Source organism: Leptodactylus fuscus, chromosome 5 (assembly GCF_031893055.1).
Source record: "Leptodactylus fuscus isolate aLepFus1 chromosome 5, aLepFus1.hap2, whole genome shotgun sequence".
Lineage (NCBI taxonomy): Eukaryota > Metazoa > Chordata > Amphibia > Anura > Leptodactylidae > Leptodactylus > Leptodactylus fuscus.
The window spans coordinates 97,671,474-97,743,562 of NC_134269.1; the positions used below are offsets into that span (position 1 = coordinate 97,671,474).

The 72,089-nt window shown below is 43.9% G+C and overlaps 2 protein-coding genes across 3 annotated transcripts in view; one reads left to right on the forward strand and one right to left on the reverse strand.

Moving 5' to 3' along the window:
* The window catches only part of LMF2 (lipase maturation factor 2), a 21,082-nt gene extending 20,062 nt beyond the window's left edge, over positions 1 to 1,020 (forward strand). For both annotated transcript variants that reach the window (XM_075273820.1, XM_075273821.1), the window contains exon 14: positions 365 to 1,020. In XM_075273820.1, coding sequence (XP_075129921.1) covers positions 365 to 667 — 303 coding nt within the window. In that variant the 3' untranslated portion in view covers positions 668 to 1,020. The remainder of the gene's footprint in view (positions 1 to 364) is intronic.
* A 15,638-nt stretch (positions 1,021 to 16,658) lies between these two features.
* On the reverse strand, positions 16,659 to 53,776 carry MIOX (myo-inositol oxygenase). The gene is made up of 10 exons (XM_075273863.1): positions 53,759 to 53,776; positions 45,710 to 45,766; positions 42,524 to 42,604; positions 34,344 to 34,506; positions 33,401 to 33,468; positions 25,650 to 25,759; positions 25,160 to 25,227; positions 21,256 to 21,305; positions 19,162 to 19,274; positions 16,659 to 16,767 (listed from the first exon to the last, which is right to left on the reverse strand). Exons 1-10 carry the CDS (start codon positions 53,774 to 53,776, stop codon positions 16,659 to 16,661), a joined length of 837 nt encoding a protein of 278 aa, XP_075129964.1.
* Positions 53,777 to 72,089: the final 18,313 nt, after the last annotated feature.

Below are 72,089 nucleotides of genomic sequence, written 5' to 3' on the forward strand. Positions count from 1 at the left end.
GCCGACAGTGCACTGAATTCAGCGCACTGTCTGCTTTCTAGCGGTATATAAAACCGCATGTGCCCAAGTGATGAAAGGTCCTCTTTAAGTCTACAACTCTGTTGTTACTAATACATAGTGGTCACTATAGCCAATCCACACTACTACAGTATCTCATTGTTTCTGTTCTTTTTATGTAAATAATATTGAGAATTGATGATTCTAATGATTTAGTGATATCATTACATCAAATGTTACATCAAAAAAATTTTTGCCTCGTTAGAAAGATGATGCAGACATGGAAGTTTCATCATATTAGAAGAACAAACTAAGAACTCGGCCTGAATTTATAATCTCGTTTCATAAAGTTTTTTTTTTTCTACAGGATAAGCCTCCTCCTCGCCGGTCTGTGGATGCTCCACTGCCATCAGTACTCAGGTTTATACGAGAGATTTTACGGCCATACCCTGCACCTTTGCTACTACATTCACTACTCATTGCAGTAGTTGCCATCTATTCTTTGCAAGCTTTGTTTGGCAGAGGTAGCCGTCCAGGAGTCTCCAAGCCGCGGAGTCATGCAAAACCACAGAATGAGAAAAAGAAGCATAAAGAGACCAGCAAACAAGGAGAGTCTGGGGGTTCTGGGAGGGATTCTGGTCACAATAACAAGAGGCGTGAAAAGAGTTAATAACTGCATAAGGGGCCTGAGACTGTCATTCCACCTGGCACAACCGTCCATTATACACTGGTGGAGCTTCATTCTGTCAGACATTCTCTGTGGTAATCATTGCAGAAATTGATGCTAATTGCTGTTACGCTTCCTCGAAGAGATAGTGGATCCATGACCACTGCTCAGTAAATTTAATACGCGCCACATCTCTTCACTTCTGTTTTTAATTAGAGATGAGCGAACACTAAAATGTTCGAGGTTCGAAATTCGATTCGAACAGCCGCTCACTGTTCGAGTGTTCGAATGGGTTTCGAACCCCATTATAGTCTATGGGGAACATAAACTCGTTAAGGGGGAAACCCAAATTCGTGTCTGGAGGGTCACCAAGTCCACTATGACACCCCAGGAAATGATACCAACACCCTGGAATGACACTGGGACAGCAGGGGAAGCATGTCTGGGGGCATAAAAGTCACTTTATTTCATGGAAATCCCTGTCAGTTTGCGATTTTCGCAAGCTAACTTTTCCCCATAGAAATGCATTGGCCAGTGCTGATTGGCCAGAGTACGGAACTCGACCAATCAGCGCTGGCTCTGCTGGAGGAGGCGGAGTCTAAGATCGCTCCACACCAGTCTCCATTCAGGTCCGACCTTAGACTCCGCCTCCTCCGGCAGAGCCAGCGCTGATTGGCCGAAGGCTGGCCAATGCATTCCTATGCGAATGCAGACTTAGCAGTGCTGAGTCAGTTTTGCTCAACTACACATCTGATGCACACTCGGCACTGCTACATCAGATGTAGCAATCTGATGTAGCAGAGCCGAGGGTGCACTAGAACCCCTGTGCAAACTCAGTTCACGCTAATAGAATGCATTGGCCAGCGCTGATTGGCCAATGCATTCTATTAGCCCGATGAAGTAGAGCTGAATGTGTGTGCTAAGCACACACATTCAGCACTGCTTCATCACGCCAATACAATGCATTAGCCAGCGCTGATTGGCCAGAGTACGGAATTCGGCCAATCAGCGCTGGCTCTGCTGGAGGAGGCGGAGTCTAAGGTCGGACCTGAATGGAGACTGGTGTGGAGCGATCTTAGACTCCGCCTCCTCCAGCAGAGCCAGCGCTGATTGGCCGAATTCCGTACTCTGGCCAATCAGCGCTGGCCAATGCATTCTATTAGCTTGATGAAGCAGAGTGTGCACAAGGGTTCAAGCGCACCCTCGGCTCTGATGTAGCAGAGCTGAGGCTGCACAAGGGTTCAAGCGCACCCTCGGCTCTGATGTAGGAGAGCCGAGGGTGCACTTGAACCCTTGTGCACCCTCAGCTCTGCTACATCAGAGCCGAGGGTGCGCTTGAACCCTTGTGCACACTCTGCTTCATCAAGCTAATAGAATGCATTGGCCAGCGCTGATTGGCCAATGTATTCTATTAGCCTGATGAAGTAGAGCTGAATGTGTGTGCTAAGCACACACATTCAGCTCTACTTCATCGGGCTAATAGAATGCATTGGCCAGCGCTGATTGGCCAGAGTACGGAACTCGACCAATCAGCGCTGGCTCTGCTGGAGGAGGCGGAGTCTAAGATCGCTCCACACCAGTCTCCATTCAGGTCCGACCTTAGACTCCGCCTCCTCCAGCAGAGCCAGCGCTGATTGGCCGAATTCCGTACTCTGGCCAATCAGCACTGGCTAATGCATTGTATTGGCGTGATGAAGCAGTGCTGAATGTGTGTGCTTAGCACACACATTCAGCTCTACTTCATCGGGCTAATAGAATGCATTGGCCAATCAGCGCTGGCCAATGCATTCTATTAGCGTGAACTGAGTTTGCACAGGGGTTCTAGTGCACCCTCGGCTCTGCTACATCAGATTGCTACATCTGATGTAGCAGTGCCGAGTGTGCATCAGATGTGTAGTTGAGCAAAACTGACTCAGCACTGCTAAGTCTGCATTCGCATAGGAATGCATTGGCCAGCCTTCGGCCAATCAGCGCTGGCTCTGCCGGAGGAGGCGGAGTCTAAGGTCGGACCTGAATGGAGACTGGTGTGGAGCGATCTTAGACTCCGCCTCCTCCAGCAGAGCCAGCGCTGATTGGTCGAGTTCCGTACTCTGGCCAATCAGCGCTGGCCAATGCATTCTATTAGCCCGATGAAGTAGAGCTGAATGTGTGTGCTTAGCACACACATTCAGCTCTACTTCATCAGGCTAATAGAATACATTGGCCAATCAGCGCTGGCCAATGCATTCTATTAGCTTGATGAAGCAGAGTGTGCACAAGGGTTCAAGCGCACCCTCGGCTCTGATGTAGCAGAGCTGAGGGTGCACAAGGGTTCAAGTGCACCCTCGGCTCTCCTACATCAGAGCCGAGGGTGCGCTTGAACCCTTGTGCAGCCTCGGCTCTGCTACATCAGAGCCGAGGGTGCGCTTGAACCCTTGTGCACACTCTGCTTCATCAAGCTAATAGAATGCATTGGCCAGCGCTGATTGGCCAGAGTACGGAATTCGGCCAATCAGCGCTGGCCAATGCATCCCTATGGGAAAAAGTTTATCTCACAAAAATCACAATTACACACCCGATAGAGCCCCAAAAAGTTATTTTTAATAACATTCCCCCCTAAATAAAGGTTATCCCTAGCTATCCCTGCCTGTACAGCTATCCCTGTCTCATAGTCACAAAGTTCACATTCTCATATGACCCGGATTTGAAATCCACTATTCGTCTAAAATGGAGGTCACCTGATTTCGGCAGCCAATGACTTTTTCCAATTTTTTTCAATGCCCCCGGTGTCGTAGTTCCTGTCCCACCTCCCCTGCGCTGTTATTGGTGCAAAAAAGGCGCCAGGGAAGGTGGGAGGGGAATCGAATTTTGGCGCACTTTACCACATGGTGTTCGATTCGATTCGAACATGGCGAACACCCTGATATCCGATCGAACATGTGTTCGATAGAACACTGTTCGCTCATCTCTATTTTTAATGAATATGCAGATTATATGCAAAAATGGTTTTTACTCCTGACATATATGATAGCATTGTGATAAGGTGGCTATAAGTGTAACAAATATTGTAAAGTATAAATATATTTTATTTGTTACATTTATAGTCTGCTTCTGTTGGAATAGATAGTTACAATTTTTCAGTGGCCATGATCATATCATTTACTGTCATCCAAAGAAAATACATAATGGGCAACATAAATGTACACTATTTTCTATAGAAAAAAAAATCTTCATATGGTGGGAAATATGTTGTGTCTGAATTTTCATCATGTTGTGGATACATCTTTACTGTTTTGTGCAGTCTTACTGTATCTAAAAGCCAGGCTCCTTATGTCAAGTGCCTTGCTGGTTATAAGTGTAACTCTGTTAACAGAAGCCTTAAGTGCCTTTCTTACATATAACTTTGCTACAAATTGCCTGGTCAACATAAATGGTAAAATTGTACTTCATACTAAAGTCGCTACTATTCATGATACAAAAACAGTTTTCTGTCAGACAGTTTTCTTCACACACTGGGTGTGTGTGTTTTTTTACTAAAAAAAAATGTTTTAAAAAAAGACAACGGGTAAATAATTATTCATACATGGAAGACTGTACAGCAGGGGTAGGCAACCTCTGACACTCCAGCTTTTGTAAAACTACAACTCCCAACATGCATACATGCTTTTACTGTTCTTTCAGCTTCCATGAAAGTGAATGGAGCATGTTGGGAGTTGTAGTCTCACAGCAGCTGGAGTGCCAAAGGTTGCTGACCCCTGCTCTACAGACTCTACTATGGCAGAATAGGTGTACGTAAAAATGCTTGTCACCTTTAAAGCTAAACTGGTGGGCTTAATTGATGTATAGGTTGATGTAGATGAGACATCAGTAATGTGCTAAAATCTACATATCTATATTGGTGACTGGTTTTCCATTTATCTTTTAGTTTAGGAAAAGCTAGTACTTGGAGAAGTTCTGATTTAACAGACATGTCAAAGATTCAGTCCTTTAAAGAGGACCTGTTAGGGCTAGTTCACACGTGGGCAAAGGGGAGGTTTTTGACAGCGGAATTCGCTTCAAAAACCTCTCCTTTAACATGGTGGTCTATGTAGACCACTAGCTTTTTTTTTCCTCCTAGCGTTTTCCGCCTGAAGAAGCGACATGACCTTTCTTCAGGCGGAAAACGCCTGAAGAATTGCATAGAAGTGAATGGGAGGCGAAAACCGCGCGGTAAAAAACCGCGCGGTTTTTTTCACACAAAACCGCGCGGTTTTTTGCAAAAAACCGCGCGGTTTTCGCCTGCAGTTTCTATAGCACATATAGGAAAAAAAAACCTAGCGAAAACCGCTAGCGAAAACCGCGTCAAAAACCTCGTCAAAAACCGCGTGGAATGCAAAAAACAGCGTCAAAAAAACTCCTCGAGGTTTTTTACCTCGCACAAATAAGCTAGGCGGTTTTCACGTGTGAACTGACCCTAAGACTTCTTGATTTTAATAAATCTCTAATCCTAACGAGGTATCATTTCTTCAGAGTCTTTTCTCGCAATAGTGTATTGTTCCATTTCTCTATTATTCTTTCTAGAAATATTTGAATAAATTGACGAGTGGGTGTTGCCACACGATCACTGATTAGAAAAGTTGCCTGTGTAGAGATACACCCACTAATGATAACAACCAAATCTCATTCAATCCATACATTTCCTTGAGGCATAAATAAGGAATGATACAGTGTAGCGTTCCAAGATATGATGCTCCAGAACTGTTGTGTTATATAGAATATAAGTATTTGCTAAACATGTCTGGAGAAATGGCGGGTCTACCTTAAATAAGGTAATATTTTTCTAGAGAACCCCTACTAGTCCTACAATCATGACTATTCTGTATATCTGAGGTTATTTCTTGTTAAAAGGTTGTCTGGGATTAGAAAAGTGCTTTGTTTTTTTTGTTTTTTTTCTGTAGAAACAATGCCATACATATCCATTTTGTTTGGTTTTACACAGCAGCCCATGGCAGTGTTGACCTTACAAAAGTTTACATGGTAATAGTAGCAAATCTTTAAGGGGTGCCTGCAGTTTTTACTTGCAGATTTTACACTACTTAAGCTGTAAAGTGGTCTGGAAGTACAAATCTGCTTGCTGACGTATGTTGGCCTAGATAGATAGAACTATATAGGGAACGAGCAATGAAAGTTGATCTCTAGTCTCTAAAAAAAAAAAAAATTAAAAAAATCTTGCTTTTGTAATGCCTAGTCACTATCATTGTTCAGGAAGCTCTTGTCTTATTAAATTTTATGCACAATGTCCTGATGATTTTTGTATTTCGTAATAAATCCGAATTTGCATATTACATCTATTCCTTTTAAAATTACTTTAGATAATTATGGAATTAGATATCAATTAGGACATATGGTTCTGGCTCTCTGGTATAGAAGTTTTCAGAAGTTTTTGAACAAGTGTGCCATTTTGTTCCTGACGTAGCTCAGTAACTGTAATATATTTCTGTAAGTCATTGTCAATTAAAATAACACACCAAACACTAAACTGGTGTACCAGTAGTAGAATAACTACCATACCTTGTGACAAAGATTGCAATTTATATGAGGCAATAAAACCTTGTCATGATGAGGTTAGGAACAGTATGAAGACTGTTGAGACAATAACATTGTATATGATTGTGAACTACTATAACATTATTCTCCAGAACTATGCTTCAACATACAACAACATATAAAAAATACAACATATACAAAAGTTAGCTGATCCTACACAAAAATCATTGGGCAAGGTAAAAAAAATACTCCACAGATAGCATGCTATTTTCTATAGCTCGAATGCTATAACAGCAGACCTTTATACTGCTGTGGTTTGTATATGTACACCAATATGCACACACATGTGCCTGAACGAATAAGAAATGGAATAGCCAAAAAATCATTAGTTGAAGCAAGTAAACCGAGACATATATCAATCAATAAGATATTCCTTTAATAGTCCCACAATGGGGAAATTTCAGTGATACAGTTTCATAGATGGTACAGTAGTATATAACACGAGAGAAACACATACAAGCTCATGGCAGATAGAGAAATCCTAGGAATCAGAGCAACTAAAAAAAGAAAGAAACACAGACACACTGCAGGATCATTTAGTTCTCTGTGCGGATTGATGTTAATAATAATAATAATACATCCGACTTGGTTGTAGGACACGAGGAGGGGGGTCACAGCATGTGGATATAACAAGCAGAAAATTTTGCAGAGGTGGGGGACATAGTCAGCTATTATGATAACATGTGGTAGTTCTTTGGTACGTAGTGAGATCTCCTGCTCACAGCTGATAGTTTGGTATCTTGTATCAGCACTATTGTCCTTTTAACCACAAAAAAAAAATGCCCCAAATGTCCTTCATCACAAGCCCTCCTCCTCCTCCTTTCTTCTTACCACTGTGTTCTACTGCCCAGAGAAGTCTGAAGCCATCCAGGTATACATGGTGCTGCTCTCTTGCCAAGCTTCCATAACTCCTGGGGTAGGTGGGTGATTGTAGGTTTCCAGGCTGTAACAGAGTCCCACGTGTCCACAGTAATAGAGAGAAATACCAGTCAGCTGTAGGCATCTTCACACATCAGCAATTGACGCCAAAAATCATCTCCTTGAAGAAGAAGTCCACACTTCCATGTAGGTTTTCCTCCATGCTGCATGGTGAGCCATGCTGTCCTAGCTGGGGGGATGGTAACAGGCACACGTGGAAACCAGCTGAACCAGGTCTTGAGTCATTGTCCATGCTTTACAATGGAAACAAAAGGAACAAAATACTCCACAGGGTCTTCCATTCGATTTATAGTTGCTAATTCATAGTGCTAGATTGCTTAGTTACCGGATTCTTGAAGATACAGAGAGAAAAAAGAGTGAAAAAGGAAAGAAAAGTTTGCTCCCAGCTTGGAGCACTGCATCAAGGCAGCCAAGCCCCTCAGGGGGGCGGCGCCAAAAAACTATACATATAAATAACTATACATATAAATAACTTATACATAATGAGTTAATACAAAGATCCAATAAAAGATATAATATGATAGGGGGTCGGGAACCTCGAACTGTGTTGTCCATAAGGAGAATTTCTTTAAAGAGGACCTTTCATCAGATCGGGCACATGCAGTTTTATATACTGCTGGAAAGCTGACAGTGACTATCGGATTTCCCGATCTGTGCCCGGTGTAAAGCGCTATCGGTCCCGGGACCGTAGGGCTTTACAGTCAGAAGGGCGTTTCTGACAGTTAGCCAGGGATGCCCTTCTGCCCAGCAGCGCCTATCGCGCTGTACTGTGGAGCGGGGAGGAACGCCCCCTCCCTCTGCTCACAGTGCTCGTCCATAGACGAGTATTATCAGGAGGGGAGGGTGAGTTCCTCCCCGCTCCACAGTACAGCGCGATAGGCGCTGCTGGGCAGAAGGGCGTCCCTGGCTAAGTGTCAGAAACGCCCTTCTGACTGTAAAGCGCTACGGTCCCGGGACCGATAGCGCTTTACACCGGGCACAGATCGGGAAAGCCGCCAGTGCGCTGAATTCAGCACACTGTCAGCTTTCCAGCCGTATATACTGTAACACTGCCTGTGCCCAATCTGATGAAAGGTCCTCTTTAGAGATGAGCGAACACTAAAATGTTCGAGGTTCGAAATTCGATTCGAACAGCCGCTCACTGTTCGAGTGTTCGAATGGGTTTCGAACCCCATTATAGTCTATGGGGAACATAAACTCGTTAAGGGGGAAACCCAAATTCGTGTCTGGAGGGTCACCAAGTCCACTATGACACCCCAGGAAATGATACCAACACCCTGGAATGACACTGGGACAGCAGGGGAAGCATGTCTGGGGGCATAAAAGTCACTTTATTTCATGGAAATCCCTGTCAGTTTGCGATTTTCGCAAGCTAACTTTTCCCCATAGAAATGCATTGGCCAGTGCTGATTGGCCAGAGTATGGAACTCGACCAATCAGCGCTGGCTCTGCTGGAGGAGGCGGAGTCTAAGATCGCTCCACACCAGTCTCCATTCAGGTCCGACCTTAGACTCCGCCTCCTCCGGCAGAGCCAGCGCTGATTGGCCGAAGGCTGGCCAATGCATTCCTATGCGAATGCAGAGACTTAGCAGTGCTGAGTCAGTTTTGCTCAACTACACATCTGATGCACACTCGGCACTGCTACATCAGATGTAGCAATCTGATGTAGCAGAGCCGAGGGTGCACTAGAACCCCTGTGCAAACTCAGTTCACGCTAATAGAATGCATTGGCCAGCGCTGATTGGCCAATGCATTCTATTAGCCCGATGAAGTAGAGCTGAATGTGTGTGCTAAGCACACACATTCAGCACTGCTTCATCACGCCAATACAATGCATTAGCCAGTGCTGATTGGCCAGAGTACGGAATTCAGCCAATCAGCGCTGGCTCTGCTGGAGGAGGCGGAGTCTAAGGTCGGACCTGAATGGAGACTGGTGTGGAGCGATCTTAGACTCCGCCTCCTCCAGCAGAGCCAGCGCTGATTGGCCGAATTCCGTACTCTGGCCAATCAGCGCTGATTGGCCAATGCATTCTATTAGCCCGATGAAGTAGAGCTGAATGTGTGTGCTAAGCACACACATTCAGCACTGCTTCATCACGCCAATACAATGCATTAGCCAGTGCTGATTGGCCAGAGTACGGAATTCAGCCAATCAGCGCTGGCTCTGCTGGAGGAGGCGGAGTCTAAGGTCGGACCTGAATGGAGACTGGTGTGGAGCGATCTTAGACTTCGCCTCCTCCAGCAGAGCCAGCGCTAATTGGCCGAATTCCGTACTCTGGCCAATCAGCGCTGGCCAATGCATTCTATTAGCCCGATGAAGTAGAGCTGAATGTGTGTGCTAAGCACACACATTCAGCACTGCTTCATCACGCCAATACAATGCATTAGCCAGTGCTGATTGGCCAGAGTACGGAATTCGGCCAATCAGCGCTGGCTCTGCTGGAGGAGGCGGAGTCTAAGGTCGGACCTGAATGGAGACTGGTGTGGAGCGATCTTAGACTCCGCCTCCTCCAGCAGAGCCAGCGCTGATTGGCCGAATTCCGTACTCTGGCCAATCAGCGCTGGCCAATGCATTCTATTAGCTTGATGAAGCAGAGTGTGCACAAGGGTTCAAGCGCACCCTCGGCTCTGATGTAGCAGAGCCGAGGGTGCACAAGGGTTCAAGTGCACCCTCGGCTCTCCTACATCAGAGCCGAGGGTGCGCTTGAACCCTTGTGCAGCCTCGGCTCTGCTATATCAGAGCCGAGGGTGCGCTTGAACCCTTGTGCACACTCTGCTTCATCAAGCTAATAGAATGCATTGGCCAGCGCTGATTGGCCAGAGTACGGAATTCGGCCAATCAGCGCTGGCCAATGCATCCCTATGGGAAAAAGTTTATCTCACAAAAATCATAATTACACACCCGATAGAGCCCCAAAAAGTTATTTTTAATAACATTCCCCCCTAAATAAAGGTTATCCCTAGCTATCCCTGCCTGTACAGCTATCCCTGTCTCATAGTCACAAAGTTCACATTCTCATATGACCCGGATTTGAAATCCACTATTCGTCTAAAATGGAGGTCACCTGATTTCGGCAGCCAATGACTTTTTCCAATTTTTTTCAATGCCCCCGGTGTCGTAGTTCCTGTCCCACCTCCCCTGCGCTGTTATTGGTGCAAAAAAGGCGCCAGGGAAGGTGGGAGGGGAATCGAATTTTGGCGCACTTTACCACGCGGTATTCGATTCGAACATGGCGAACACCCTGATATCCGATCGAACATGTGTTCGATAGAACACTGTTCGCTCATCTCTAGTCCTCTTTAAGATGTTGATGCATTGGTACCACATGCCAGCTCTTCTCCACTACTTTGACAGATCTATCCCGGACTGCTGCTGGCGTTGTGGTGCTCGCCCTGCACATATATTTCATTTATTTTGGTCCTACTCCTCCCTTGTCCCTTATTGGTGCCAGGTTCGGGATCTCTTGAGCCGGGTGATGGGAGTATGTCTTCCTCTTTCTCCCAGGACGTATCTTCTTAACCTCGCCCAGTTAAACTGCACAAGCCGGCCCTCCGTCTGTCCTTGTTTCTTCTCACCTCTGCTAGGTGCTTAATTGCTAAACACTGGCGTCCGGCGGCTCCCCCATCTCTAGAAGAGTTGTATTGCAGAATCAGGAACGCGGGATCCTTGGAGTATCTGACGGTTGTACTCAATAATGAGGAGGAGCGCTTTCATACTATTTGGAATCTGTGGGACGCGTTCTGGGCTACCCAGCCTTTGTGACCACACTACCCGCTGGAACTACACGCGATCCCTATGTTGTTTCACACCCCCTTGTCTTCTTGTCTTGTCCTTGTCTGTTAATTTTGTCTGTTTCCCTGTTGCTGGTTTCTCGTTTTTCCATTGCATTGGAGTTGTATCTATTTGTTTTTAGGTTAATGCTGGCCTGTTGGCCTTGTTGTGTCTTTTTATTGAAAAATCTTATAAATAAACAATTTAAAAAAAAAAAAAAGATATAATACAATACCCATATGAAGAGCCAAAATAATCTGGGCATGTGGTGGACAGCATCAGAAAAAGCGTAAAACTTTTGTTGGACACTGCAGGAGGGGTGCCATGTAAAGGTGGTTATACACATTCAATAGCTGTCAGCCAAGTGCTTGTTTGGTTGACTACTATTAATTCTTCCAATCTTTCCACAGAGAGTCATTGACACAGTGGATCCACTTGTGGCTTTGGCATACACAACTGCATTAGGCTAAAGCCTCTCATAGGGAAACATTGCGGAAATATAAGCAGTGGAAATGTCTTCCTTTTTTTTTTCTATAGCGTTTTTCATTGCTTTTTTTTGTTTGAGTTTTTATCTGCAGATTTTATTTCCATATCAAGCCTATAGGGAAAATGGCAGTGTGCATTGAAAACGCAGCATTTCCGCAAGGTTTTTTTGTTTTCTTACTGCAATGTGTGGATGGGATTAGCCAGAATCTCATTCAGTTTGCAGGTACTGTAAACACTGTCTTCCTCCCGCTGTGTTTCCGCTGCAGCAAAAACAGAGTTTCCATAACATGGGCCCAAGACTGAGGCCCCACGTTTCAGAAACTTGGCTTTTTTTGTTACCTTTTTTTTAACCAAAGCCAAGGATGTCTACAAAAGAAATGGGAAATATATAGGAAGTTCTTATGTGCTCAATCCACTCCTGGATTTGGCTCAAAAAAATACAACAAAATCTGCAACAAAAGAAATGCCTCATGGGGCTTTAGCCTTAAACAGTGGCAATGGCTTTTTACCCCATTACACAAGACAAGATGGATATACATCATTTTTTGGGATTATACAATACTAAGAGTAATATCCCTACTGGTTGTTTTTGGATAAGACGTCAAACACTACAAATGAGCCTAATCTGATAAACTATCGCACGTTTTAATAAACTGTTCCCTGACTGGTGCAGAATATATTTCTCTGGCCCATAACTAGGAGGAGTTAATATTAAGGTGTTTATTAGAGATGAGCGAACAGTGTTCTATCGAACACATGTTCGATCGGATATCAGGGTGTTCGCCATGTTCGAATCGAATCGAACACCACGTGGTAAAGTGCGCCAAAATTCGATTCCCCTCCCACCTTCCCTGGCGCCTTTTTTGCACCAATAACAGCGCAGGGGAGGTGGGACAGGAACTACGACACTGGGGGCATTGAAAAAAATTGGAAAAAGTCATTGGCTGCCGAAATCAGGTGACCTCCATTTTAGACGAATAGTGGATTTCAAATCCGGGTCATATGAGAATGTGAACTTTGTGACTATGAGACAGGGATAGCTGTACAGGCAGGGATAGCTAGGGATAACCTTTATTTAGGGGGGAATGTTATTAAAAATAACTTTTTGGGGCTCTATCGGGTGTGTAATTGTGATTTTTGTGAGATAAACTTTTTCCCATAGGGATGCATTGGCCAGCGCTGATTGGCCGAATTCCGTACTCTGGCCAATCAGTGCTGGCCAATGCATTCTATTAGCTTGATGAAGCAGAGTGTGCACAAGGGTTCAAGCGCACCCTCGGCTCTGATGTAGCAGAGCCGAGGCTGCACAAGGGTTCAAGCGCACCCTCGGCTCTGATGTAGGAGAGCCGAGGGTGCACTTGAACCCTTGTGCACCCTCAGCTCTGCTACATCAGAGCCGAGGGTGCGCTTGAACCCTTGTGCACACTCTGCTTCATCAAGCTAATAGAATGCATTGGCCAGCGCTGATTGGCCAATGTATTCTATTAGCCTGATGAAGTAGAGCTGAATGTGTGTGCTAAGCACACACATTCAGCTCTACTTCATCGGGCTAATAGAATGCATTGGCCAGCGCTGATTGGCCAGAGTACGGAACTCGACCAATCAGCGCTGGCTCTGCTGGAGGAGGCGGAGTCTAAGATCGCTCCACACCAGTCTCCATTCAGGTCCGACCTTAGACTCCGCCTCCTCCGGCAGAGCCAGCGCTGATTGGCCGAATTCCGTACTCTGGCCAATCAGCACTGGCTAATGCATTGTATTGGCTTGATGAAGCAGTGCTGAATGTGTGTGCTTAGCACACACATTCAGCTCTACTTCATCGGGCTAATAGAATGCATTGGCCAGCGCTGATTGGCCGAATTCCGTACTCTGGCCAATCAGCACTGGCTAATGCATTGTATTGGCTTGATGAAGCAGTGCTGAATGTGTGTGCTTAGCACACACATTCAGCTCTACTTCATCGGGCTAATAGAATGCATTGGCCAATCAGCGCTGGCCAATGCATTCTATTAGCGTGAACTGAGTTTGCACAGGGGTTCTAGTGCACCCTCGGCTCTGCTACATCAGATTGCTACATCTGATGTAGCAGTGCCGAGTGTGCATCAGATGTGTAGTTGAGCAAAACTGACTCAGCACTGCTAAGTCTGCATTCGCATAGGAATGCATTGGCCAGCCTTCGGCCAATCAGCGCTGGCTCTGCCGGAGGAGGCGGAGTCTAAGGTCGGACCTGAATGGAGACTGGTGTGGAGCTATCTTAGACTCCGCCTCCTCCAGCAGAGCCAGCGCTGATTGGTCGAGTTCCGTACTCTGGCCAATCAGCACTGGCCAATGCATTTCTATGGGGAAAAGTTAGCTTGCGAAAATCGCAAACTGACAGGGATTTCCATGAAATAAAGTGACTTTTATGCCCCCAGACATGCTTCCCCTGCTGTCCCAGTGTCATTCCAGGGTGTTGGTATCATTTCCTGGGGTGTCATAGTGGACTTGGTGACCCTCCAGACACGAATTTGGGTTTCCCCCTTAACGAGTTTATGTTCCCCATAGACTATAATGGGGTTCGAAACCCATTCGAACACTCGAACAGTGAGCGGCTGTTCGAATCGAATTTCGAACCTCGAACATTTTAGTGTTCGCTCATCTCTAGTGTTTATGTTATAGTTTTGTGACTCTATACAACACAAGCATGAAGTGAGATTTGCAGCTAGACTTCTCCAATGGTCTGCAAAGTTCAGGTAGAACGCAGCTGAAATATTTTCCAGTTTGTGTAGACAATGGAAACTCAAACATAACTCTCGAAGCTTGTGCAAGTTATTCATATCTGTGTATGTTCTATGTTTATCTATATGTACTCATGTGCATGTCTTATCACTTAGTTTTGGCTTGATATTTAAGAAAGGACGTTTCTTTCTGCCATATAATTTGTCATGTATTATTTTAGCAATTACTTCTTGGGAAGATATGTAATAATTTCTTCCTAGAAAGTCAAGGCAAATGCTACTATGCCGTATTACTGGAAAGGAGTGTGTGTGTCTGTCAGGATTTCTGTATGCGTCTTTCATGTCACTTTAACAGTTTGGGAATGATCACTCAACATATTATTATGAAATCTGTATTTATGTGTTGTAGCTTTAATAGTCTCCTATAAGGATGTATGCACACGTGGCAGATTTGTTAAAGCAATTTCTGCAACTGAAAAACTGTTTGATTCATATGCATGCGGTTCTTTTGGCTGCAAGCAAAAGATAAGTGAGGCAGTAACAGAAATTTACAAAGCAAATATACTGCTAGTGAATTAAATACAACTATGGTTACACATACCTGACTGCATGTGTTTTACCAGTGGAATAGATTACTGCAGCGAGCACTTGTTATGGCCTTTTAATTGTAACTGAGAAAAAAATGTTTAAAAAAGTTCTTTGCCTTTAAGGCTGAGGCCCCACGTTGCGGAAACGCAGCTTTTTTTTCTTGCAGATTTTTTTTTGCAGTTTCTTGAGCCAAAGGTTACAAAAGGAATGGGAAATGTATAGAAAGCTCTTATACTTCTACCTTCTGCTCAATCTAGTCCTAGGTTTCGCTCAAAAAACCGCAACAAAGTCTGCAGCAAAAAAAAAAAAACTGTTTCTGCAACGTGGGCTATCCCATCTCATTGCTTCAGCAGTTTGCCTGTTATCTCTTCTTCTCACTTCCTGTATTCCTCCTTCCCTTGCTGAAAGGGGAACTGAAGTATCACAATACTTATGCAGGTCATGTAAAATGTCGATGCTTGTAGAGAGAAGACTATGTGTTAGCTGTGTGTTTACACACTTCTTTATAAGCAAACTGCAATTAGCTGAACTGATTGTCCTGCTGGCAGAGCTGTAGATAACAGTGAGAGCAGTGAGTGATCTCTTGTCCTATCTCACAGGTCCATGATTATGGAAATGCTATGTCAACAATGGGAGAAATAAGTTCACATACCAGGCAAACAAAGCAGCATTTCTAAAGCAATATATTTAGGAAAAGTCTTCAATTTATATAAGCTACCATTATAGATAGGATCCTTGAGATGGGACAATCCCTTTAACAATCCTTTTGTAGTCACAGGAACTGTACACACAAAACAATATGAATTCTTTGTATCAAGTCTGATGTTTTTTTTTTTGTTTTTTTTTTTAAAGAGGCAATGAAGCATAAAGCCATGTTCAGATGGCAGATTAGTCCAGTCCAAACGTGTCGCAAAATCTAAAAAATGACCAAACTTCTGCTATGGATTTGCAATATGATGTGCTGTGGATTGTTGTGTTGGTTAGCACCATACTTTCACCAGATTTCAAAGAATCCACTTTAATAAGTGACATTTATCTTATTGACTTTGAAAAAGTCCAAGGCTGCATGGATTTTAGTTTGGAATAAAAATGATTGTTTTTGAACGTTTATACCAGGGGTAGGGAACGTACGGCTCTCCAGCTGTTGCAAAACTACAACTCCAGCATGCATACTTGCTCTGCTGTTCTTGGAACTCCCATGGAAGTGAATGGAGCATGCTGGGAGTTGTAGTTTCACAGCAGCTGGAGAGCCAAAGGTTCCCTACCCCTGGTTTATACCATCTAAGCATGACTCCTCAGTTTCTTCCAAACTGGAAATGGAGGAGCCCCCTATTTATTATTATTTATACAACAGTGATTCCCAAGTGAGGTCCAGCAATACTCTAGTTCTAGAAGGATGCGAATACCGTTGAATTAGGACATCTTCAACTCTAATCTACATAAATAAGCCTTTGGCTTTCTCCTCCATCACTCAGGCATCTGATGACTGTGGCATGGTATAGACAAGAGGAGAGCAGCAAAGCGTTTTGGTAGAAAGTGTGGTGCTTCGGAGGGTAAGGACAGAACAAATCAACCAAGGGAGCAATGTGTATTGCTTCCTAAATATGCTGCCTGAACATTATGACTTCTATCCTCTAGGGAGCAGCAGTTACATAAGATATTTTTTCAGAAAAAAAGGATGCAAATTAGTTCTTGCTGGGAAAAAAAGCAGTACAATAAAGTGTTGTGCTTAAGCTTTATTTCTCAAAGAAAAGATAGTTCTGTACAATATGGTCTTTTCCAGAAGTCAAATAATTGTATCAAATATTAACTGTATTCATGAACTTTCATATGAGTAAAATAGACATGTAGCAGAGACATAAATTATGATATAAGATTATAGGATTAGTAGACAGCAAAAGATGTCTTCGGGTCACTTAGTCAAAAATTATCACCAACATAGGATCCTAGGGCAATACTTGTCTATTAAACTCTGGTAATATGGCCGGAGGTTCTCCACATCTGGCAAGTCTTCAGTTTTTGTATAGAGATCAAACTTGCTATAGAAAAACACATTATGTATTGAAATTATGTTAGAGCAATATGGCATTAAAAGATCCATAATATGTCACTTTAAGGGAATATTCCCATAATATGTTAGAGTATATTGCTAGTATAGCCAATATGATCTGATTGATAAGTCTCCAACCACTAGTACAATCACTGATAAAGAGGATGTAGGCTAAGGCCCCACGGGCCGTAATCGCAGCGCTTTTAAAAAAAGTTCAGAGTTTTCCTCTGCGGACTTTCTCTTAACATTATATCTACGGGAAAGCCGCCGGCGTTTCCGTAGATATAATTGACATGCTGCGATTTGCAAAGCACCATGTTCTTCATGATGGTACCATTTGTTATTCTGTACAATGTGCTGGGAAGATAGAAATAAATTCAGAATGGGGTGGATTTGGAAAAAGTACATTTGTGCGACTTTCTTATTGGCGTCACTGTTGTGACATTCACTTTGCAGCCAAAATGACATCACCTGTATTCTATGTTTCGGTATGATTCCAGGAATACACCAAATTTATATAGTTTCATTTACATTTTAACCCCTTAAAAATCTAAAACCTTGCAAAAAAAAAGTTTTTTTTCTAAAAGTCGCCATATTCTGACCACCATAACTTTTTTATATTTCCATGTACAGGGCATTTTTTTTTGTGGGGCCCGATGTACTTTTTATTTCTATCAATTTGGGGAAATGTCAATTTCTTTCATCTCGTTTTATTCAAATTTTTATCAGAGGCAAATCAGCGAAAAAAGAGCAGTTTGACATGCATGATTTTTTTTAGCTGCAGCGTTCACCTTATGGAAAAAAATGTTTTTAGAAGTTTATAGACTGTTATTAAATACAAGGATGACTAATTTTTTATGTGTTTAGCAGTAATCTTTTATTTTTATATGTATTCTAGAGAAAAGGGGGATGATTTGAACTTTGATTTTTGGGGGGTGGAGGAGTAGTTAATATTTCTTTTGTTTAAATTTTTTTACTATTTTATTAGCCACCCTGGGGGTGGGGTTAAATCCACAATCATTTGATTGCAAATCCCGTAGACTGTAATACAAAAGTACTATGCCTATGACAATCCTGGGAGTCTTCAGTTGGAGGAACAGGCCATCTTTTGCAACCTTGCTGCATGGAGGCCACTTTTTTATTGGGGGGGGGGGGGGGGGGGAGTCTTAGCCTGCAATGCTCATGATCAGAGTGGATTTTGATCGTGGATATCAGCGCTAGGTCTCCACTGTAGAATACAACTGAGATCCAGAAGCAGATCGGGCACCATCTTTAAAGACCCAGCATCCACCGCAATACTATGGTGGATGTCGGGAAGGGGTTAATGCTTTTTACCCTTTTTATTTACTCTTATAAAGTCTTACATACTGATACACCTACTTCCTGAAGATTATTCTTCAATCGGGTGGATATTATGGAGGGGGTTTTCTTTACCATAGAAAGATTTCTGTGGTCATCCACCACTGTTGTCTACCATGGTTGGCCAGGTCTTTATGGTTTCCTGAGCTCCACACTGTGCAGCATTTTGGTTTAAAAAAAAAAAAAAAAAAAAAAAGCAAACCATTGATTTAGCCTGACTTTTCCGCTATTTGGGTGAGTTCACACTGAGTATACGCCAGCTTATTCTGAACATAAAACACGTTCAGAATCAGCGGCGTATAAAGCAGTTCCCATTCATTTCTATGGGAGCCGGCATACGAGCGCTCCCCATAGAAATGAATGGGCTGCTTCTTTCATTCCGAGCACTCCCATTGAAGTGAATGGGAAGTGCTCGCGTGTACGGCTCGGCATGAGCAGAGGTAGCCGTACACGCGGGCACTTTCCATTCACTTCAATGGGAGTGCTCGCAGTGAAAAAAGCAGCCCATTCATTTCTATGGGGAGCGCTCGTATCCCCGCTCCCATAGAAATGAATGGGAACTGCTTTATACGCCGCTGATTCTGAAAGTGTTTTACGTTCAGAATAAGTTGCCGTTTATGTAGTGTGAACTCACCCTTTCTGATGGATTTCTTCTATTTCAGCCCAATGATGTTTCACTTCTATTGAGAGATCCTTTGAACGTATTTTCTGGGTTCACAGCAACAGCTTCCAAGTACAAACACCTAACCTACATAACACCTGGGATAAACACTAGACCTTTTACCTGCTTAATTGATGGATTAACTAGGGAATAGTCAATGCAGCCCATTAAATAGCATTTGTGATAACTGTCCAATTACTTTTGGTCCCTTGAAAAAGAGGCAGATACATATTACAGTTTTAATTCCTAAACCCTTCTTCCAAATTGAATGTGAATTCCCTCAAATTAAAGCTGCGAGTCTGCACTTTAAGCCCATAATGATTATATAACTTTAAAAAAAAAAAACTTGAAAAAGAAACTTACTTAAATTCTTGAACCCAGGGTAGCATTTTAAGATCTTTCTCATTGCAAAGGTGTCTGTAGTCACCGCCTGTGTGCCAAGGGTAAAACGAATGGAATCTGATCATGTACATACCCTGAAATAGAAGAAGTGTATCAAATAACCATTTATGGAGCTGGAGCAGAACAAAAGTGCTTAAAGAGAACCTTGTGTGTAACCTGTATTTTAATGAATATATATTCACATGGGCAGGTAGTGTTACATATATTATAATAATAATTAATAATATAATAATAATAATAATGTGTTCTGTGAAGAGACTGGTGCATTAGTGCAGTGAAATTATAAGATGTATATGCTCAACAGGGAATTCTGGGAAAAGGTATATGGGACCCACGGACAGCTGGATTTGGCCGAGGCCCAGACCCTGATGACAGCAGTCAGGGAAAGCCTGTTTACTATACTTATTGTTTTTGGAAATGGGCCCGCCTTTCCAATAGATGCCAGCCCAGGGGAGTTGACTAAAAATAACAAATACTTATACTCACATCTCCTGGGCTTCTGACACACCACAGCCATCACTGCTGGGGTCTGTGATTGGGCCACAGGGGTCACATGGAGCATGCTTGTGTAAAGATGTGAGCACTCCCCACGTGATTGCTGAGGCCCAATCACAGGTCCCAGCAGTGACATCTGAGGTACATCACCTCAGTCACAGGCAGAAGAGGACCGTAGAAGATGCTGAAGAGAGATGGACAGAAAGAATGAGTATAAGTGTTCGTTATTCTTAATCTCTTCCACTGGGCATCTACTTATTATACTGTGGGGTCTGAGGAAACCCCAGAATATAATAATAGCACCAAGGTGGAGGGGGGTTCACCTAAAGCAGGCTTTAGGGGGCTCTTGGGAGAATTTTTTTCTGTGTGGGGCCACTGTGAGGAGCACAATATACTGTGGGGGGGCACTGTGGGGAGCATATTCTACTGTGTGGGGGCCACTGTGAAGCATATTAGATTGTGTGGTCACCCACTGTGGACAAGACTTTAGTTCCGCCATTGTATACAAATTAGATTCCCTAGTAAGAAAAAGAAAAACTGCCTCTAGTGCCACCTTTTGTATGTTGGCTTGCTGTGAGTCAATGCTAGATTTTCAAAGAAACCTTCTTAAATAACCTGAGCTATAAGACAAACCAGGAAATCTCTTTTGAAAGAAAACATCTCCCACAGTGGCATATCTAAGGCTTTATGAGCCCTGGTGCTATCTTTTGCCAGGGCCCACTTCCCCCTCTCTACAGCGAATTCCAGTATCACACTAATGACAGTACCTTGTATGGTTTCTTATACACTTTCCACACCTTTCTCATACTATATTCCAGCTCCATTTACAGAAATATCAGGTGGTTTATTCTTATGCACTTTACGCTAGGTTCACACCTGCGTTCTGGTCTCCATTCTGTGCTTTCCGTCTTCTGCATGCAAGAAGACGGAAAGCACAGACCAGGTCCGGCGGTGAGCATTTTATGCTCTCCGCCGCGAAACCGGATTTTTTAATCCAGACACAGAGTACTGCATGTCCGACTGTGTCCGGATTAAAAAACCCGGCTTCACGGCGGAGAGCGCAAAACGCTCACCACCGCTCACGGCTGGACATCTTTCTCACCCATTCAAATGAATGGGTGAGAAAGACTCCTGCAGGTTTCCGTCTCCTGCTCTGTTTTATGCAGGAAACGGAAACCTGCAGAACGGACACCTGGGCGCAGATGTGAACGAGCCCTTAGCTGAAAAGCATTTCGTGATAACTGCCCCAATTACAAAGTGTGACAAAATGTAAGATGTCACTCAAGCAATAGGGGGCATCATTTAGGGGAAGTTTTCTAGAGTAGACAGTGAAGCCCCAGAAGGAAAAAAACATCACTAAAGCCCTTTTCAGCTAATTTGATAATAAGAAAATGGTTTTCATGAAAAAAGAGCTGAAATGCAGAATAAGAAAGGCATCATTGGAAACTGTAGAAGCTGCCCTACAAAGTACTATCATTAGTTTGATACAAATTTTCCTGATGACATACTCAGGCTGTTATATAGTTGATACCAGTCAAAACAAGTGTAAAGAAGACTTACCTCTTCTGGTATTGAACACCGGTTAAACTTCAGCACCTTGTACAGGTATTCTACAAAAAAGTAGATCAGATCAAAATGAGTAGAAGAAGCAGCTAGGTAACCATTTGCTTACAGATGAAATTATAACTAAAATTAGGGTACTAATAATGAATAACACTAGACATGTTTATATTGTGGGAAAATTTATCAGAAATTTTGATAATACACCATGCAAAAAATAGATTTTGTTTCTACATATATTGATATATGTCATGTACTGCCATCAGTTTTATATGCACCATAAGCACTGCATATTTCTACACTATGCTATGTTCACATCTGCCCCTAGTATCCATTGCTGCAAATCCACATAAAAAACAACAAAGCATATACCATAATCTGTCTTTTTATATGAAATATAAAAATATACCTAATCTCCAGCAGATGTACAGTTATATTTTCCCTCCTGCCTGATTCGCTTTCTGCCATCTTTAGTCCACTCTGACCAGTTTGGATTCATTCCTGACCATCAAGCCTCAGACAATGCTCGTACACTATGTAATCTTATATTTTGATCCAATGTATACATTGCAACAATTATGGCTTCCATAAATGGGAATCAATCTCTGCGATTTGTATATATCCCCTACTTGGGAATCAATCTCTGTAATTTTCTAGATAGCTATTTTAAATGGAACTATGCCACCCTCATCCCGAAGCAAGCTGAAATATTTAAAGATCTAACATCATGGAACTATCCCATCCTTTCCTTTTATAGGATTAATACCGGTAAAATGGTTACTCTGCCAAGTATTCTTTATTAGTTTTGCACTTTGCCAACCCTGATAACATCCTCCTCTCTTGCAGGTTTTCAGAGGGAAAACCTCTATCTGAGCCTCTGAGGGAGGCTCTATCTGGGCATATAGAAGGTCTCGAATACAGAGACGCCTTCCATAAATGATTAGGAGGCCTGTCCACTCCCAATCTTTATCAGTGTTATATTATGGCCAGACCAGGGCTGTTTTAATATATTACTGTACAAATTTTTTAAAGTGGGCCATCCCATAATTCAATTTCCTCATAACTAGCCCCTTCATAAGGCCCCCTTTTCCCTCAACCACCACTCACAATAAAATAAAAACAAAACAAAGAATACTTACATAACCGTGTTCTGATAGACCTGTAGGCTCTGGCTGTAATGACGTCTGCGGTTCGGCACTTACTGTGCGAACATAGGGTGGCTGTGTACCGTGGCCCTAAGGTTAAAGTGGCCCTGGGCTACACTATTGCTAATTTGTTCCATACATAAAACTATAGATTGTGCACAGTGGTTGGCATTAGAATCAGCACTGGGGACAACAGTTTCACTTCAGGCATTACTCTGGTCCCCTCAATCGTCCACACAACCACTTCCACCGTTCACAAGATATATTCTGCAGTAGTGGCAGAAAACAAGATTTCAGTATCATCCTGTTCCACCCTTCCTCCTACTTTTTCGCAATAATCTTTTCCCTCCTGGACTTTCTCCAGAGAACTTTGCATGGTTGAGATATGCTTGGTTCAGTCTTCTTAATGATTTCCTTCTTGGCAAACATGTGGTCACTAAAGAGTATTTCACTCATACTCATGCCACTCACCCATGCCAGGCCTTCAGAACTCTTTAGATATTTCATTTTCTGCAAGAACAAACTCTCACTACACAACTATAGTTCCTTGCAAAGTGGAGTGCTAAAGGCTTAACAAATCTCCACACACCTATATAGTGGTCTCTCCCTAAGGAGTGACAATATCCCCCGAACCCTGTCTAAGCCTCTCACCTCTACCAGGTTATAGTCCTCTCTACATCGGGCTGATGAGATCCAACCAGATCGAAACAGCTGTCCTCGATTGAGAGACTATAACCTGGTAATAATCCCAGCGTCATTGCTAAACAAAGGCCTCTTGGAAGGTCGGGCATGAAGCTAAAGGGAGCAGCCATTATTGGGTTATTTCACTGGAATCCTGTCTTAAGACAGGCTTGCACATTCCAGTGAGCGCCCTCTATTGGTTTGCAACAATGAGGCAGCAACTGTCTTCCTAATTACATCATGGAAGGCGGATTTGCATATTCTTCCCATAGTTCCTTGCAAAGTGGAGTGCTAAAGGCTTAACAAATCTCCACACACCTATATGGTGGTCTCTCCCTAAGGAGTGACAATATCCCCCGAACCCTGTCTAAGCCTCTCACCTCTACCAGGTTATAGTCCTCTCTGCATCGGGCTGATGAGATCCAACCAGATCGAAACAGCTGTCCTCGATTGAGAGACTATAACCTGGTAATAATCCCAGCGTCATTGCTAAACAAAGGCCTCTTGGAAGGTCGGGCATGAAGCTAAAGGGAGCAGCCATTATTGGGTTATTTCACTGGAATCCTGTCTTAAGACAGGCTTGCACATTCCAGTGAGCGCCCTCTATTGGTTTGCAACAATGAGGCAGCAACTGTCTTACTAATTACATCATGGAAGGCGGATTTGCATATTCTTCCCATAGTACACAACTATTATTCACACTACTAATTTCTGGGAGACTATGTATCTACAGGGATACAGATAGAGGTTTACTGTCTTTTATCTATAGCAAGTTAAATGCCTCACTATGTGCTGTTAATATGGACTTTATGGAAACCTGGAAGACTGACCTGGGGACCGCAATGACATTAAGTCAATGGTAGGAGTGTTGTACATTTATTTCCAAAGGTAGCTGGCAAGTCACACTTATGGAATCTTCTTTGACAATATTGCATAGGATTTATATGGTCCTGTTTAAACCACATTGCATTTTGACTGTCAGTTAATCTAATGATTTAGTAGGTGTTGGCCAACTGGTACCTCTAATGGCTCATGTTTTCTTGCAGGGCCTTATATGCTTATTACAAATTGCTCCTGTATATCCTGATGTCCGCTAGAATTTATGTAGTATATAAATGGAGGCCACCAACCATTTCAGTATTCCAAAAGATTAATGCCACCATAACTGATACACAAGCACATTTTGAAGAGGTATGGTCCCCCTGGCTTGATAGGTCACACAGTCCTGGCCTGTCGTACTGACCACAGTTAGAACTCCCACATCAGGAAGTCCAGGCTTTGCATTTGCCCCTTATAAGGTGTTTTCTATACCATTGGACGCAGCGCTTGCCTCATTTATTACTCTCTTATTTTCTTCATTCATTTAATTTCCCAATGTCTTGTTTATTTTCCTTGTTTGTTTTGCATCTTATATATGTTTTGTATTTTATTTTTATGCTATATATGTTCTCTTAATTTCTAATGTTTGTACAGTTTCCATCATTTAAAGAGGACCTTTCATCAGATCGGGCACATGCAGTTTTATATACTGCTGGAAAGCTGACAGTGCGCTGAATTCAGTTCACTATCGGCTTTCCCGATCTGTGCCCGGTGTAAAGCGCTATCGGTCCCGGGACCGTAGGGCTTTACAGTCAGAAGGGCGTTTCTGACACTTAGCCAGGGACGCCCTTCTGCCCCGTGGCGCCTATCGCGCTGTGCTGTGGAGCGGGGAGGAACGCCCCCTCCCTCTGCTCACAGTGCTCATCCATAGACGAGTATTATCAGGAGAGGGAGGGGGGGGGGGGGGGGGGGGGGAGTTCCTCCCCGCTCCACAGTACAGCACGATAGGCGCTGCTGGGCAGAAGGGCGTCCCTGGCTAAGTGTCAGAAACGTCCTTCTGACTGTAAAGCCCTACGGTACCGGGACCGTGTGTGAAGTTTATTCATTTATGTCCCAATCTCTTCTTTACCTTATATTTGACATGATTTTATTTACTTATGTGCGGTTCTTGATCTATGCTTTAATTCAATAAATACCTTCGAAACCAAAACAGCATAGCTTTACAATTAAAAGACACCAGAAAAGTTGGGTTACATTACCATCATGACCCCAGGACATGAGGACATTTTCAAGACCGCAGTTGGGCTCATAGATGCCATATTCCGTGCTAAACAGAAAAAAATATTGGATATGAGGTGTGTGGTTTCCATTATTTGCTACAGTACGTTATACAAAGAAGAACAATCTATCTGCTACTTTGATGAAATACTGTATTTTTTTTATATAGATTGTGAGCCCCATATAGGGCTCACAATGTACATTATTTTCTCTATGAGTATGTCTTTGGAATATGGGAGGAAATCCACACAAACACGGGAAGAACATATAAACTTCCTTGCAGATGTCTCTGGCAGGATTCAGATCCAGGACTCCAGCGGTGCAAGGCTGCAGTGCTAACCACTGAGCCACCGTGTTGCTCCCTGATGCTGAAATATTGGATTTTACAGTGTTGGCTAGAAAATAAAAAGTGTTATATTTATAGAAATAAAAAACATGTGTAATGCAAATACTAAAGTAAGAATTTCTCGCCTGTATATTGGGTGCTTTGCATCTGGATTGTTTTCAAATGTGGTGTCACTAAATACAATAGATTTTTGGAACTTGCAACCAACTGGAAAAGTGTCACCAACAACAGCCCACTGTAAAGAGAATTATCAATTTTATAACCTGAATCAAAATCAGATACTGTCACTATCTATATATGTAAAAGGAGCACATATCCATATCAAGATAACTTCAACTATAAATAGCCCATTTATTAAAGTGAACCTCCAGTTATAAACAAAAATGAATTGTACAGAGAATATAATACACTTCGTAATATATATTATTAAAGAAATATGTTCTCCACTTTTTAGAATGAGTTACTTTCTACTAGAGATGAGCGAACACTAAAATGTTCGAGGTTCGAAATTCGAATCGAACAGCCGCTCACTGTTCGTGTGTTCGAACGGGTTTCGAACCCCATTATAGTCTATGGGGAACAGATACTCGTTAAGGGGGAAACCCAAATCCGTGTCTGGAGGGTCACCAAGTCCACTATGACACCCCAGGAAATGATGCCAACACCTCTGGAATGACACTGGGACAGCAGGGGAAGCATGTCTGGGGGCATCTAACACACCAAAGACCCTCTATTACCCCAACATCACAGCCTAACAACTACACACTTTACACACTCAATACCACCTCTCTGACAGTAGGAAAACACCTTGAAACATGTGTATTTGGCACTTGCAGTGAGGAGAGCTTGTCACCAGCAGTGAATTTGGCCCTTGTAGTAAGTTGAGGTTGGCACCAACATTTGTTTTGAAAATCAGGGTGGATTGAGCCTCTAACCAGCAGAGTTTGGGCAAATTCATGGTGGAGGGAGCCTCTAAAAAACCCAGTTTGGACCAATTCATGGTGGAGGGAGCCTCTAAAAACCCCAGTTTGGACCAATTCATGGTGGAGGGAGCCTCTAAAAACCCCAGTTTGGACCAATTCATGGTGGAGGGAGCCTCTAAAAAACCCAGTTTGGACCAATTCATGGTGGAGGGAGCCTCTAACCAGCCCAGTTTGGACCAATTCATGGTGGAGGGAGCCTCTAAAAACCCCAGTTTGGACCAATTCATGGTGGAGGGAGCCTCTAAACACCCCAGTTTGGACCAATTCATGGTGGAGGGAGCCTCTAAAAACCCCAATTTGGACCAATTCATGGTGGAGGGAGCCTCTAACCAGCCCAGTTTGGACCAATTCATGGTGGAGGGAGCCTCTAACCAGCCCAGTTTGGGCAAATTCATGGTGGAGGGAGCCTCTAAAAACCCCAATTTGGACCAATTCACGGTGGAGGGAGCCTCTAAACAGCCCAGTTTGGGCAAATTCATGGTGGAGGGAGCCTCTAAAAACCCCAGTTTGGATCAATTCATGGTGGAGGGAGCCTCTAAAAACCCTAGTTTGGACCAATTCATGGTGGAGGGAGCCTCTAAAAACCCCAGTTTGGACCAATTCATGGTGGAGGGAGCCTCTAAAAAACCCAGTTTGGACCAATTCATGGTGGAGGGAGCCTCTAAAAAACCCAGTTTGGACCAATTCATGGTGGAGGGAGCCTCTAAAAAACCCAGTTTGGACCAATTCATGGTGGAGGGAGCCTCTAAAAACCCCAGTTTGGACCAATTCATGGTGGAGGGAGCCTCTAAAAAACCCAGTTTGGACCAATTCATGGTGGAGGGAGCCTCTAACCAGCCCAGTTTGGACCAATTCATGGTGGAGGGAGCCTCTAAAAACCCCAGTTTGGACCAATTCATGGTGGAGGGAGCCTCTAAACAGCCCAGTTTGGACCAATTCATGGTGGAGGGAGCCTCTAACCAGCAGAGTTGGTGGAAATCAGGGTGGAGGGAGCCTCTAACCAGCAGAGTTGGGGGAAATCATGTTGGAGGGAGCCTAGTATTAGCAGAATTGTGCAACGCTTATGGTGGATGAGTATGAGGATGCGGAGGAATTGGAGAGGTTGAGTACAGACATGGAGTTTCATGTTGGGGTGCTTTACACAGGTGGGCACAAAAATGAAGGCTCTATCCAGTGGTGGTTCATTTTTATCAAAGTGAGCCGGTCGGCACTCTCAGCTGACAGACGGGTGCGCTTGTCAGTGATGATGCCACCGGCTGCACTGAACACCCTCTCAGATAGGACGCTGGCGGCAGGACAGGACAGCACCTCCAAGGCATATAGGGCAAGTTCAAGCCACAGGTCCAACTTCGACACCCAATACGTGTAGGGCGCAGAGGGGTCGGAGAGGACAGGGCTGTGGTCGGAAAGGTATTCCCGCAACATGCGCCTATACTTCTCACGCCTGGTGACACTAGGACCCTCTGTGGCGGCACTTTGGCGAGGGGGTGCCATCAAGGTGTCCCAGACCTTAGACAGTGTGCCCCTCGTTTGTGTGGACCGGTGAGAACTTGGTCGCCTACTGGAGGAACTGTCCTCCCTGCCGCCAACGTCACATGCTGGAAACATCTCCATCATATTCTGCACCAATTGCCTGTGGCAAGCATTGATGCGATTGGCCCTCCCCTCTACCGGAATAAAAGACGAGATGTTGTTTTTATACCGGGGGTCAAGGATAGCAAAGATCCAGTACTGGTTGTCCTCCATGATTTTGACAATACGCTTGTCGGTTGTAAAGCACCCCAACATGAACTCAGCCATGTCTGCCACAGTGTTAGTTGGCATGACTCCTCTGGCCCCACCGGAAAGTTCAATCTCCATTTCCTCCTCATCCTCCATGTCTACCCATCCGCGCTGCAACAATGGGACGATTCGAAGTTGCCCGGAAGCCTCCTGTATCACCATCACATCATCGGACAACTCTTCTTCCTCCTCCTCCTCCTCCTCCTCCTCCATTAAACGCGATGAAGTGGACAGATGTGTGGACCTACTCTCCAGCTGTGACGGATCGGATGCTATCCCTGACTCCTCTGTGTGATCTGAGTTATCCCTGATGTCAATCAGGGATTCTCTCAGAACACACAAGAGCGGGATTGTAAGGCTCACCATCGCATCCTCAGAGCTCACCCTCCTTGTGGACTCCTCAAACACCCGTAGGATGTCACAAAGGTCTCTCATCCATGGCCACTCATGGATGAGAAACTGAGGCAGCTGACTTTGTGGCACCCTAGGGTTTTGTAGCTGGTATTCCATCAAAGGTCTCTGCTGCTCAACCACTCTATTCAACATCTGAAACGTTGAGTTCCAGCGTGTGGGGACGTCGCACAAAAGCCGGTGTTGTGGCACATGCAGGTGTTGCTGGAGAGATTTTAAGTTAGCAGCGGCTACTGTCGACTTGCGAAAGTGGGCGCACATGCGCCGCACTTTCACCAGTAGCTCTGGAACATTGGGGTAGCTCTTTAGGAAACGTTGCACCACTAGGTTGAAGACGTGGGCCAGGCATGGAACATGTTGGAGTCCGGCAAGCTCCAGAGCTGCTACCAGGTTCCGGCCGTTATCACAAACGACCATGCCTGGGCCCAGGTGCAGCGGCTCAAACCATATTGCCGTCTCATCGAGGAGGGCATCCCTCACCTCGGAGGCAGTGTGCTGTCTGTCCCCCAAGCTGATCAGCTTCAGCACAGCCTGCTGACGTCTACCAACGCCAGTGCTGCAACGTTTCCAACTCGTAGCTGGGGTCAATCTAACAGTGGAGGAGGAGGCGGTGGCGGAGGAGGAGGCGGTAGAGGAGGAGGAGGAGGGGGGTGTTCTTCTCGTGTCCCTGCCAGGAATGTTAGGCGGGGAGACGAGGTACACCGGGCCAGTTTGGGAAGCAGTCCCAGTCTCAACTACATTCACCCAGTGTGCCGTCAGTGAAATGTAGCGTCCCTGTCCGCATGCACTTGTCCACGCGTCGGTGGTCAAGTGGACCTTTGTGCAAAGCGCGGAACTAAGGGCCCGCCTGATGTTGAGTGACACGTGCTGGTGCAAGGCGGGGACGGCACACCGGGAGAAGTAGTGACGGCTAGGGACGGCATAGCGAGGTGCCGCAGTTGCCATCAGGTCCAGGAAGGCGGGAGTTTCAACAAGCCGGAACGCCAACATCTCCTGGGCCAGCAGTTTAGCGATGTTGGCGTTCAAGGCTTGCGCGTGTGGGTGGTTAGCAGTGTATTTCTGCCGCCGCTCCAATGTCTGAGAGATGGTGGGTTGTTGTAAAGAAGCGCCTGATGGTGCCTTTGATGGTGCAGGAGAAGGAGATAAGACAGGAACAGGGGAGGATGAGGGAGAAGTCAACAAAGTGGCGGAGGCAGATGAAGTGGTGTCCTGGCTCGTCCTCTGGAGTGCATCGCCAGCACAGTCAGCAGTGGCAGTAGCAGAGGCAGAGGCAGTGGCAGAGGCAGTGGCAGTGGCGTGAACGGCAGGCGGCCTTTGTCCTGCCGTTGCTGCCTGCCACTGATTCCAGTGCTTGGATTCCAAATGACGGCGCATTGAAGTGGTGGACAGGTTGCTCTTCTCAGAGCCCCTAATCAATTTCGAGAGGCAAATTGTGCAGACAACACTATATCTGTCCTCGGCGCATTCCTTGAAAAAACTCCACACCTTCGAGAAACGTGCCCTCGAGGTGGGAGTTTTTCGGGGCTGGGTACGAACTGGAACATCTTGGGAGATTCCGGGTGTGGCCTGGCTTCGCCTAAGCTGCTGACCTCTGCCTCTAGCTACCCTTTTTGGTGCTGCACTTGCCTCAACATCCACACTACTTTCCCCGCTTGACATCCCCCCTGTCCAGGTCGGGTCAGTGTCCTCATCATCCACCACTTCCTCTTCCAACTCCTGTCTCATCTCCTCCTCCCGCACAATGCGCCGGTCAACTGGATGCCCTGACGGCAACTGCGTCACATCATCGTCGATGAGGGTGGGTTGCTGGTCATCCACCACCAAATCGAACGGAGATGGAGGAGACTCTAGTGTTTGAGCATCTGGACACAGATGCTCCTCTGTTAGGTTCGTGGAATCGTGACGTGGAGAGGCAGGTTGAGGGACAATGAAAGGAGCGGAGAACAGCTCTGGGGAGCAGGGACAGTTGGGGTTATTGTTCTGTGAAGCTTGGGAATTTTGGGAGGAAGGAGGACAAGACTGTTGGGTAATAGGAGGAGAGGAGGCAGAGTCTGACTGGCTGCTGGACAATGTGCTGTAAGCGTTCTCTGACAGCCATTGCAAGACCTGTTCCTGGTTCTCGGGCCTACTAAGGTTTGTACCCTGCAGTTTAGTTAATGTGGCAAGCAACCCTGGCACTGTGGAGTGGCGCAATGCTTGCTGCCCCACAGGAGTAGGCACGGGACGCCCTGTGGCTTCACTGCTACCTTGCTCCCCAGAACCATTCCCCCGACCTCGCCCACGGCCTCGTCCACGTCCCTTTCCGGGAGCCTTGCGCATTTTGAATTCCCAGTCAGAAACTGGCACTATATGGCAGTAGCAAGAAATGAGGGTATTTATAACCCCAATATATTCTTTGAATTCCCAGTCAGACAATGGCACTATATACCAGTAGCAAGAAATGAGGGTATTTATAACCCCAATATATTCTTTGAATTCCCAGTCAGACAATGGCACTGTATACCAGTAGTAAAAATTGTGGGTGCACGTAACCCCAATATATTCTTTGAATTCCCAGTCAGAAACTGGCACTATATGGCAGTAGCAAGAAATGAGGGTATTTATAACCCCAATATATTCTTTGAATTCCCAGTCAGACAATGGCACTGTATACCAGTAGTAAAAATTGTGGGTGCACGTAACCCCAATATATTCTTTGAATTACCAGTCAGAAACTGGCACTATATGGCAGTAGCAAGAAATGAGGGTATTTATAACCCCAATATATTCTTTGAATTCCCAGTCAGACAATGGCACTATATACCAGTAGCAAGAAATGAGGGTATTTATAACCCCAATATATTCTTTGAATTCCCAGTCAGAAACTGGCACTGTATACCAGTAGTAAAAATTGTGGGTGCACGTAACCCCAATATATTCTTTGAATTCCCAGTCAGACAATGGCACTATATGGCAGTAGCAAAAATAGTGGGTGTATATAGCCCCAATTCTATTGCTAGGGGACTTGCAGGGTATTTCTGGGGTGAAGGTGGGGGGGGGCACACCGTTGGAACGGGTATCGGGGGTATATATCGGGTATACGGGAATACACTGACAGTGTATTCCATTCAGGATCCTGGGAAAGCTGGCTTGCGGCGATTGAGCCCGTCAGTGCCACGTTACACTGACAAGCTTCTCCCTGGAATTTAGCTCTTACAAGAGCTGTTGTGGTTGTCTTCTCCTTCCTATCCTAGCCTGTCCCTGCCTACCCAGAATCTAAGCCCTAGCTAGCTGGACGGAAACCTCCGTCCCCGGTGAATTGCAAGCTCAGAATGACGCGAACCTGGGCGGCGCTGTTCTTTTAAATTAGAGGTCACATGTTTTCGGCAGCCAATGGGTTTTGCCTACTTTTCTCAACGTCACCGGTGTCGTAGTTCCTGTCCCACCTACCCTGCGCTGTTATTGGAGCAAAAAAGGCGCCAGGGAAGGTGGGAGGGGAATCGAGTAATGGCGCACTTTACCACGCGGTGTTCGATTCGATTCGAACATGCCGAACAGCCTAATATCCGATCGAACATGAGTTCGATAGAACACTGTTCGCTCATCTCTACTTTCTACATATTAGTCTATGAAAAGGGGAGGGGGAAGAAGATGCTATTCGAAAAGATACTCAAATAATTGTTGCTCCTACACTGCTACTCTGCATTCCTTTACCACTAGGTTATAGTTAAGCAGCTACTTGTTCACAGAATGAGGCAATAAACCAACTAACTAGCCTGCCCATACCCTTCCCTTCTCCATAGAGCTCTATGTGTGAGAATGAATAAGGAGACAATTTTAAAGGGATTTTACCATTAAAAACTTTTTTTTCTAGTTGACACGTCGGAATAGCCTTAATAGGTCGGTAACAGGCGCTATTTACTTATCGATCCTGGCAGAGACTGGGATCGGTAAGTGACGCCGCAGGCCCCATACATACTATTATTATACTCGAGGGTCTTTTCAGGCCCCTGAGTATAATGATCGGAGACCCAGGAGAGGTAAGGGAACATAAAAAAAACAGTGTTACTTACCTCTCCAGGCTCCGGGCAGGCATTTAGCCTACATGTGATGACAGGGGCTTGCGTCCTAATTCGGAGTGACGCACGCCCCCTGGGTCACGTGACGTCCTGGATGTCATTGAAGATGGCTGCCATCAGCAGGGAGTGCAGTGGAGCAAGGGATAAGTAAATAACAGTGTTTTTTTTAAGTTTGTAAGACCCCAGAGTATAATAATTGTTCATGAATGTACATAATGGGGCATAATACTGGGTGAAGGGGCCACTATTGGGTATAATACTGTGTGCAGGGGCCTCTATAGGGTATAATACTGTGTGCAGAGGCCACTATAGGGTATAATACTGTGTGCAGAGGCCACTATAGGGCATAATAGTGCGCACAGGAATTCAGAGGGTCCCGCCATTTCGAGTTACGCCACTGGTAGATATAATATATTTATATGAGATTTTCAAATCATTGCATTATTGATTTCTTTACATTTTACAGGGTGTCTCAAGTTCTTTAGAAGGGGGGTTGTACTACTATAATATAGTATATATTATGGCTGGCAATGTTATAAATGGCCAATTATATATGCACTACAAACAAACTTTGAAGACAATTGAGTTGTGAATGTTCAGAATGTTCAGAATGTGCTGCATGTTGCTGATTATATGATGTACCTGAGGCTCATTCTCTAGGGCTAGAATTTTTCCAATATCATGCAACAAACCAACCAACTGGAACCAGTCTGAAAGATTGAAAGAAAGATAACATGTTATTGTACAGACAGGGAATCATGTAAACAGACATAAGTTAATATTAAAAAAAATATATATATATTAAAGATGCAAAGCAATATTCTTATTTGTTCTGTAAAGACATTTCACAAAGGAGAAAAATGAAAAGATTTCTGTAAGTTATAGAATGTAACTTCAGGGCGATGTACACATATGGATCTCGGATAAGGTTTACAAAGCTATGCAAGGAGTTCTGTATATAAAACTGTAAGTTTAAAAAATAAATAAATAAAAAAATTAAGAATTTTCATGTCATTATTTTACATTTTAGATACACTGGAGCAATAACAAATGTTTGTGTGAGGGTCTTTTACACACATTGGAGCAGATTTAAGAAAACGGTCTAAAAGCGAATCTGTCTCAGTTGCCTTAGCAACCAAACAAAAGGCAGCTTTAATTTTTCTGAAAAAAAGGAGGCTGCATAGTGATTAGTTGCTATGGGCTGTTTTTTGTTTGGTTTTTGTTTGGACAGTTTCATAGATCTGCCCTGCAGTCTCCACATTTGGGATTACATTACAATGAGGCCATTTGTAAAGAATAGAGCACCCAAAATCAGTCACGTGGGAGCTAGAACTGTCAGATTATAGCCATAATATTTCCAATATAGGGAAATGTATAATTTATTATTTATTATCTGCATTACTAACGAAGTTGAAAGCAGTAAAAAATATCAGTCTGTGTGTATATGAACAGAGTAACATATCTACAAACTTTGTAACCTTTAGGTGTGTCATATACCACCTGTGAATATTTGAAATACATTGTTGATGCTAGGTATATTCTATATCTTAACATATTACAGTAAATTTGTAGTATTGTTGCGTACCTTTGTCTGGGTGAGCTTGGCGGATGCCCTCTGCTGTTTGGTAAGCATGGAAGGAGTTTGGGAAGTCGACATCAGGATCAGATTCATCCACAAGATTATCCAGCAAGTCTAGAGCCTCCATAACACTCATCTTTTTATTGGTAGAAGAACTCCAGAGTGCGTGCTGAAGGAAAATTGATATGACATTTTATAGTGGTAAAATTTATCATCAATTTTGAAGACCTGCTGCATAAAAGAAGTTCACACCAAATACTATTATGAAGGCTTCATTCGAATGGTCAGCATGTAATGTGATGCTACATTTCTGTTGCAGCAGTAGCTCATGGGAAAATGTCCTATAAAATGTTGGATTCCATTAAAAAAATATTTCTTTTGTTTCTAACGATTCTACGTTATACGGTTATATCTGCATTTATTTTCACTTAGAATATGATTGCTTAGGTTCTGCAGAGACTAAAAGGGATGGGTTTGGGTGGAACAGGGGTTTACCAGGTTCCCCTCATTTGCCTTCTCTGGGTCGCAGCTTAGTGGTGGAGTGTACTGTCATTGCACCCATTGATGTACCCTACCCGACTGTTTTTTGCAAAGGGTAGGAAATCCCAGAATATTAGTTCACAGCCCCACCCTTACATGCCAATCCTTGGCATCCTTGATTTTATACCAGGCTTGACCAAAACCAATTTTGGGTTCAGTTTCAGGTTGCCCATTTTCACAGAGAACAAATGTGGTTACAAGACCAGGAGTTGAACCTAACAATGGACCTTCCATGGGTCACCACGAGAATGGATGCAGTTTCATCACTACCTGTCCACCCTGCCCTCTCTGTCTACTTTTGGCCACTTATCGACAATCTTGGAGAGATTATGCACAGACTCAGGGTACAGTATATGAGACACTCCCTTTCATGTCTATACCTGCGAAATGGAGATCCTCAGAGACCCCAATTTTATTCATTGCTTGGGAGAGTGAATGAGATCCACTGCATGGAGAACCTCCCCCCATGTCACTCCTGAACATACAGACTGATTTTGGAAGGTATGGCACTATTGTACCATGGTCTCACTGTCACCCAGATACAGGGAACTTCTGGGCCGACCCTTAGACTCCCTACATGATAACTGAAGAATCATGCTCCACTCTGACACCCCCTCCCCCCCTTTTTTCTTTCTTCTCTTCCTCTCCTCTCATTCTTCCTTCTCAGCACCCCCATACTCTGATACCCTAATCAATGGAGTTACGTATATAGTTTCTGTTAGTTCACCTGTGTTGGACAATGCAAATCCATAATTTATATGCCAAATGAAATGCCTAGTCTCATTTTAGTCACTACTTTCTAGGACATATTACTGTCTTCTTGTGGCTGACCGCCTTTCTTAGTGGATCTCCTCTTAGTTTATTCTATACCTACCTCTATGCTCAATGTACCCTTTTCCCCTTCTGGTTACCTGTATATTGTTTATGAAAAATATCTAAAAATTCATAATGCACAAAAAAACCTGTTGAATTCCTGGCAAATGTCCATGCAGCAGTTTGAGTCAAGACTAAACCTTTCCTATGAGTGCATTTTTATAAGGCTTGAGGAAGACTCAACCATAGGCCAAAACTCTCAATGCACATTTGTGTGGAATAACCCAGCATTCATTATTTGGATGGGAGGAATATGTGCTGCTGACTTCTGTATTCAGTTCTCCACCATGATAACATAGTTGCTGGGACACCTTCCTTACATCAGATTTTATCAGTAAATAGTGACACATATTGTTATACAAAATTAGAGAGAAAGTAGAGCATTGTGCAGATCACATCTGACAAATGAAAGTACTCTGTTGGGCAATCAATATTGCTATCAGTGATTCTTTATTATGAAACCAGTACTTATCAGTCATACAGCACCTTTGAGCCCAGGGCATAAGATTAAGATAAAGTTAGATTCTTTAGTGTATAATATGTATATATTTTATATACAGTAGATTTCTTTGCGAGATAGATTATATCAGGTCTTATATACAGGTATATTCATGTTTGGTGGACACTTACAAAGGAAGACCTACATGGCATCCATAAAGCATCAAGGCTGCAGAAGAATGGCTGATAAATTCAACAAAGCTTTTGATGTATCTATATAGCCAAACCATAGAGAATATTAAAAAATGGCTTATGCACATAACTGTATTACTGTGGACCGATACTGAACATCCATATGGCTTTGAGTACATATGCGGAAATGCAAAAAATTCTAAGGATATAAATCAGTAAAAACAGAAACTATGACATGCTCTACTGCATGCCATATTACAAAATGCCATATTATTCTCACCTTGCAACATTGCCTTTAGGGGGGAATACAGTATAATTCAATGGCTCGGGAAGTGTATGGGGCTGTGTAGTACTGAATTGTAATTATTAAGTGTGTTGCCATACAGGCTGCACATAGTCCTTATGTTTTCCTCATTCAAAGATCTACTTTTAGCTTTGACTCATAAACCACATTAGATCTATCTTATAAATAAGGTATTAGGAACACACTGACCACAAATAGGATCATAGTACTTATACAATATAATAAAGACAAGTTAAAGAATGGCCAGTTACATATAAAATCTTACAAGTAGTGTAACGTGAAGCTCCTGGTCCCCAGTGCAAGTTATGTACATGGCCCTCTAGCTACATTGTATAATTTGGAGTAATGGTCTTTTCATATTTGGAAGAGGTACGTTATAGGCCCCCTAAGGCTTGTGGGCATGGGTGTGACTTCAATATCAATAAAGTAATAAAAGCACCTATACTCACCCATTTAATCCCCTGCCTCTTTGGGCCTCCACACTGGGCTTTGTTTAATTGGCTACAGCAATACCGTGCCCTAAACCACTGTCCAATGATTGGCTGCAAGGGTGCTGCGGCTATACAGGCATATCATTGCTACAGCCAAAAAACAGACAGGAACATGAGTGGTGTGGGAGAAGACCCCTTTAATTTATATGTATGAGCAATCACTTTTCATTTGTTTATACATTTTTATATGGAAATTGAAATATCCCAAACTGTTCGTTATGTAACAATCTAGATGTTGACAATGTATCGAACGTACAAATCACAGGAAATAGTGAATAAAAGGAGCTGGTACAGGTGACGTGGAAGCGATATCCTATCCTATATTTTTACAGTCAATATTTTGATGTGTTTCAGCTTTTCATAAGATGTCAGTGCAGCTGAATTATGATGAAGTGAACAAAGAATAGAGGCCGCATGCAATGTAAAGAACCTGTGATAGCTTTTATTGTCACTTATCTAACACATAGGGCTAAATGTCTTAATAATGCAGTGTTTATACCGATATGTTATGTGTATATTTGCATTGTACAAATAGGTTTACTGCTTTATTTTGTAACACTTTTAAATGGTTTCTTGGATATATTGATTTTAGTCATAACAGACACACTATTGGAATATGAATTGAACCAATGGGATGAGGCAGTGGTAGAAGAATAGTACAGATTCTAAAATGGCTACTTAGGAGAAAATAGAGAGCTGTAAAACAAACAGACTATGTACTGCATTTCTGACTAAATACACTACCTGTCTATATACTGTAGAGCATTAGTTAACATCTTTAAGATCAATTACTTGCAGATGTGCTTAATGTGATTAAGAGTCTACAGTATTCGTGTGGAATCCTGTGTATAATATTGTAAACCCCTCTTGTGTAGGGGCTCCAAGTGCTGCCAAAACAGCACTGACCCATAGCACTGACACCAGAATATCCATGAAGGCGTCCTGGAATATATGGCATCAAAACCTTAGCAGCAGATCCTTAACCTCCTGGGGACACAGTCTAAAAGTACCTTAATGACGGACCAGGACTCATTTTTCAAAACCGACAAGTGTCACTTTACTGTATATGGCAATAACTTTGAGATGGTTTAACTTACACATGTGATTTTGATATTGTTTTTTTTTAATGACACATTGTACGTCATTTTAGTGGTAAACATTGGTTTAATATTGTTGTATTTGTTTAAAAAAAAATAGGAAATTTGATGGAAGTTTGGAAATATGCACAAATTTCAAAATGTGAAATGCTCTGCTTTTCAGACAGATAGTCATACCACCCAAATACATTAATAAATATTATCTACCATATCTCCGTTTTATATTAACACTAGCATTTGCCTGTGACTCTGTCCACAGGTGGTCAGTGGGGACGATCAGCCTGCACTCATGACTCGGCCGTGGTATATATCTGGATATGCGCGCGCACCCAACTTCCGGGTGGCCCCCTTTACACCCTCCCAAATTCCTCTCCTGTGTCACCCCTGGTGACGCTGATCCCCGCACCCTTCACCTTCTCCCAAATTCCTCTCCTGTGTCACCCCCAGTGACGCTGGTCCCTGCGCCCACCCCAAATTCCTGTTCCACGGCCAACCCTCCCACGCGCTCCCGTGCAGTACCATCTAAAGTGCTATCTCGCGGCCCCCGTCCCGCCTGGCCTCGGACCACCCAAACCCCTCTAGCACGCCCCCTCCTCCCATGCGCACCCCCAAACCCCACCCCCGCGGTCTCTCTACCACAGGGCTCTAGGCACCACCCTGGCCGGGCCCCCCTCCCCTCCTGCTCCCCTCCCCCGGGTTACTCACACAGCCAATCCAGTTGGCCTGCCCCAGCAAGTGAGGCCACGTGTCCACGTTGCTCCGGAGTTGTGGGTATGCACCATTGTTTCCGGAGCGAAGACTGTACACACCCGTTTGATTCTTCCTGCACCACACAGCCAGCCGGCATGTCAGTGTCGCTCTAGAGCTGCAAGCAGCCACCATTTTCTCCGGCTTGCATCCATAGGAATGAATGGACACAGCCAGCATGCAGGGGGTTAAGCGGCCGGCTGCCGGCAAAGTTTGCGAGCCGACCGCTTCCATTCATTCCTATGGGTGCCTGCTATTCGAAACGGCCGTTTCCAATAGTACTCACTCATCTCTATTTATTAACTCTTCAAGAATTTCACGGTAATTAAAACAATATGGAGGTGAAATTTAGACATTTCATTTAAAAAAAAAAAAAAAAAAAAATATACAGTCATTTATCCCTAAAAATAACATATTCACAAGAGATTAAAGGAGAAAATGAATCCCACAGTTTGTTATGAAATTTCAAGAACTGAAATACCCACATATGGAGTAAATTGATGTTTGAGCAAAGGGAAGTGTACAGAAGGGATGAAGCGACAGATGTTTGAATAGCAGATTTTGCTGGAATAGTTTTCAGGTGCCATGTTTCATTTGCAGAGCCACTAAAGTAACCAGTACAATAGAAACCCCCCAAAAGTGACCCCATTTTACATACTACACCCCTCAAGGAATTTTTCAAGGGGTATAATCATTTTGAGCCCAAGAGTGTTTACCAAAAATGAATGTGCCATTTCAGTGCCCAACATGTTGTGCCCATTTTGTGCCATCAGAGACATGCAATCCTAGAACTATTAAAGGGATTCTATCATTAGAGTCCTTTTTTTCAGGCCTACCACATCGGAATAGGCTTAAGAGAGACTTAAGAAAGTCTATTCTTCCCCTACCTTTATATGTCTTCTCCACAATCTGCATGTGCGGTGGCCATTTTCACGTGGCCTCTTATGTGATTGTCCATTTGTCCACAGGAAAATGGCTGCTACACATGCGCAGTCTGTTTTCGGTTGAAGACACAGAGAAGAGGCGGTCGCGAGAAGAAGATGGAAGGCGTCGCTGGAGAGTCTGCAGGCAGCACAAGGGAAACCCCCAGTGCTGTTTGAGTGCAGTGGGACTGCCCCCTGTGGTGTCTGGAGACTCATTTGCATACAGTGAAAACCATGAATATCACTGGAACGGTGGCGGGGAGAAGACATAAAGGTGGGAGAAGAATAGCCTTTCTTAAGGCTATTCTGATGTGGTGGGCCTGAATAAAAGGATTCTAATGATAGAATCCCTTTAATTTGGCTATCCTGAGTACAAAAAAAGTTGTATATGTTGATGTAAACTGCTGGTTGGGCACACAGAAGGGCTCAGGAGAGAAGGAGTGCCTGTTTTTTTTAGCTTTTGGAATATAAATTTAGAGGGAATTTTCTGAACACCATATTGTTTTTTACAGTGCCCTGGAGGTGCAAGTAAATTGGAATGCCCTAAGAAATGTCCCCATTTTGAAGGGGAAATTTTAGGGTCTCTGCAAATGTGACATGGTGTCCAAAACCCAACAATCTACACTCCAAAAATACATAGCGTTCCTTCACATCTGCAACCTGCTAAAGGTTCAAACTACAGTTTATTCCAACATGTTGACACTGTTGTACCCAAGATAACATACTTAATGCCATATGTGGGTATAAAATGCTGTTTGGGCACAGAAGGGAAGGAGCTCTAATATGGTTTTTGGAGCAAAGTTTGGGTTTTGGACATCATGCCACTTTTGCAGAGCCTCTGAATTACAAGTAAAGTAGAAATCGCAGACATGTGACCCCACTATGGAAACTACACCACACAAGGATTTACCAAATGGCTTAGTGAGCAACTAAGTGAGTTAACCCTTGAGTGTTTCATTAATTTACTTTCCAGAAATTAATGCACAGCTGACAGTGAAAATTGCTATTTTTTCAGAGATATGCCATTTCAGTGCTCAATATGTTACACCGAGCAGACACACACTCCAAAAACTGTTAGGTGGGTATCCTGGGCACAACAGCTTTTGGAGCGTTTGTCTTTGATACAAGCTGGGAACAACATATTGCGCACTGAAATGACACAATCCTAAAAATTTCCATTTACACCTTTCACCATCAGCAGCATATTCATTTCTGGAAAATAAATTACTTGAAGGGTAAAAATGCTCACTGAATCCCTGGATAAATTCCTTCAAGGGTATAGTTTTCAAAATGGGGTCATGTGTCAGTGGATTCCACTTAACTGGCATTTCAGGAGCTCTAAAAAAAAGTTTAATTGCATCCAAAAACCAAATCCTATAAGGGTCAGTGCAAACTGAGTTTTTTGGCGCTGATTTTGATGCTGAATCCACCTCAAAATGAGTCTCCAAAAAAAGCCTCCCAATAGAGTTCTATTGGGAAGTTTTTTTTGGAGACTGATTTTGAGGCAGATTCAGAGTCAAACTCAGTGCCACAAACCTCCATGTGCACTGACTCGTAATCTGTGCCCCAAAAACCAAATAGTGCTCTTTTCCTTTTGTCTCCGGCTGTGCCCAAACAGCAGTTTATACCCATATAAGACATTGTTTATTATATTATCTTGGGTTCAACAGTATTATGTGGGTATAAACTGAAGTTTGGGCTCATAGCAGCCAGCTTGGTGGATAGATGAACTCACACTGCCATTCACTTCAATGGAAAGGACCCCTCATTTTCGGGATCAATGATGGACTAAGACCCCCAACATAATACTTTATGATATTGGATAAATACTTTTTGTGACATAACCTATTTTAAGATAATGGGGGGGGGGATCCATATTCTGTTTGCTCTAAACAGGCAGATTTTCACAGCACAAATTTAATTACAGGTACTCATCAAATTCACCTTTCATATTGAAAGCTCAGAAATGTGGTATTATATGGTGTAAGATATAAGGACATGGGTTGTCTTCATGATATCTGCGCGTGACTAAAAATCTATGCATCAAAAACCTCTCATACTATAACATAAAGATAATAATTGGAATCTGATTTATGTAATAACAAAATATTGATAGTGACACTTGGTGCAAGTACCATAGTAATGCACAATTTTGTAAATGGCATCAGTTTGTTGAGTGTTATATAATTTGCTTTAGGATTAGACAGGTTGCGAATGTAACCATGAAAAATGGGTTATTGAAAGTGTATGGTATCAAAAAGTATGTCAATCTATGTTGGAGAAGAAATAATACAGTTGGGTTATTGATCAGGGCATTGCAAATGATACTTTAATAGAGTTCCTACTGATACGTCTGTTAACTTTAATATACTGCAAGTTAATAAATTACTACTCTTATGACGATTGATATTCTTTATACAACACTAAGAAGGTCCCTTGACCTTCAGAAATTAACCCTTTTCCAATTAATGCTATGCAGTCTAAGTGTTTACATGACATCATAAATGCATCAACTATGTAAATATAATTATGACAATATATGTTTTTTCATGTAGTTATGTACATCAAAAGGACAACCCACCTTTTCCTTTACAAAGTCCACGGTTTGGTATGTATGCATAAGAGTGTAGGTCCTTCTCACTCTGTCCACCAGAGGACCATCCTAAAATAAGTGGAGAGATAAATATCTCATCTTATAGTTCCTGAAGAAAAGTAGCATATACATATACAATAGCTTTCCTACTCGCCTATTCTAGGTTCATGCTACTGGTAAAAATATACAGTACTATTAGTCCCTATAGCTTCAGTACAAGACCTTCTGATCCTGATGATGGATCAGAACAAAGGCCATTGTGGCAGTAGTGTAAACAAGGCCTAAATGTGTCTAATTTATCTAATAAATGGTAGCTAGCATGGATACATGAAAAACAAGTTGTGCCTAAATAAAATGCTTTGTTTCTATGAAGAGTGTAACTGTAGATGCTTGTCATGTAGCTGATGTGATTTATCTGTATTATGCAGAAACATCTGATACTGAGCCACATAACAGACTTGTGTTTGAGCTATAGGTGCAGGAACTAGGGGACAATAGCTTTGGGAATTTCACATGCTCTAAATGAGCTAAAGTTAGAAGTGGGTTTCCACAAAAATCTGTGTTAGACGGGGGCCCCATGGGCCGGAAAAGCCGCAGGAAAAATCGTAGCATTATACAGTAACTGCAAAGTGGTTTGGATTCATGCGAATCCCATGCCCACCTTGCGGTAAAAACCGCAGCGCGGACCCGCTGCGATTTCCAAAACCGGCGTGGTTTGGGAAATTGTAGCATGTCAATTATATCTATGGAAATGCCAGCAGCTTCCCCGTAGATATAATGGTTAGAGATGAGCGAGTACTGTTCGGATCAGCCGATCCGAACAGCACACTCGCATAGAAATGAATGGACGTAGCTGGCACGCGGGGGGGTTAAGCGGCCGGCTGCCGTCAAAGTGGAAGTACCAGGTGCATCCATTCATTTCCATGGAACGTGCTGTTTGGATCAGCTGATCCGAACAGTACTCGCTCATCTCTAATAATGGTAACAGAAAGTCCGCAGAGGAAAACTCTGAACTTTCTGTTCAAAGCGCAGCGGGAAGTACCGCGATGCATTCCCGCCGCGTTTTTTCTCTAAGCGCTTTAACCCTGCGTATCATCCGGTGGGGCCTAAGCCTTAGGCCCCAAGTTGCAGAAATGCAGCTTTTTTTGTTGTAGATTTTGCTGTGTTTTTTAAGCCAAACCCAGGAGTGGATTGAGCAGAAGGTTCTGTAAAGTGTAAGAACTTCCTAAATTTCCCTTTCATTTTGTAGTCATTCTCAGCCTTAGCTCAAAAATCTGCAACAAAAAACAATGTATTTCCGCAGCGTGGGGCCTCAGCCTTAGGACAAATTTTCTTTAATATCTCTAACAATCTTGTAAAGTGTCAGTGTTTCCTGACAATACAAAACTTTATGGGATACTGACAGCTAAGCTTGATTGTAAAATATTGCATAAAAACCTAGATAAACTGGAAACTTAGGCAACAACAAAGCGGTTAAATTTTAAAGAGGATAGAAAGTGCTAAATAAAATACATCATTTCATTCTCACTATTCCCCTGATCAATTTTATAATGTATTCAACATTCAAAAGATATGACCCCCTGGAAGTTCTTGTGTGAACCAGCTCGGAATCTCCATGTAGGTTTTCTATGAGAAAATGGAGAATCAAAGCTAGTTTACATATAATCTTCCAGGGGATATATCTTTGGAATAGGGGGATGGATTTTAAAAAGTAGAAAACCAAATTGTCCAGGGGAACAGTGAAAATCAAATGTTATATGATAGTTAGCATTGTCCATTTGATGACAGGTTCTCTTCAATGCTGTTAAATTTTAAGTAATCTTCCTAGGCCATAGTAATCATATGGCTGCATATACATTAAATAGAATAAGTCTGAGGACAACATAAAATGTAGAAGGTATTCTGGTTGCAAATACAGTAAGTTAAGCAGTAGTACTCAGAGTCATGTATCATGTATCTATAAAAAGATAATAACCCAGGATCCCAGCGCAACATTACCCCTTTCTAAACCCCACATTTCCCTTTCTAAACCACACATTCACATTGTAAAATGTTATAGGAGAACTAGAGTGGATTCAAGGGCAAGTGACTGGGATGGATGATCTCTCCTATAGTGAGAGGCTAGAAAAATCTGTCTTATTCAACTACACCTTAAAGGCAATTTAGATACCAATATAAGAAAGCACTCTTTATGGTTATAATGGTCAAACTATTGAATGCCTTACTCCAAGAGATAGTAAAGGTGGAATCTATATCAGCATTTATATGTAGGCTAATGACAAGTTGCACTGAAGATTACAATTCATTCCGCAATGAGAAGAATATCATTGATTGAGAAAGGTTGAACTTGTTGGACCTGTGTATTTTATCAGCCTATGCAGCTTTGTTATGTAACCTGTGCAGTTCACCTAACATAATAAAACTGAATTGAACCCAGATCCAATTCACTGAACTGTAATTATATAGAGAGCCCTATACTGTACCTCAAAAGGACTTAGCCCAAAGTAACCGAACAAGAAAGATAAAAATGATTAGCAATATTCATGTAATACATGCCTATGATTAGTAATACTGATAGCAACTGTCTCAATCCAAAATCTTTAGGGATTCATTCCAAGGAGTTTTTTTTTTTTTTTTTAAGTTTACTAACAAAAATAGGACATATTACAATTTTTGGGGGCGATATCATATAGCGGGACATAAAGTGACTACAGCAGCAACAAAGTCCCATACTATTATCTCAAGAGACCCACTACTGATATTAACATACTATTCCTAGTGTAGAAGAAATGGATCTCTTAAGTGACTGATAAACATTAGGATAATAAAGAGATCTTACAGGACTTATTTACTAATGACTTACATATATATATATATATATATATATATATATATATATATATATATTACATATCAGCATATTATTCTGCAATGCTTCACAAATATTGTCAGTCACTGTCCCATGTAGCGCTTGCAATCTACATATCAGTATGACCAAGGATAAGTCATCAATATGTTGCTGTATTTGGTATTCATTGAAGGGGCTTTAGCGCTCACTTCAATACTATGGTCCCTTCAACAGGTTAATTTTGCGGTCACCTATCTAATGATTCGTATGTTATGCAAGCCTTTGAAAAATATTAATGGGTTAGGTTTCTGATGCATTGTACTCACTTTATAATTCCTGTAGTGATGGTTTTCAGGCTCAGGTCGGTAAGTCAAAGATGGATCCTGTAGAGACAGATTTGTCTTGCATTATGTTATGTACATTGTCAAATAACAGCTGATGCTAGGTTCACACCTGCGCTCAGGTTTCAAGATCTTCAGGTCACCTTGTGGACTCGAAAAAAAGAAACCCAATCTGCTTACAAAATGGTTACACAGTTTCCACCCAAAAAGGACCTCTTTGCATTTGTCCAGCACAATGAAAGAATGAATCCCTGTACAGAAACCAAACACTAGTGTGAACCCAGCCTGAGCATTACTTTTTTAGAGTTTGAGATTTTTTTGAACATGTGTATATATGATACGAGGTAGAATTAAAGGCATATTCCCATAACCCTTGTTCACCAACCTGCAGGCTCTGTGCTCTGTTCACTTCCTGGTTTTCTAGGCACAGTGTTGGGCGAGGTTTCACTTGCTCTGCTATCTGCTATATTTGCAGTCAGTAATGAGGGATTGGTTGTAAATGCATTACCACAGTATAAAGCTGATGTAGCATAGCTGGATTTGAGTCAGCTTGCATTACATACAGAGGTAACGGACTCCTTATCTCAGCCCTTATCAGCCAAATTCAATTAAACCAGAATCAGAAATGCCGGAGCTCTCACCCCCCCCCCTCCCCTATCTGAGGAGCTCTTATTTGTCAGACATGAGTCAGACAGCTCAGAGCTGAGCACTCAGCCCCTCCCTCCCCCCCCCCTGAGTGCAGGGAGCTATGTCACTTGGGAACTGAGCAGATAAGCCCAGTGGCCATAGAAACTGAGTGTAAACAATGAAGTGAATAAATTAAGATAGCTGCCAAACAAAGCAGTTTTGATAAAGCAATGTATTTAGGAAAAGTCTTAAATCCACATAAACTAGCAATATAGATAGGATGCTTTTCATGGGACAACCCCTTTAAGCTTTAATTTACCACATCATGCAGCCCTATTTGGATGACAGGCACACCATGTCGGTACCCGTCAAACTTTATTGTAAGTCAATGGATATCTGCTGTGTGTGACAGCCCTTAGATGAGGGAAGGGGTAATGTGTTGTAGGTTCTGTTATAATTGGAAATGACAACCTAAGTGTGAACAAAGCCTTGATCAGTTTATCTTGTATTTTCTATGGCCAAATCAGGTAGTTGTGTGTAATACAGATAATATGGTCCATGTGATGGCCACATTTCCCAGACTGTATGGGAACTAAACTTACTGTGTCCTAAAGATCCATGATGTTGGTAGTTCTAGCTCAGTTGCATGTTTGCTGTCCCCTACCTAAATGATACTATCAGCTTCATCAATCCCTACGATACAGTGAGTTTGGTTCAGCTGAGCTGTGGTTAGAGTAGGAAATGTGATTATCACAAGGACCATATTACTCGGATCAGACATGGCCATCTGAACTAACCTATTAGTGATTAAAAGTAAAACATACTTTACTTAAGCTAAATGGTATTAATTAGCTATTGTCTGGTTAATTATTAAAAAGAAGTACTTTTATCTTTGTAAGGAATTTGCTCGTATGTATTTGGCTGAATATAACATTGAAACTGACATTAGCATTAGGGTTCAACAGACGTTAATATTAACAGTGCACTTATGCATAAAACTTAACATTTATTCACTCTTGTTAAAATACTAGTACTCACAAACAATAACCATAAAAATTATCCCTTTTGGAGATAACACACTGTGAAATAGTATATGCTCATGTGTCCTAATGAGCCCATAACCATTAGAATAGAGATATTTTTCAGCAATGTCACTTTAAGCTGTGAACATAAAACATACTGACCACAAGCTGTTCCTTATAGTTTGCCTGATAAGATGAAGACATAAAAATGAACGGTCTTACCATGTATCAGGAGTGGGAGTCACACTCAGAACCAGGCCCATCACAGGAGGACATTCAATCCCTGTTGTTTACCTGCCGATGCGCCCTAGCCCCCATTGACTCCCGCCCTGACAAGGGCAGTCCCAATCTAGCCCTCAAGCAAGACCCTAGTTATGCCTACGCGTTTCACAGCGCAGTAACGCACCGCTCATCAGGGGACCTTCTTCTAGACTGCTATCTGCAGACTCCTCTCATCTCAAGCTCACATGCCCACAGTGGTGGGACATCTCACAAATGGTTTTATCTCCTGGCGCTAGCTAAGTGTAGTGACACTGGCAGCACTTATTTCTCCAATTCAGGACATTAAAGAGGACCTTTCACCATTTTGCCTACAGGCAGTTCTATATACTGCTGGAAAGCTGACAGTGCGCTGAGTTCAGCACACTGTCGGCTTTCCCGATGTGGGCCCGGTGTGAAGAGCTTACGATCCGGTACCGTAGCTCTTCTATGGTCAGAAGGGCGTTGTCACGGAGCAAAGGTATACGTCTTCCTCCGGATGGTCTTTTGAATCAACAGGGACACAAGAGGTCGGGAGACAACAGCAATTTATTGTAATCCACAAAGTTAGTAGCCGGCGGCGGTCACATCAACCGTAATAACAATAAGTCCACAGAAGTCACAATCCAATGATAACTTTGGTTCCTTGGTCCTGTAACTAAATTCTGGCTCTCTGCAGAGCTGTGCACAGGCCGGCTAACACATACTAACTGCTAGCTACAACTATATACTAAGACTGTTACTTCCTCTATCTGTGGGTGGGGAGGGCTGAGTCACAGATCCTTCCCCCCTCACCTATACCAAGGAGAGCAGACTCCCTGTCTCCTGTGGACAATGCACCGTCCAACATCTTCTTGGAGACACTGATCAGATTATCTCCACCCATTGTCCTCACTGGTCCTCACTAGTTAGAGGTATTTGCATACAATGTGCTAACACACTAGACCCTAATCAGCCAACTACACACTGATGTTTACAACAGGTTAGAGAATACATTCCACATGAAATATATATTACACATTGCCTATAGTATAGACTCTAACCATCCCGTGACAACCCCTCCCCCTCTCAAAACATGTGCATGACACAATTGGCCTACACAGGTAAATTGGGGAATGCACATCAGTCTCTATAGCTCATATTTCCTCCTGCCGGGATAACCCATCTGTGTTCTGGTGTTGGTTCCCTCGGCGGTACTGAATGGTAAAGTTGTAGGGTTGAAGGGCTGGCATCTGTCAGAAAATCCGGTGGATCCATGTTGGCTTCTCCCTGAGCTTGGCTTCGGGTCACTGCTCCCACAAAGTGGCACTGTAGATTTCCAACATCGTTGCCTAACAGAACATCGGCCGGCAGCCCGCTCATCACACCAATTGTGCATCGTTTTGGTCCATAACCATAGTCGAGTTCCACGGTAGCTTTAGGAATACGTCTTTGAGTACCCCCTGCCAACTTGATAGAAATGCCAGGACCCTCCTCTAGGGCCTCGGGTCGCACAACTCGGGGGGTCCGCTACCGTTAGGAAAGCTCCCGAGTCCCGGAATCCAACAACTGTTCGGCCATCCAGTAGGACCTCCTGCAAGTGCTTCCTCTGAAGGTTTGCGGGATGTGTGGCGGAAGGCTGAATCCCATAGACCCCTGGAGGTGGAACAGATGTGTCATTCATGGAGTCATCTGGAAATGGGGCCAAACTTTCTGTCCTAGGAGTGGTTCCCAGGTAGTGAATAGGCCGGGATGCCACGGTGGCCCGTGCCCCCATGTTAACAGGGCAACTAGCTTGCAAATGTCCAGGCCGCCCGCACCCAAAACATCTGCGCTCTAGCATTCTTCCAGTAGGTCGTTGTCTAGGGACAGGGTTGTTCATAGCTGGAGGCCGATGGGCTGGGACAGGGGTAGAGGGGGAATTGTAATCCTGAGGCCGGGCACGAAAGGTGGTTGGCTGGCTGAAGGGTGTCTGGCGGACTGTGGTAGTTTTCCGCTCCTCTGCAAACAACCTCTTCCACTGCGGCTTGATGGTCAGGCCCTCATCTGCAAGAGAAGCAGCTTGCTCAACTGTGGCTGGGTTCCGTTCCAGCACCCACTCACGGATCTCAGCGGGGCACTGGGAAAAGAACTGTTCCTTAAGTATGACGTGGAGGATCTTATCGACTGTGACAGCCTCCTCTCCTTCTAGCCAGCGCTTGCATGCTTGCTTCAACTTGTGGGCGAACATGTGGAAGGAGCTTCCCCCATTGTAAGACAAAGAGCGGAACTGAACTCGGTAGGTCTCTGGAGTGACTGCATAATACTTCTGCACCGCTCTTTTAATGGCCTCATAGTCCCGCTGATCACTAGGGTCCATGGCTCTGAGAGCTTCCGCAGCCCCATCTCGTAGGTGCCCCACCAGATACCGGACCCAATCCTTCTCTGGGACTTCCATCAGGCGGCACTGGTGTTCGAAGTCCTGAAAATATCCATCAACATCCCCAGCCGCTTCCTCAAAGGTCTTGAAGTGTTTATGGGAGACATATGGTGGTTCTCTCACTGTTGGGCTGGGGGTCGACGTTTGATTATAATTCCTCATAGTTATCTCAGCCATTCGCATTTCATGCGCCATTCTTTCCTTTTCATGCGCCATTCTCTGTTCCTCCTTCTCCGTTTCCTGAGCCCTCTGTAACGCTCTACTCCTTTGCTCTGCAGTTGCTTCTAGCCCCAGCACTGCCAATTCCTCCTCATACAAAACAACCCATCTGCTCTTTTGGGTCTGTACCTGCCACTCCCGTATCTCTACTGTCTCCTGGGGGCAGCCCTCCTCATGGTCGCTTTGCAGGGTCATCTCCTCCAGTGCCTCGATCAGTTGCTCTTTCGTTCTTCCCTGGTAACTCAGGTTTTGTTCCCGGGCCCTTAATTTTAGACTTGCCATAGTCCAGTTCCTGTATTCTGAGGTTGTGGCTCCATTAATCGCTGGGCTGCTGTAGTCCATCTCGCTGTCCGCTGTTGATCCCACTGCTGCCACCAGTTGTCACGGAGCAAAGGTATACGTCTTCCTCCGGATGGTCTTTTGAATCAACAGGGACACAAGAGGTCGGGAGACAACAGCAATTTATTGTAATCCACAAAGTTAGTAGCCGGCGGCGGTCACATCAACCGTAATAACAATAAGTCCACAGAAGTCACAATCCAATGATAACTTTGGTTCCTTGGTCCTGTAACTAAATTCTGGCTCTCTGCAGAGCTGTGCACAGGCCGGCTAACACATACTAACTGCTAGCTACAACTATATACTAAGACTGTTACTTCCTCTATCTGTGGGTGGGGAGGGCTGAGTCACAGATCCTTCCCCCCTCACCTATACCAAGGAGAGCAGACTCCCTGTCTCCTGTGGACAATGCACCGTCCAACATCTTCTTGGAGACACTGATCAGATTATCTCCACCCATTGTCCTCACTGGTCCTCACTAGTTAGAGGTATTTGCATACAATGTGCTAACACACTAGACCCTAATCAGCCAACTACACACTGATGTTTACAACAGGTTAGAGAATACATTCCACATGAAATATATATTACACATTGCCTATAGTATAGACTCTAACCATCCCGTGACAGGCGTTTCTGACAGTTAGCCAGAGATGTCCTTCTTCACTGCACAGCCAATCTGAACTCAGCGCACTGTCAGCTTTCCGGCAGTATATAGAACTGCCTGTGTGCAAAATGGTGAAAGGTCCTTTTTAAATACCTTTCTGGCGCTCCTCCCCTCACCTGTATTGCCAGGGGGCTGATGGATACCGTTCCAAACAATTTTGGCGCCATATCACGCATATTAATGACGTCATACGTACTGACTTATTCCCAGTATTCTCTCCTTCATGTCCGTACTCCCGCGGGATCACGCAACCGATCCCGCGCATGCGTAGTTGTTTGCCGCACGTGCGAAGTGTACGGAGCTTCTCAGTGTGCTCCGCACATGCGCAATGGTGCTTCTCTGCCCACACGGGCATCTGAATGAGGGAATAGGGTTGCACCAATCCACTCAGTGCAATGCAGCCTTTTTTAGAAATAGACACATAATCCCCTAGAGGATTTTTATCCTCTACGGCAGGGGTAGGGAACCTTCGGCTCTCCAGCTGCTGTGAAACTACAACTTCCAGCATGCTCCATTCACTTCCATGGGAGTTCCCAGAACAGCAGAGCCAGTATGCATGCTGGGAGTTGTAGTTTTGCAACAGCTGGAGAGCCGTACGTTCCCTACCCCTGCTCTACGGACATGTAGGAGAGAATACGTCAGTACGTATGACGTCATTAATATGCGCGATATGGCGCCAAAATCATTTGGAACAGTATCCATCAGCCCCCTGGCAATGCAGGTGAGGGGAAGAGCGCCAGAAAGGTATTTAATGTTCTGAATTGGAGAAATAAGTGCTGCCAGTGTCACTACACTTAGCTAGCGCCAGGAGATAAAACCATTTGTGAGATGTCCCACCACTGTGGGCATGTGAGCTTGAGATGAGAGGAGTCTGTGGATAGTAGTCTAGAAGAAGGTCCCCTGATGAGCGGTGCGTTACTGCGCTGTGAAACGCGTAGGCACAACTAGGGTCTTGCTTGAGGGCTAGATTGGGACTGCCCTTGTCAGGGTGGGAGTCAATGGGGGCTAGGGCGCATCGGCGGGTAAAAAACAGGGATTGAATGTCCTCCTGTGATGGGCCTGGTTCTGAGTGTGACTCCCACTCCTGATACATGGTAAGACCGTTCATTTTTTACGTCTTCATCTTATCAGACAGACTATAAGGAACAGCTTGTGGTCAGTATGCTTTATGTTTGCAGCTTAAAGTGACATTGCTGAAAAATATCTCTATTCTAATGGTTATGGGCTCATTAGGACACATGAGCATATACTATTTCACAGTGTGTTATCTCCAAAAAGGGATAATTTTTATGGTTATTGTTTGTGAGCACTAGTATTTTAACAAGAGTGAATAAATGTTAAGTTTTATGCATCAGTGCGCTATTAATATAAATTGATTCACCTGTTGCAAATCACGTCCCTAAACATTGTTAGGGAGATGTGAGGACTTGGAATTTTGCTTGTTTATTATTCAACAGACGTTAATAAAATTATGTGAAGATTATGTGCACTATCCATGTCATAAATACCGTACATCTGCAACATTTGGGGTATGGACACACATTCAGCTATTATATGGATCATGTAGTGCATAAAATTTCTGATGCCATTTTTAAACCAAAACCAGGAACAGATCTAAAAAAAAAAAAGAGCATAAGTAACACTATTTGTCCTCTTTTTTTTTTTTCAATTCACCCTGGAACTGATTTTTAGGCTTGACCTCAGTGGATTACAGTAACCTTTACCTTACTTGATATAGTTTTTGACAGGTGGAAAATATTTCCCTAGGTGGGAAGCAAATTTATTGTTACCATAGGAGCATAATTGTTAGTAAATACATTTACATTGGCCTTATTTCATTTATTCTATATTACTCACTAAACTGCCACTGAGCGACACCTATCAAAAATATACTTCAGTGACATCTAGAACGGCACAATATATCTGAAATTTTATTGATATGCACAAAAAGATATAATAACACCACAGAAAAAACCCAGACATACAAAACAGAAGTCACTAGACTCAGCTAATCACTATCAAAAACTGGGAAGAATAAGAAAGATATTGAGTATAGGAAATAAACAGTGGTTAATAGTGAAATGGAAGTATATATTACTCACTAGTCGTATGTACGTGGAGCTACAGGAGAAAATATTTTCCAGTTATCATGTTACAACAATATATTCCAGAGTTCTGAATTTAAGAACATCTTAGTACCAAATGCCCAAGGCGTTAATTTCCATTGCGTTACACTTTTAAGATAGTTATACCGCCAAGGAATGAATATATACTTCATATTGATGGTACAATACTGATGGTGCCATAGCTTGAACCAAGTGCTGATATATAGTACCTGCATTCTTACTTCCAATAAGGATATGAATTTAATACAACACATCAACAGTCAGTGGCATAAGATTACTATCCAATTATCTCCAATGGTTCTCTAAAATAACCTTCAGTGTTTAAGCCTGCAAATATATCCCTACAGTCTTCATTTTGTATCCAGATATGGTACTTACCAAATGAAGCACCTTCATCCTTTGGGTTACCTGTGAGGAAAATGAGGTTCTGGAGAATATAGGGATGCACAGAGAAGAAACAAGAGGGATTCCTCCTAATTTATTGGCATGATTACGTAAGGATGACAATAACCAAGCAATAAGTGACCCTTTAACCAGAGAGTAGGGCAGAGGTAAGGGGGTGTTTTTGCTGAGTCCTTGAAACTGGCCTGGATCAGTGATTTATAGTATAACCCTTTCAGGTCATTAATATTGAGCAACGTCAACATGTGATAATTTTGTATAATCTTCTGAGAATTCATGGGAGTAGCAGTATTAGCAATCTCTATATTTATCTTTTAAAAAACTTTGATATATACACTACCATTCAAAAGTTTGGGGTCACCCAGACAATTTGGTATTTTTACTATGAAAACTTACATTAGTGCATCTCAATAAATTAGAATATCATCAAAGTTATGGACTGTTGCTCAGTAGTCAAAGGTGTTTTCAGATGAAAGTAAATTTTTCATTTCATTTGGAAATCACGGTCCCAGAGTCTGGAGGAAGAGCAGAGAGGCCGCTGTACACAATCCAAGCTGCTTGTGGTCTTGTAAGGATTGGAGTCAGGGTCAGGCAGTGCAAAGTGACACAGCTGAAAAGCAACACTGTGCAACTAATGACAAAAGGGGTCACAGGCCCTGCAGCTATAACTATGCTGTAATATCTGAGATGAGGCAGACCAATGCACTTCCTAATTGAAGTGCGCCTACCACGGCTCCTAATCTTCTATCCCGGCGGCTAGGATAAGGGAAGAGGAGGCCCTGAAAGTGCTAGGGACTGGAGTCACACCTAAACAGAAAGCACAGTGTAAACGCAATGCAAAACAAAAGACTAAACAGCATGGAACCAGGGAGGACCACAAGTCCCAGCAAGACTCAGAAGAGAAGGCAAGGTCAGACGAGCAAGAGGTCGAGCCAGGAGATATAATAAAGGTACCAAATCAAAAGACAAGGGATAGTCAAAAATACAAGCCGAGTAAATAAACCAAGAGAACAGACCGAATACTAACAGACAGGGAATCAGACTGAGCAGAGGAACCAGGAACCACAAAGTGAATGGCTGGCAAGGATCCATGCCTGGGTGGGGTTTAAATAGCAGCAGAGAACACACCTGATGGCTAATGACATGGAGACTGAAGGCAAGGAAAAGATTAACCCTTAATGACCTAAGCAAACCCAATAGAACTCCTAACACGTCTCCCAGGGAGACGCCGCGCAGCAAGAAGACCGCGGCAACTCCGTATCCTGACAGATCTAGTGTGAAGTTTCCACAATCAATGATGGTTTGGGGAGCCATGTCATCTGCTGGTGTAGGTCCACTTTTTAGCATTTCATGTACTTAATTTGTTTATTACATCTCACTCCATATATAGTAATATAGTAGAAGAGGCTGAATGAAGACACAAGTCTATCAAGTCCAACCTATAACCCTACAGTATTGATCCAGAGTAAGTAAAAAAAACATGATGCTTATGCTAATTGCCTAATATCAGGAGAAAAATTCTTTCCTGACTCTAAGTCCACCAATCAGTATAAAATCATGGATTTTTTATTTACTGTAAGGGCTTGTTCACATTTGCATCGGTAATCCGTTCAGGGGAGTCCGGCTGGGGACCCCCCAAATGGAATACTGAACACATTTGCAAGTGGTGTGCAGTGAAAGCACATGGATCCCCATAATGTGCTTGCCGCGAGATCTCTGCAGGGAACATGCGGACAGGAAAGTACTTCACAATCTACTTTAATGTTCGCACGATTCGTGCAGGCAATGCGCGGCAAGCACACGGACCCCATTATAGTCTATGGGGCCGGAAAAAAAATGTTTTAAAACTATTGGCTATATACAAAGGGTCGCCATCGCGCAGCTCCTTCATGTCTGCTGTTTATTGCAAATTTATTCCACTATTGTTATGCCGTTCTTTAAAGGGGCTCTATCAGCAAAATTATGCTGTATGAGCCCCACATATGCGTGAATAGCCGTGATTTATAGTGCTGCAGGAAAATCGCGGCGTTTACGTCCCGTGGGGCCCCGGCCTTAGACTATTTTTGTGAGTTTTTTTTTGTCAGCTATTTTTGTCAGCTTTGCTCATGAAAACCAGGGAATCATGGGAGATGTAGGAGAGATAAAGAACAGGAAGATGCCCGTGGAAACAAATGCAGAGGATAGCAGGAGCTCCATGAGAACCCAGAAATCACTCAAAAGACTGCTAAAGGTATTTGGGTGCATTTATTAACCTATTAATAGCACTAACAAACCTTCTTTAAAAATTAATTTTTTACCCAGAAAACCCTTATAATAATAATTGTAAACCCAGAAAAGGAAATTGTAAGAATGTATATTTGCTGGTGTTTTCTATAGTCTATTAGGGTCCATTCACACGGAGGAAAATGGCGAGGAGTTTGGTGTGGAATTAGCAGAAAAAGCTAGCAGAAAAAGGAACCCATTGAAGTCAATGGGAGGCTTTTTTTCAGCGCTGAAATTCCACACCAAATTCCTCACCATTTTCCTCCATGTGAATGGACCCTTAAAGTCATCTTTATATCCAATGCATGAACAGCTTATCAATCTTTTGTTCTTGAATAGCCCATGACACAGCCCTTTGTCACCTTATAATGCACCAGTAATTGTCAGATGAAAATGCATTAACTACCGTAAGTCCCTTATTCGTAATAGAATAGGCAGTAGGAATCTCTTTTAAGGTGACCCTTTATCTTTTGGGTCCTTGTGCAACTACACAGTATACACATATGGTGTGTCCAACTCTGACATAATGCCTTATACGGTAGGGAGACAGCAATTTTCAGAGCAGAGTTCATGATATGCAGACTGTGAGGCAATATTGGAAAAAGTAAAAGTCACAAATACAATCTAATTAGATGATTACAGAGATAGTAAGTTGCATGCAAGCCATGTTCAGTCTGTCAGCAGTACAGCTCGGGCACAGGTGAATGACTGAAGAGCAGGTGCTGGCTTGACATCAGCTTAAAGTTCATACAATGAGTTTGATGAGCTCATGTGGATCATATCATTCGTGAAATTTCTCAATGTTCATGGTAAACAATATCACTAATGTGCTAATAGATATGCTGGCAGTTTATGCATATTAATATTTGCCCCATGCTTAATAAGTACTGACCTTAGTGCTGTCATGTTTTTTGTTGTACCATGCCCTATGTATATAGTTAAATCATGTGTATATCGATATGAATGCACAGTTATTTCGTTGTATCTGCATTTAACTGTTTTTGGCTTAGAGATTGTGGACAGATTATTGAGTAGCTGCTGGACTGTACCATTTCAAGTCTATTTAACACAGCTTGGTACTGTATTCCATTTTACAGTACTTATTATTGGAGTGCTCTTGTGTTTACTTCCTAGCCCTTCCAAAATCACGAACAACAGCATCTTTTGGGCTACTTACAGGTCAGACAGGTCAGATGTGACGTACAGAACATTGACAGAGGCGATACTTCACGGCCAGCTATTGCATTGAGCAGGCTACAGAAGTCAGTGGCTGTAGTAAGATATTGTACAAGGTCAATGATCAACAGTGTTTTCCATTTTATAATTTTCAATGCACAAAACAATGTGTTATTCTCCTAATTCTGCAAATTTTTACCAAAGTCATATTTGCAGAATGATATATGTGATGTATGGTAAAAATGAGGTGTGTAGATATAGAGGTTGCAGAAAGAGCAATCACTACCGGCATTGGAGTCTCAGGGGGCCTAAAGCAATGTAAGGGGGCTATACCAATGTGATATTTGCAAAATGCTATATATCCTCTGTATGTGGTGCATAGTAAAAATGTGGGGTGTAGCCATAGAGGGTGAAGAGGGAGCAATCACTACTAGGCCCTGGAGCCTCAGGGGGCCTAAAGCCCCCTTTATAACATATGACGAAGCAATTTTATAGATAGCACATGGTAAGTGTAGGCCCCGCAACAAATTTAGCACTTTTGCATTGGTCCCAGTATCTTCAAGATATACCTTAGATAAAAACATGAATGTAAAAACTGAATATACACTAAAGATGCATTTCATACTTTGTATACAGTACTTTTCATTTTTTTATCATAAGTTTTCCATCAGTTCTCTAGTGGTGAGGCTCATGCACAGTATCTCCATTTCTTATGGTTTCACCGTATCTCCATTTCTTATGGATCACCACGTGGTCACATGATTCTTTATGTAGTTGTACCACGCTATACTATACGTCCTTATGCTGTCTCAAACACATAAAAAATTATTTTTATCCTCAAAATCTGGAATAAGAATCCAAAAGGAAGAATACTTAAAATGTAATGAAGGATTTTTTTCATATCTGCTCATGTTTGGTTCAGAAAAACAATCCAGCATTAAAGAGGTTGTGCCCCAATACAAGTGGCAATAAGTAAACAGAATATGCATTTTACAGTAGTTTTGTGTAGTATTGTTTCTTTAAAAAATACTTCATCACAGAAATATCACAGTTAACTGCTTGTAATTAGAGATGAGCGAACAGTGTTCTATCGAACTCATGTTCGATCGGATATTAGGCTGTTCGGCATGTTCGAATCGAATCGAACACCGCGTGGTAAAGTGCGCCATTACTCGATTCCCCTCCCACCTTCCCTGGCGCCTTTTTTGCTCCAATAACAGCGCAGGGTAGGTGGGACAGAAACTACGACACCGGTGACGCTGAGAAAAGTAGGCAAAACCCATTGGCTGCCGAAAAAATGTGACCTCTAATTTAAAAGAACAGCGCCGCCCAGGTTCGCGTCATTCTGAGCTTGCAATTCACCGAGGACGGAGGTTTCCGTCCAGCTAGCTAGGGCTTAGATTCTGGGTAGGCAGGGACAGGCTAGGATAGGAAGGAGAAGACAACCACAACAGCTCTTGTAAGAGCTAAATTCCAGGGAGAAGCTTGTCAGTGTAACGTGGCACTGACGGGCTCAATCGCCGCAACCCAGCTTTCCCAGGATCCTGAATGGAATACACTGTCAGTGTATTCCCGTATACCCGATATATACCCCGATACCCGTTCCAACGGTGTGCCCCCCCACCTTCACCCCAGAAATACCCTGCAAGTCCCCTAGCAATAGAATTGGGGCTATATACACCCACAATTTTTACTACTGGTATACAGTGCCATTGTCTGACTGGGAATTCAAAGAATATATTGGGAATACAAATACCCTCATTTCTTGCTACTGCCATATAGTGCCAGTGTCTGACTGGGAATTCAAAGAATATATTGGGGTTACGTGCACCCACAATTTTTACTACTGGTATACAGTGCCATTGTCTGACTGGGAATTCAAAGAATATATTGGGGTTATAAATACCCTCATTTCTTGCTACTGCCATATAGTGCCAGTGTCTGACTGGGAATTCAAAGAATATATTGGGGTTACGTGCACCCACAATTTTTACTACTGGTATACAGTGCCATTGTCTGACTGGGAATTCAAAGAATATATTGGGAATACAAATACCCTCATTTCTTGCTACTGCCATATAGTGCCAGTGTCTGACTGGGAATTCAAAGAATATATTGGGGTTACGTGCACCCACAATTTTTACTACTGGTATACAGTGCCATTGTCTGACTGGGAATTCAAAGAATATATTGGGAATACAAATACCCTCATTTCTTGCTACTGCCATATAGTGCCAGTGTCTGACTGGGAATTCAAAGAATATATTGGGGTTACGTGCACCCACAATTTTTACTACTGGTATACAGTGCCATTGTCTGACTGGGAATTCAAAGAATATATTGGGGTTATAAATACCCTCATTTCTTGCTACTGCCATATAGTGCCAGTGTCTGACTGGGAATTCAAAGAATATATTGGGGTTACGTGCACCCACAATTTTTACTACTGGTATACAGTGCCATTGTCTGACTGGGAATTCAAAGAATATATTGGGGTTATAAATACCCTCATTTCTTGCTACTGCCATATAGTGCCAGTTTCTGACTGGTAATTCAAAGAATATATTGTGGTTACGTGCACCCACAATTTTTACTACTGGTATACAGTGCCATTGTCTGACTGGGAATTCAAAGAATATATTGGGAATACAAATACCCTCATTTCTTGCTACTGCCATATAGTGCCAGTTTCTGACTAGTAATTCAAAGAATATATTGTGGTTACGTGCACCCACAATTTTTACTACTGGTATACAGTGCCATTGTCTGACTGGGAATTCAAAGAATATATTGGGAATACAAATACCCTCATTTCTTGCTACTGCCATATAGTGCCAGTGTCTGACTGGGAATTCAAAGAATATATTGGGGTTACGTGCACCCACAATTTTTACTACTGGTATACAGTGCCATTGTCTGACTGGGAATTCAAAGAATATATTGGGGTTATAAATACCCTCATTTCTTGCTACTGCCATATAGTGCCAGTTTCTGACTGGTAATTCAAAGAATATATTGTGGTTACGTGCACCCACAATTTTTACTACTGGTATACAGTGCCATTGTCTGACTGGGAATTCAAAGAATATATTGGGAATACAAATACCCTCATTTCTTGCTACTGCCATATAGTGCCAGTTTCTGACTGGTAATTCAAAGAATATATTGTGGTTACGTGCACCCACAATTTTTACTACTGGTATACAGTGCCATTGTCTGACTGGGAATTCAAAGAATATATTGGGAATACAAATACCCTCATTTCTTGCTACTGCCATATAGTGCCAGTGTCTGACTGGGAATTCAAAGAATATATTGGGAATACAAATACCCTCATTTCTTGCTACTGCCATATAGTGCCAGTTTCTGACTGGTAATTCAAAGAATATATTGGGGTTACGTGCACCCACAATTTTTACTACTGGTATACAGTGCCAATTTCTAACTAGGAATTCAAAATGCGCAAGGCTCCCGGAAAGGGACGTGGACGAGGCCGTGGGCGAGGTCGGGGGAATGGTTCTGGGGAGTAAGGTAGCAGTGAAGCCACAGGGCGTCCCGTGCCTACTCCTGTGGGGCAGCAAGCATTGCGCCACTCCACAGTGCCAGGGTTGCTTGCCACATTAACTAAACTGCAGGGTACAAACCTTAGTAGGCCCGAGAACCAGGAACAGGTCTTGCAATGGCTGTCAGAGAACGCTTACAGCACATTGTCCAGCAGCCAGTCAGACTCTGCCTCCTCTCCTCCTATTACCCAACAGTCTTGTCTTCCTTCCTCCCAAAATTCCGAAGCTTTACAGAACAATAACCCAAACTGTCCCTGCTCCCCAGAGCTGTTCTCCGCTCCTTTCATTGTCCCTCAACCTGCCTCTCCACGTCACGATTCCACGAACCTAACAGAGGAGCATCTGTGTCCAGATGCTCAAACACTAGAGTCTCCTCCATCTCCGTTCGATTTGGTGGTGGATGACCAGCAACCCACCCTCATCGACGATGATGTGACGCAGTTGCCGTCAGGGCATCCAGTTGACCGGCGCATTGTGCGGGAGGAGGAGATGAGACAGGAGTTGGAAGAGGAAGTGGTGGATGATGAGGACACTGACCCGACCTGGACAGGGGGGATGTCAAGCGGGGAAAGTAGTGTGGATGTTGAGGCAGGTGCAGCACCAAAAAGGGTAGCTAGAGGCAGAGGCAGAGGTCAGCAGCTTAGGCGAAGCCAGGCCACACCCGGAATCTCCCAAGATGTTCCAGTTCGTACCCAGCCCCGAAAAACTCCCACCTCGAGGGCACGTTTCTCGAAGGTGTGGAGTTTTTTCAAGGAATGCGCCGAGGACAGATATAGTGTTGTCTGCACAATTTGCCTCTCGAAATTGATTAGGGGCTCTGAGAAGAGCAACCTGTCCACCACTTCAATGCGCCGTCATTTGGAATCCAAGCACTGGAATCAGTGGCAGGCAGCAACGGCAGGACAAAGGCCGCCTGCCGTTCACGCCACTGCCACTGCCTCTGCCACTGCCTCTGCCTCTGCCACTGCCACTGCTGACTGTGCTGGCGATGCACTCCAGAGGACGAGCCAGGACACCACTTCATCTGCCTCCGCCACTTTGTTGACTTCTACCTCATCCTCCCCTGGTCCTGTCTTATCTCCTTCTCCTGCACCATCAAAGGCACCATCAGGCGTTTCTTTACAACAACCCACCATCTCTCAGACATTGGAGCGGCGGCAGAAATACACTGCTAACCACCCACACGCGCAAGCCTTGAACGCCAACATCGCTAAACTGCTGGCCCAGGAGATGTTGGCGTTCCGGCTTGTTGAAACTCCCGCCTTCCTGGACCTGATGGCAACTGCGGCACCTCGCTATGCCGTCCCTAGCCGTCACTACTTCTCCCGGTGTGCCGTCCCCGCCTTGCACCAGCACGTGTCACTCAACATCAGGCGGGCCCTTAGTTCCGCGCTTTGCACAAAGGTCCACTTGACCACCGACGCGTGGACAAGTGCATGCGGACAGGGACGCTACATTTCACTGACGGCACACTGGGTGAATGTAGTTGAGGCTGGGACTGCTTCCCAAACTGGCCCGGTGTACCTCGTCTCCCCGCCTAACATTCCTGGCAGGGACACGAGAAGAACACCCCCCTCCTCCTCCTCCTCTACCGCCTCCTCCTCCGCCACCGCCTCCTCCTCCGCCACCGCCTCCTCCTCCGCTGTTAGATTGACCCCAGCTACGAGTTGGAAACGTTGCAGCACTGGCGTTGGTAGACGTCAGCAGGCTGTGCTGAAGCTGATCAGCTTGGGGGACAGACAGCACACTGCCTCCGAGGTGAGGGATGCCCTCCTCGATGAGACGGCAATATGGTTTGAGCCGCTGCACCTGGGCCCAGGCATGGTCGTTTGTGATAACGGCCGGAACCTGGTAGCAGCTCTGGAGCTTGCCGGACTCCAACATGTTCCATGCCTGGCCCACGTCTTCAACCTAGTGGTGCAACGTTTCCTAAAGAGCTACCCCAATGTTCCAGAGCTACTGGTGAAAGTGCGGCGCATGTGCGCCCACTTTCGCAAGTCGACAGTAGCCGCTGCTAGCTTAAAATCTCTCCAGCAACGCCTGCATGTGCCACAACACCGGCTTTTGTGCGACGTCCCCACACGCTGGAACTCAACGTTTCAGATGTTGAATAGAGTGGTTGAGCAGCAGAGACCTTTGATGGAATACCAGCTACAAAACCCTAGGGTGCCACAAAGTCAGCTGCCTCAGTTTCACATCCATGAGTGGCCATGGATGAGAGACCTTTGTGACATCCTACGGGTCTTTGAGGAGTCCACAAGGAGGGTGAGCTCTGAGGATGCGATGGTGAGCCTTACAATCCCGCTCTTGTGTGTTCTGAGAGAATCCCTGATTGACATCAGGGATAACTCAGATCACACAGAGGAGTTAGGGATAGCATCCGATCCGTCACAGCTGGAGAGTAGGTCCACACATCTGTCCGCTTCACTGCGTTTAATGGAGGAGGAGGAGGAGGAGGAGGAGGAAGAAGAGTTGTCCGATGATGTGATGGTGATACAGGAGGCTTCCGGGCAACTTCGAATCGTCCCATTGTTGCAGCGCGGATGGGTAGACATGGAGGATGAGGAGGAAATGGAGATTGAACTTTCCGGTGGGGCCAGAGGAGTCATGCCAACTAACACTGTGGCAGACATGGCTGAGTTCATGTTGGGGTGCTTTACAACCGACAAGCGTATTGTCAAAATCATGGAGGACAACCAGTACTGGATCTTTGCTATCCTTGACCCCCGGTATAAAAACAACATCTCGTCTTTTATTCCGGTAGAGGGGAGGGCCAATCGCATCAATGCTTGCCACAGGCAATTGGTGCAGAATATGATGGAGATGTTTCCAGCATGTGACGTTGGCGGCAGGGAGGGCAGTTCCTCCAGTAGGCAACCAAGTTCTCACCGGTCCACACAAACGAGGGGCACACTGTCTAAGGTCTGGGACACCTTGATGGCACCCCCTCGCCAAAGTGCCGCCACGGAGGGTCCTAGTGTCACCAGGCGTGAGAAGTATAGGCGCATGTTGCGGGAATACCTTTCCGACCACAGCCCTGTCCTCTCCGACCCCTCTGCGCCCTACACGTATTGGGTGTCGAAGTTGGACCTGTGGCTTGAACTTGCCCTATATGCCTTGGAGGTGCTGTCCTGTCCTGCCGCCAGCGTCCTATCTGAGAGGGTGTTCAGTGCAGCCGGTGGCATCATCACTGACAAGCGCACCCGTCTGTCAGCTGAGAGTGCCGACCGGCTCACTTTGATAAAAATGAACCACCACTGGATAGAACCTTCATTTTTGTGCCCACCTGTGTAAAGCACCCCAACATGAAACTCCATGTCTGTACTCAACCTCTCCAATTCCTCCGCATCCTCATACTCATCCACCATAAGCGTTGCACAATTCTGCTAATACTAGGCTCCCTCCAACATGATTTCCCCCAACTCTGCTGGTTAGAGGCTCCCTCCACCCTGATTTCCACCAACTCTGCTGGTTAGAGGCTCCCTCCACCCTGCTTTCCCACAACTCTGCTGGTTAGAGGCTCCCTCCACCATGAATTTGCCCAAACTGGGCTGGTTAGAGGCTCCCTCCACCATGAATTGGTCCAAACTGGGTTTTTTAGAGGCTCCCTCCACCATGAATTTGCCCAAACTGGGCTGGTTAGAGGCTCCCTCCACCATGAATTTGCCCAAACTGGGCTGGTTAGAGGCTCCCTCCACCATGAATTGGTCCAAACTGGGTTTTTTAGAGGCTCCCTCCACCATGAATTGGTCCAAACTGGGCTGTTTAGCGGCTCCCTCCACCATTAATTGGTCCAAACTGGGCTGGTTAGAGGCTCCCTCCACCATGAATTTGCCCAAACTGGGCTGTTTAGAGGCTCCCTCCACCATGAATTTGCCCAAACTGGGCTGGTTAGAGGCTCCCTCCACCATGAATTGGTCCAAACTGGGGTTTTTAGAGGCTCCCTCCACCATGAATTGGTCCAAACTTGGCTGTTTAGAGGCTCCCTCCACCATTAATTGGTCCAAACTGGGCTGGTTAGAGGCTCCCTCCACCATGAATTGGTCCAAACTGGGTTTTTTAGAGGTTCCCTCCACCATGAATTTGCCCAAACTGGGCTGTTTAGAGGCTCCCTCCACCATAAATTGGTCCAAACTGGGCTGGTTAGAGGCTCCCTCCACCATGAATTTCCCAAAACTTGGCTGTTTAGAGGCTCCCTCCACCATTAATTGGTCCAAACTGGGCTGGTTAGAGGCTCCCTCCACCATGAATTTGCCCAAACTGGGCTGTTTAGAGGCTCCCTCCACCATGAATTGGTCCAAACTGGGTTTTTTAGAGGCTCCCTCCACCATGAATTGGTCCAAACTGGGCTGTTTAGAGGCTCCCTCCACCATGAATTTGCCCAAACTGGGCTGTTTAGCGGCTCCCTCCACCATTATTTGGTCCAAACTGGGCTGGTTAGAGGCTCCCTCCACCATGAATTTGCCCAAACTGGGCTGTTTAGAGGCTCCCTCCACCATGAATTTGCCCAAACTGGGCTGGTTAGAGGCTCCCTCCACCATGAATTGGTCCAAACTGGGGTTTTTAGAGGCTCCCTCCACCATGAATTGGTCCAAACTTGGCTGTTTAGAGGCTCCCTCCACCATGAATTGGTCCAAACTGGGGTGGTTAGAGGCTCCCTCCACCATGAATTGGTCCAAACTGGGCTGGTTAGAGGCTCCCTCCACCATTAATTGGTCCAAACTGGGCTGGTTAGAGGCTCCCTCCACCATTAATTGGTCCAAACTGTGCTGGTTAGAGGCTCCCTCCACCATTAATTGGTCCAAACTGGGCTGGTTAGAGGCTCCCTCCACCATGAATTTGCCCAAACTGGGCTGGTTAGAGGCTCCCTCCACCATGAATTGGTCCAAACTGGGTTTTTTAGAGGCTCCCTCCACCATGAATTTGCCCAAACTGGGCTGGTTAGAGGCTCCCTCCACCATGAATTTGCCCAAACTGGGCTGGTTAGAGGCTCCCTCCACCATGAATTGGTCCAAACTGGGTTTTTTAGAGGCTCCCTCCACCATGAATTTGCCCACACTGGGCTGGTTAGAGGCTCCCTCCACCATGAATTGGTCCAAACTGGGGTTTTTAGAGGCTCCCTCCACCATGAATTTGCCCAAACTGGGGTGTTTAGAGGCTCCCTCCACCATGAATTTGCCCAAACTCTGCTGGTTAGAGGCTCAATCCACCCTGATTTTCAAAACAAATGTTGGTGCCAACCTCAACTTACTACAAGGGCCAAATTCACTGCTGGTGACAAGCTCTCCTCACTGCAAGTGCCAAATACACATGTTTCAAGGTGTTTTCCTACTGTCAGAGATGTGGTATTGAGTGTGTAAAGTGTGTAGTTGTTAGGCTGTGATGTTGGGGTAATAGAGGGTCTTTGGTGTGTTAGATGCCCCCAGACATGCTTCCCCTGCTGTCCCAGTGTCATTCCAGAGGTGTTGGCATCATTTCCTGGGGTGTCATAGTGGACTTGGTGACCCTCCAGACACGGATTTGGGTTCCCCCTTAACGAGTATCTGTTCCCCATAGACTATAATGGGGTTCGAAACCCATTCGAACACACGAACATTGAGCGGCTGTTCGAATCGAATTTCGAACCTCGAACATTTTAGTGTTCGCTCATCTCTACTTGTAATACCTCTGAAAGATGCAGGGATATCATTTAGGCTGGACATAGACTTTACATTTACTTTTCATAGAGAAAACCCAGCATGGGCAACAGTTTTTATGGTGTCCAACCTAAATTATATCCCTGCTTCTAAACAGGGACATACAGTATATAGATCTGCAAAGAACTGCATAATATGATATGCCTGAGGGGTGGTATAATAATTGTCTTTAATGCAATGTGGGAAGGGAATAATGGGCCCAACAAATGGCCCCTGTCATGATGTATATGAATCCACCCTAACTGTATATACAATTGGAAAAGGGCAAGTTATAGTTATTTATACTGTATATCATTGTAAATTTGCACCTTCTTTCTGGTATGGTTCTTACTCCAATGTTGAGATTTCATGGCTTTTTCTCCCACTCTCTGCTCTTTGTTCCTTTCTTCTTCTGAATTTGAACATAGGTGTTTTATGGCGTATGGGTCACATAAGTTGGGTGCAGCCCCACCAAACTTAATCCAGTATCGTACGTGTGTCTTAACTGGTAGAGAATATTTATACATTGTGCTATATATAATTCATGGGCTGGGTACAAGAAAATGCATCAAGGACCACACTATGTAAATTTAGCCTAAGAGTAGCACTGTTGTCATAGTTGTAATGTGACCAAAAATGTGATCTTTTTTGTTTTGTTTTTTTATGATAAAAAAATCCCAGTCTTTATGTTTCTCTTGCTTGAAGTTATGATAGGAGAAAAGTCATGGCACCTTTCTATCAATAGCATGTTGTAAAGCAAGAGGAGCTGAGCAGACTGATATATACAGTAGGTTTGATGGAAAAATTTTTGTATAACTTCTCATTTTTTACACTTAAATCTCTGTTTTTCTATGTTGAGAAGTCAAGGAGGCGGTCCTATCACTGAGTGACAGCTATCTCTGTTTGCATAGTCATGGAGGGGAGGCTGTCAGTCACTAATTGGATCTCCCTCTTGACTTCTCAACATTGAAATAGCTTTTCGATTAACTTCAATAGTTAAATGACACGTTAGATTGAATCTTTTCTCAGAAAGCTATATACCAATCTGCTCAGCTCCTGCTGCTCTATAACATGCTGTCTTTAGATTAAGCATCATTGTCCATGTGACAGGCTCCCTTTAAAGGGGTTGTTTAGCCTAAACTTTTTAAAGTTTAAATCTACTGGGTGCACTGAAAAAAAAACAAAACATACTCTTCTGTTCCCAGTTGATGCGTTTTCGTCTTGCGCTTCCAGGTACGTTTGCTCTTCCTGGTGTCTTCTGGCATTGTGGTGAAGCCGCTGATTAGCCTGAGTGGTCACATGCCCACTCAGGCCAATCAGTGGCCTGAGTAGGCCTCAGGAAGAAGACCCATGAAGTCACAGGTAGTGACTTTCAGACCCTTCACAGCTCCCAGCTTATATAAACTTTAAAGGGCTTGTCCATTTTTGCCTGGACAACCCCTTTAAGTTATAATGTGGCTATTTGCTAGGGCCAGTACTGCAATGCATCAAATAAGCATTGTGTGCACAGTCCTTGAGAGATGTCCTGCTCGGCACTGCTAATGCTGACTTCAACACCAAGCAGCAAGTAATGAAAGTGAATAGCAAGAACCAGTGTTATAACTTCACTTTCTCCCTCATAATAAAACTGCTTATTTTCACAGGAGCAAACCTGGACAAGCATTTATAATTCCCGTAGCATTGTGAGATTGGCTTAATATTGAGATTTCTTCCTACAGGTTTACTTTAAGAATAGGGCTTTTTGCCATTCATTGATTGCAAACAACAAAGTAGCAAATGTGTCCTGGTAGTCAGTAGGAAATCTGAAGTTCTATTAACATGTTTTTCCTAATTCTCTGGTGTAGAATATCATAAAATATTTATAAAGCTCATGCTCCTACTGTTCCGACCATATACAAATGAGCACGTACAAATTTTTTCTGTCACTTTAAAAACTTAGAAAAAGGGCTAACCTTTTACACTTGAACAGCAAATTTAGCCCTGCCCACTTTTGTGTTGACTCCACCCAGTCATTAATTTTTCATGTGCCCGCACACAGTATAATCCTCCTACAGTCACCCGTAAATTATATGTCCCCCCCCTCTATCTCTCCCCCAGTTTCATATACACCCTTCATCTGCCCCCAGTTTCATGTCCCCCCTCCATCTCTGCCCCCAGTTTCATGTCCCTCCATCTCTGTCCCCAGATTCATGTCCCCATCTCTGCCCCCAGATTCATGTCCCCTCCATCTCTGCCCTCAGTTTCCTGTCCCCCCATCTCTGCCTCTAGTTTCTTGTCCCCCCATCTCTGCCCCCAGATTCATGTCCCCTCCATCTCTGCCCCCAGTTTCATGTCCCCCATCTCTGCCCCCAGATTCATGTCCCCATCTCTTCCCTCAGTTTCCTGTCCCCCATCTCTGCCTCCAGTTTCTTGTCCCCCCATCTCTGCCCCCAGATTCCTGTCCCCCCATCTCTGCCCCCCATTCATGTCCCCACATCTCTGCCCCCAGATTCATGTCCCCTCCATCTCTGCCCCCAGATTCATGTCCCCTCCATCTCTGCCCCCAGATTCATGTCCCCTCCATCTCTGCCCCCAGATTCATGTCCCCTCCATCTCTGCCCCCAGATTCGTGTCCCTCCATCTCTGCCCCCAGATTCGTGTCCCTCCATCTCTGCCCCCAGATTCGTGTCCCTCCATCTCTGCCCCCAGATTCATGTCCCCCACATCTCTGCCCCCAGATTCATGTCCCCCACATCTCTGCCCCCAGATTCATGTCCCTCCATCTCTGCCCCCAGATTCATGTCCCCCACATCTCTGCCCCCAGATTCATGTCCCTCCATCTCTGCCCCCAGATTCATGTTCTCTCCATCTCTGCCCCAGATTCATCTCTCCACATCTCTGCCCCCAGATTCATGTCCCCTCCATCTCTGCCCCCAGATTCATGTCCCCCCATCACTGCCCCCAAATTCATCTCTCCACATCTCTGCCCCCATATTCATGTCCCCTCCATCTCTGCCCCCAGTGTCATTCCGTCCTCTCCTTCATCTGCCCCCAGATTCACGTTCCACATTACACTTATCTTCTCCTTCGCTCCCTCGCAGCTCTCTGCGCGCCTCTCTCTCACTGGCGCACAGTTGTAGATGCGATGTGATGTCATCACATCGCGTCTACAAGCCAGTAGCCGGCGGCGCGGCGAAGCAAGGAGCTGACCTGTGTCAGCTCCTTGCTTCAGCCGCGTATGTGTTCAACTCAGATCTTAGTCCTCTGGACGCAGATCTGAGTTGAAATCGGGACATACCTCCCTCCAACCGGGACTGCGGGACACGTCACTGGAATCGTGAATGTCCCGCGGAAATCGGGACGGTTGAGAGGTATGGGATTATCCCCAAATTATAAGGTATTTAATCTCAAATCAGGATGTGAGAGTAAGTGGGTCCAGGTGACGTCTTTATTTTTAATAATGCTAAAACGGTCATCTCCTCCTCCATAATTAACCTGAGCTCCATAAATCTAAGAGAATGTAAAGAACTAAATATGAGATCTTTTAATAACAAAAAGTTGCTCAGTTCACCACTGAATTAAATGATTAAATGTAAGAAATTCTCCTCCTCCTGGAATAATCTTGTGTTGCATACTTCCCATTTAGATCTCAGAATCATGTTTTTCTGTAAACTAGGAATCACAACTAACATAGGAACATGTCAAATGTCCTATTAACTGAAATCCCATTATTCAGTGGCCAAGAAGGAACTTGCATGGGATAATACTCTTTCCGGTGCACTCACTGGACTGGTATATCATTTATCAAAGTGCTTGTATACACATAACAGCTTTTAAACCAGCTGCAGGCATTACACTGACATATTACTAAAAGGAACATAATATGCAAAAAAAAGACCACACGTAACAAATACCAGATGATGCCTGGCTGTGCAAGATGCAAGCAGGCCTCATTGCGGTATACGATAGAAAAAACACAGGTGCAAAATGCTAATGTAACATCCACTCGCACCCCTACAATCCATGAGGGGGGGACCTCAAATACACAGAAATGAAACTTATAGTAGGCAGTGTCACATAATAATATGAGACACAGTGTTAAAGAGCAGTCTATTAGTGACCCCCTACCCCCCAGACTATTAGATTAGGCTGCCCAGTACCTTAATACATTCACCTCAACAATAGCAGCATCCAGTAAAAGAGAATAAAGGCCTGGCTGCACCTCACAAAAAAGAATAAATAACCATGAGGCATTAGTCAATATTTTAGCCGAAATACATGAGCTCGTAAACCAACGTCCAGGTTCCTCATGCATTGCGAGTTCCTAGCAAAGATGTTGAAATCTAATAGTGTGGGGCATGACTAAAAGGCTGCTCTTTGCAGGATGTGGCTAGGCACCTTATTTTTTCCGAGTGTTGCTAGTGTTGGGGTGCTTGTATTAAGGTGATTGGCAGCCCGTCTGATCTAATAGTGTGGGATGTGACTAATTGGTCATAGGTTGCTATGCATCTCACAATATCATGTGAAACTGTCTATGTATAGGTTTCATTTGAGTGTATTTGAGGTGCTAGTACCACATCCCTCATGGATTGTAGGTGTGGAAGAGGTTGTTTTAGTAGCATTTTGCACTTGTGTATTCTGGTATTAACCGGTTAAGGACCAGGCCCAAAAGTATGTTAAAGACCAGGCCTCTTTTTTCAAAACTGACATGTGTCACTTTAAATGGCAATAACTTTGAGACGCTTTAACTTACAAAAATGAATTTGAGATTGTTTTTTTTCGTAACACATTATACTTCATGTTAGTGGTAAACACTAATCAATATTTTTGCATTTATTTATAAAAAAACTAGGAAATTTGATGGAAATTTGAAAAAAATTGCAATTTTCAAAATGTGAAATTCTCTACTTTTCAAGCAGATAGTCATACCATCCAAATACATGAATAAATATTATCTCCCATATCTCTGCTTTATATTGGCATCATCTTTTGATTGTCTTTTAATTTATTTTGGACGTCACAAGGCTTAAAAGTGTAACAGCGATTTTCCAGATTTACAAGAAAATTCTCCAAACCAATTTTTTAGGGACCACTTCAGTTCTGAAAGTAATTATAAAGGCCTGTATAATAGAAACCCCCATAAATTACCCCATTTTCAAAACTGCACCCCTCAAATTATTCAAAACAGCATTTGGGATGTTTGTTAACCCTTTAAGCATTTCATAAGAATAAAAATAATATGGCAGTGAAATTTAGACATTTCATTTTTTTTCACTAATACATTCATTTAGACCTAAAATTAACACATTCACAAAGGGTTAAAGGAGAAAATGTATCTGATAGTTTATTGTGCAATTTCTCCCGTGCACAGAAATACCCCACATGTGGGTATAAACTGACTTTTGGGCACACGACAGTGCATGGAAGGGAAGGAGCGACACTGGGTGTTTGAACAGCAGATTTTGCTGGAATAATTTTCAGGCGCCATGCCTTATTTGCAGAGACCCTAGAGTACCAAAACAATGGAAATCCCCCAAAAGTGACCCCATTTTAGAATCCACACCCCTCACATAATTCATCAAGGGGTATAGTCAGCATTTAGACCCTACAGTTGTTTCACAGATTTTACTAACATTGGGATGTGTAAATGAA

What these genes read in the sequence shown, in the direction of transcription:
- MIOX (XM_075273863.1), bottom strand. An exon ending in CCCTAGAGAATGAGCCTCAG is followed by an intron (nt 25,760 to 33,400) that starts GTACATCATATA and finishes TTCTCTTTACAG; the next exon opens with TGGGCTGTTGTTGGTGACAC. An exon ending in GCAAAGCACCCAATATACAG is followed by an intron (nt 25,228 to 25,649) that starts GCGAGAAATTCT and finishes TTTTCTGTTTAG; the next exon opens with CACGGAATATGGCATCTATG.